This window comes from Mya arenaria, chromosome 17 (assembly GCF_026914265.1).
Source record: "Mya arenaria isolate MELC-2E11 chromosome 17, ASM2691426v1".
Taxonomy (NCBI): Eukaryota; Metazoa; Mollusca; class Bivalvia; order Myida; family Myidae; genus Mya; species Mya arenaria.
The window spans coordinates 30,720,891-30,792,979 of NC_069138.1; the positions used below are offsets into that span (position 1 = coordinate 30,720,891).

At 34.1% G+C, this 72,089-nt stretch overlaps 1 protein-coding gene and 1 long non-coding RNA gene across 5 annotated transcripts in view; both read right to left on the minus strand.

Annotated features, from left to right (window-relative positions):
• Window positions 1–24,467: 24,467 nt before the first annotated feature.
• LOC128223121 (uncharacterized) lies at window positions 24,468–31,625 on the minus strand. Of its 4 annotated transcripts, none has more exons than XR_008259295.1 (5): window positions 31,587–31,625; window positions 28,455–28,609; window positions 27,297–27,380; window positions 25,529–25,645; window positions 24,468–24,553 (listed from the first exon to the last, which is right to left on the minus strand). It is a non-coding gene; the product is annotated as an uncharacterized LOC128223121 (long non-coding RNA). The 4 variants fall into 4 exon arrangements; XR_008259294.1 differs by having other exon boundaries at window positions 31,532–31,617; XR_008259296.1 differs by lacking the exon at window positions 31,587–31,625 and having other exon boundaries at window positions 25,529–25,642; window positions 28,455–28,829.
• Window positions 31,626–71,681: 40,056 nt separating this feature from the next.
• LOC128224612 (uncharacterized) overlaps window positions 71,682–72,089 on the minus strand; it is a 1,909-nt gene continuing 1,501 nt past the window's right edge. The window contains exon 2 of the mRNA XM_052934537.1: window positions 71,682–72,089. This exon is cut by the window's right edge and continues 875 nt beyond it. The gene's annotated coding sequence lies outside the window, so the exon portion shown is untranslated.

The following is a 72,089-nucleotide window of genomic DNA, read 5'->3' on the forward strand; positions in this document are numbered from 1 at the left end:
TTTACAAGTTTGCATTTGTTTCGGTTGTTAATGTAGGAGCACACTATTGTTATGCTGTACGTCATGCCATACTTTGGATAAAACTGTTTTGTTAATTGAAACCATTTTTCATAATTTCAGCGTTGGGTTATTTACAAATTATTTGTTAGATGTTTTTACACCTGTTATTTGAAATATGCAACTGTGTTTGTAACAGGTTGGCAAACGCCAACGATTTAGGATGTTGCTTATTGCCAAACAAAGGAGGTGTCATTCGAAGCCATATTGACTTCAGCTAACTGTTTTATTGTTTCTTTGTATCTAATTTAGCACCTTGACATATGTTTTGATTAAGAACTATTTGAAATCAGAAGTAATTAGTTTGAGCTGAGCTGACAGTCTTTATGAAGTACTAGTATTTCCTGTTTTTATATTGGTTAAATTTATGGTAGGCATGACCGGGCTGCACAATATAAGGTAACAGATTTTTTAATTGTTAAAAAAAGATAGGAGAAAAAAAGGTAGTTCTTCATAGAAAACAGACTCTTGAAATTTGTCTGAGCTCGAAGATGGTTTTACCACAGTCCAGCAAACTATAGCGCTGTCGCTGTTGTACAATAAATTTTGTGTTAATTTTTGGACTACACACACTGTGTTATTACATCAAGTATTTGTTAATGAAAGAACAACATAATAAAATCTTGAATAGAACTTGGTGTCGTGAAAAGGATTTTGTTTTGGACTTCAATAGCTAATTCCCCATAAGTGTCAAATAACGGGTTTATAGTTAAAAACGCACGGCACAACACTATCATTGATTATGTCGAACTGTGATATTCATTCAACTCTTAAATTATAATGCACATGCGATATATATTGTTTTCTCCAATTTATATGTAAGTGTATATATGTATATTACAAATACGAATGCATCCAAAATAAAACAAAACATGGTTAGTTTAGAGATTGAGAAAGATTATCCAGCACGCAAAAAAAACAACAATCTGAGCGAGCTTAAGCGAGCCAAAATATCAAACGTGACAAGCAGGAGTATATTTCTCTATCTCGGTACAAACCTTGTATTCTATCTACCCTGCTATTTTACATGTATATTATTCTATTTTTATGGTTTAACAAGTTTATCGCATGTTTAGAGACATTCAGACGAATTTAAAAGCATGTAATATCAATGTGACAATCTTTCAAAGTAAGCACTTAAATAAGACATTAATTCTATACAATTTTAGCGTAACTCCGGTGTATCGACTCTTACAAAAAATATACCTCATCTGCTCCAATGTTCAAACTTTTTTGTAGCGAACGTTTTATAATAGATATAAACTTCAACAAATTAGAATATATAAATTCTTGGACATTCTAAACATGTCGGCTTTTGTTACGCGGCGTGTGATTGGTTTATAGTTATTCTGGCATCCAATCAATAATAGAGTTTCATTCTTGGCAGTCGAGAAACATGGCGTCGGATGCATTGAAAGATGCTCTTTAAAGGTTAAAATAAAAAATGTGGGCACATTTTGGGTTTCGGGAGGGATCCGCACAGAAAGCCACATGTAGGAGTTGTTTCACAGATGTAAGCTACCCAAGAACTGGCAGTACAACCATTCTTATACAACATTTAAAAAGAAAACATTACATCAATGTGTCCGAAGTTTAGACCGTCAAATCCTCAATTTCGACCTGCACACCATCGAGTCGTACTACATCAACCGGCCAGATGAAATCAAGTGATTTGAAAACCAAACTAACATCTGACAGATCAAACTTTTATATCGAAATCCATTGCTGTGTTTTAGCACAATATATGCACCCCTACAGCACTGTTCAAATTCGTGGCTTCATTAACATGCTGAAGGTATTGGAGCCAAGATATATACTTCCAAGTCGTACACTCTTTCGTGAAACTGCCATGCACGCACTCTGGAAAACAGTTGTAGATCGAATGTAAAAGCAACTTCAAAATGCTATCACATTGCTGTCACAACATATTCATGGACTTCGAGAGCAACAGAGAATTATGTTGCTGTTACAGCCCATTTTATCAATAAAGGCTGGCAAGTTGAAAACTACCCTTGAAACACAACATTTCGGTGAATGTCATACAGCTGTTAATTTGGCCAATGGTCTGATGAAGACAGTAGCAACTTGAACGTAATGGCAAGGCTCCTGCCATTACTACTAACAATGCTAGTAACATCGTTCGGGCAGTTAAAGAATCGGGTTTGGGTCCACATATTGGATGGTTTGCTCACACTATTAACCTGGCAACACAGAGTGGGCGGAATGTTCCACGAGTAGATATACTTTTGGGTAGGGTGCGGCGTGTGGTTACATATTTTTATAAGTACATCGGTCACATCCTGCCTCAAGCTAATGCAGACAAAACTTGATATTGCTCAGCACGAATTGCTGCTTGATGTTCCTACCAGATGGAATTCCAGTTTTAATATGTGTGAACGATATTTAGAGCAACAAATATCATATATCACCTGTAAATGCTGCGTTGATTGAACAAAAAAAGTCAGTGATGTAGTCACATTATCCGAAGGTGATGTACAGAAAATCATAGAATGAGTACAAATTCTTAAAACACTGAAGACTGTTACAACCATGATCTGCAGCCAGAAACACCCAACTGTGTTGCTTATACATTTGTGCTCCAGCTAGTCGGGAAAGGTGTCCTCAAGGAAACGATCACGTGGAGGTACGTAGGGAGAGAATACATTTTAATCAGGTGGAACTAGTATAAATATTTAAAGTAGAACGACAACCTTTTTACCATTCATACAGTTTTTACGACTTGTCATGACCTTATGCATTTTAGCTTCCATTATTGGCGATATGCTGTTGGTACAGCATCTGATTTGCAATCAGTTTGTCCCCGGACTGGCATAATACTTTCCTGCGCTCTTACACATGCATGACTGTTGAATGGGCATCCGTACACCGATAGTTTTGCTATTTCAGATCAAACGGCAAGTGTATTACGGTCACTGAGACACTGTACCCGACCAAGCTGCCAAGTGTATACAAAATCGTCGATAACCTCGGCAAGAAAAATTGTCTGTCGTGTATTGGTTCATTACAAATGTGTCCTTATTTCATATGATTTACATATATTTCACATGTAGATCATGTCCTACCTTAACATGCCTGTTCTCGATCATACATATAGTTGATCACCTACTTTTACCTGACTGTTCCTGATCAAACGGTATACTTTTTTACATTTTATCCTTAACATAAACAATCTTTTCAAGAAAGAATAAGCTCGTATACAATTTAGTACAAGATACATTGAGACACCTTTTTCACGGTCAAGACATATTTTTGCGGCGTGGATATGTCACCACCAACAGTCTCGAGTTGCTTGAGAAAGGTTTGACTACAGCTTGGTAATTTTTTCCTCAATATTTTAGGCAAATTATATACGAGACCTTTACTCTGCAAGAGGTAGCGATTTGTTTCGTCATCCTTATTGCAAAGTTGCATCGAATTCGATTCACAGATATTATACATGTAACAATGGTATTTTTCATTTAGCATCCTTATTATTATACGCGCGCGCTTTAACTTAGGCATAATTTTATATATATATATATATATATATATATGTGTGTGTTAGTGTGTATGTAAACATACTTTAATAAAAAAATAATCCTATAAGTTTTATTACTGCATGATATGATTGGATTTTTATAAAAAGAAATTAAATTCTTTAAGACATGCAAACTAAGTGAATATTCCTGTGAGTTTATTTTCTCTTCGGAATGAATAACGTGCGTAACGTCAGGTAACGATACGTGGTACGAAGAATTTATAGAAGATTGCGAATAGTGCGTTTGGAAACACATATAATTACATTGTACGATACGATATACTATTGGATATACTATTGTTTGTACTATCATTAATACTAATTAAGTATGGTATTAACGCGGCGTACACTATTTTAAGCACTATTATTATGGTACTAGTGCAGATTACACATTTTTTTTGCAATGTACGTATGGTAGAAGAGCGGCGTAGTATACGATATAATACGTTAACTTCGTCTTCCCTTCAAAATGAGGCGAGTTTGTTGTAGGTAACGTCGCGAGGTTTAACGAATATATATTTGATTTGATTGATGGCTCCCGGTAAATAGCCATACATGGATTGAATGCATAACCACGATGTGCATCCTCGTATGGTCACCGCTTGACGGCAGGAACCTTTGAATACTCGAAACACCATTTCACAGTACAAGTATTTAAAGTGTTACCTGCCTCGTGTCGTGTTTAAATGTGTCGCAAACCCCGTCAGTTTTGTTATGGCAACTACAGGCGATACTACCGAACACGTGGTTTTCTTGAAAATACATTGGAGAATATTAACCCGTTTGAAAGCATTGGAGGTCCGAGTTGAGGATATGAACACAGTTATGCTTATATCTCCGTCATACATTCGAAATATGGCCGTAATTCGTAGAAAATGTCGTAAGCCATACAATCAAGACTTCGTATTGATTTCTGCACTATTAAATACAAATCATTGAGTTTGTTTACCTATTACTGATGCCATTGTTCTATATAATTTCAGGAAGTGTCCTGAGCGTAGACAACCAGATAGTGGCCACTGATTACAAATGTTTCACCATTGATTGGGGCTGCACACGGCGCAGCGCATTAGGCGACCAATGTGAGGATCCTTGGCTCGAGGTTCAGACGCGCATGCCCAAGCCAGACCCTATGTGTCTCGCCAAAATCGATCAAGTTCTCGCCAACATATTCAGTCTTCGCCTTGGCGATCTGCTTAGGATCCCACAAGCACGTGGTTACTAGTATGGCTGATGCTAGCTACGATTTGGATTACATATTTACATAACGAGATTCACTTTTATTCAAAATTGGTAGTAAGACAAGTGTGAGTTATATATTCGAATAATCATTCCGATGATATAACCCTTACATAATGTATTCTTAGCTTTCAATCATGCATATGTAATATATGGTGTCGCCTTGTGACGTTGTCTGTCTCTCGTTTGGTCTGTAAGGCCTTTATCTTTGTGTGTAAGCCTGCATCGTTGTGTCTATATTGAAATCCATATTCAGTTTATGGCTGTTTGGCTTATCTCTGCAGTTTTAATTGTAGTATTGTAAATGATGGCATTTTACCAGCCGTCAATCTTTTTTGGTTTCTTACTCAAAACTCTTAACAATTCCTGGATACTAAGCAATTAACGTTCAAGCTGTCCTTATAGGTTCAATTTGCCCTAATACGTTTTCTATATATCATCGGAAATGAACCGTAGGCCAAATTTAACTGGCATTTTTTTGGTTTAAATTATTGTAAGTACATTTATGTTAATATTGTAAACCCATCATATAAATACATTTTTTCTATACACTTCTGATTATTTGTTTTGCAACAGATGGAATACGGCTTTATTCAATTTCGGTGACGTCACGTCATAATTCACATAGTTACGCGATGTTATAATAGTTGTACATGTATTTAAAAGAAAGTTTATATTTTTATCGTGAATGTTACATGTAGATATATCCTTTACACACGTACGTAATTTTAGTCATATCTGGAGAGACCATTTTATTGTTGCATCGTTTGAATTCGTTTAATCAATATAAATCTTACAAAATTTCAGCTTAGCCTCTCCGTTGTTTAATTGTACATTCACATTCAAATATGAAATAATATATCTTCTTGTTTAACTCTCTCGAAAGCTATTGTAGTCTGGTCATTAAATTAACATATTCATGATCAGCATAGAGGAATCCTTTCTGTACTTAACAGACATGGTCACCAAGAAATAGCACTATTGTAATTATTTAATTTTCTTGACTGATTTTTCAGGCTGTCTTGCACCTCCACCCAAGAAAGGCCTATTTTGAGGCTATCATGTGTTGCAGTTGGATTAAAGAAGAAAGCAAAATAAAAGTGTTCAATGCATTGTTACTGTTGTGTTGCGGCCTTAGTGTTTTCCTCGGTCTTTCGGAAGAAAATAATTTATAATGTACATTTTAGAACTTGTCCCATATTTGGTTCTGTGTGAAAGTCAAAAACATACAATAAGAGTATGGTACAATTCAACTTAATGCATTTATGAAATGTGTCTGCCTAAATGCGACGCAACTTAATGGACACCCTAATTAATAAATCAAAATGATGTTAATAGATCAACTATATTTTTCATGAATGTAAACTAGACTTAATCGTATTAAAAAATAGTATTACCGTGTATTTACACCTTAATCATTTTGAACGATTTTTATACACGTAATTTAATTCTAGTTTGTGCATTTTATGAACAGAACAGAACAGAACATTAGTTTAGTTCGACGTATGCAACAAAGCATCTCGTCAAACAAATATATAAAAGTATACAGAATATATTGATGCATGTGATCTGTTCTGTTCTGATTATAGTGCCAGTATAATTTTTCTGAAACGATAACTTTATTTGTTTCTGTATTTACTCTTATTCTCCAATTTCACAATATTGCTGCGATTGGTTTTATTATTAATCAGGAATTTTCCCTAGTTTTAACTATATCATCAGCAAAAAAAAAAAAAAGATGGGTATAATGTCCTCAATAAGTTTACCATTGATAGTGCCATCTAAAATAAGTCTAAATCCTCTACAATTAAGGAAACTAATATCGGATACATGATTTCTCCTTGCCTCAGTCCAATTAAGAATTCAAAATTTACTATAATTATTATAACTTCTAACAAATTTGATACATTTCCTTAAAGGTCAATAAATGAAGAAGTTTTTTTTTCGAACATGTAGTCCTGTGCTATATTAATAGTACAGTCAAGGCAAACAGTATTTTCAATAAAAGTTGACAATCCATGAAGAGCAATTATGTTCTTGGCATTGTAACTAGAGTAACTGGCCTTTACATCGGTACCTCTACAAAAGCAGGGACGCACGAGCCTTTCGTTTGTCATATCCTGATCCCCAAATTCCATGGTTGAGTTACGTTGCCCTAGGTTATATAGCCTTCATAAACTCATGAGCGACTAAAGGAAGTTTAACTTTGGGTCAGCTACCTCCGATCACCGAGGAGCATGATACAACTATATCAGAGAACAAGCAGACATTTTCGAACAGACAGAAAAATGATTTAAACAACAAATGGATTAAACAATAAATATATCAAACAACAAATATATAAACACATCCGACACATATATAAAACAATCTCATACAGTTATCGCATAACGAAAATGATCGTTACATTTCAATTTTTGCAAGCTCTGTATTTCATTTACTTTTCGTGACAAAAATCACATAACGTAATACGACCCTTCGTATGAATAGAAAATGTAACGTAGCATTGTTGTTTCATTTTATACTGATGCAGATATCGAATAACGAAAACGATCATGACAAAACCGCAAAGCGTTTTTGATCATTTTGCCTTTCGACTCCAAATATTGCCTTTAAAATTTTATTTTACGGCTAATGAATATACTAGGTGTTCGCCTTGGACGGATTAAGTTTATCTTGCAAGGCGGATAAATTTATCGAGTGAGCCAAATGCATCCTGTTACTTTGTCAATTAAAACACGACCAATAACCTTTAAATTATCAAGTACATTTTTTTAAAAAGTGGGACAAATGTTGTTATCCCTTTTGACATAGGTACACTGGGTACCCATGTTTAAATGTGCCCAAAAATAGTTATCGAAACTGTTCAATTTAATTCAATACGTTTATAGTCGAAGTAATTGCATTTGACAATATCAATTCAATACATAATGCTTATATATGAAAAGCTTTTCAACGTGCATGAACGTAGATCAGTCACCAGACAGTATCAAATCATGTTACAATTATTCCGGCTATCGCAGACCTCACAGTTGAAGGTCATGAGTGTTTATTAACAAACGCCATAAGTGCAATTGTTTACTTCATGTTGATGTTAAATAATAAAATGTTGGATTTTTAGAATTACAACGGCAAAGAGAGAACTCGTTTCTTTTGTTAGTGAGATTTTCCCATTCAACACAGAACTTGAATTTACTATCGTTGAATGCTGCACATTTTCAGAATTTGTGGGTGGGGAAAATGCAGATGGAGAATTTCTGGCCGATTTTATTTGCCGTGTCATTATCATGCAGAGTGATGAAACCTTCTGGGCAAGTGATTGTTGCGGTCGGTTGTTGGCGGACTATTGATTAGATTTTGTAGCATTTGTGAGCCTTTCCTATGACATTTCAAATTAGAAAATAAGTCCGTTTTCGCGGTCACATAATTATAAACATTTATCACATTATAAACTAACATTTACACGGCACCTTGTAACTGGACCGATTTGTATGCAAGAGAAAGGACAAAACACCCATAACAAATAAAAAATTATATCAGAGGTTTGATTCAGAAATCCATCTATCATAAAATTAATTTGTGAATATATATGTTGCGTTTTTCTTTTATAGGAAATATTTTAAGAAAACAATTATTTTATTCCTTTCATATTCATAGGCAAGTGTGAAGACCGGGAACCACAATAGTGGACTGTTATACAACAATTTTGACATAAAATATGCATACTTGCATGCATTGCTTAATAACAATTCAAAATATTGATGAACTACAATGGATGACGTCAGTGTTGCATGTTTCTCCTAAATACAGTATTTAACATCAAGAAAAAACTTTAAAGCTGCACTCTCACAGATTTACCATTTTTCCAACCTTTTTATTTTTTGTTTTGGAAAGAGCAAATTTTTGCGTAAATATCTGCAAACCAATGATATAAGATTGCTGACAAAAACTCAGATCGAAGGTTTTCATATTTCCGTTCGAAAATTAATGTTTTATGGCTTAAACCGTTAGTAACGGTTTAAGAAAAATGCATAAAACATCATTTTTTGAACTGAAATATAAAAATCTTCGATTTTTGTCAGCACTCTTATATAGCTGGTTTCATGGATGATCGCAAAAATTGACTCGTTTCAAGACAAAAAATAAAAAAGTTGTCAAAACGTTCAATCTGTGTGAGTGCAGCTTTAAACTTGGTCAGACAATGATGCAGCGAAAATGTCCGTTCGGTTCAATCATATGATATTGACATAAAGTTATATTGCTGTGAATTTAGTCTTTTCCATTATGAAGTGTGTAACCAAGCCAGACTTCACAATTAAGCTGCTTTATAAAGGAAGCACAAGCACAATACTATGCTGACATGCACATTATTATGTCGAGATTATCCTATTATGGTTCTTGGGGTATAAACATTTGTCAGAAATTCCATTCAATTAAATTCCTATGCATGATGTACATATAGTTATCTATCCTCGTATTAATTGTAAGCTACTATGAATTTACTTAACAACACTTACTGTGCCCGTGTGGGAATTTAAACAAGTCATCAGGGCGGATTTGGAAAATATTTTCCAGAATTCGGTGGATCTTCTGTAGACACGTTGGGTCAGGCATGGGCATTCGCGTTTTACCGAAAGCCAGGGATAATCACACGTGCTGTCTAATGCGTTGGCCCATGTACAGCCTAAATCAATAGCTAATTTTAGAAAATAGTGAAGAGCGTACCAAAGATATTGTATAATTATATATCGTTACACAAACGTATCTTATGTGATTTGTCAATCACACTAGTATATCATATTATATCGGTCTGATGCATTACCTATAGTAAGGCCTTTTACAAGTTTGCATTTGTTTCGGTTGTTAATGTAGGAGCACACTATTGTTAAGCTGTACGTCATGCCATACTTTGGATAAAATTGTTTTGTTAATTGAAACCATTTTTCATTATTTCAGCGTTGGGTTATTTACAAATTATTTGTTAGATGTTTTTACACCTGTTATTTGAAATATGCAACTGTGTTTATTGCCAAACAAAGGAGGTGTCATTCGAAGCCATATTGACTTCAGCTAACTGTTTTATTGTTCCTTTGTATCTTATTTAGCACCTTGACATATGTTTTGATTAAGAACTATTTGAAATCAGAAGTAATTAGTTTGAGCTGAGCTGACAGTCTTTATGAAGTACTAGTATTTCCTGTTTTTATATTGGTTAAATTTATGGTAGGCATGACCGGGCTGCACAATATAAGGTAACAGATTTTTTAATTGTTAAAAAAAGATAGGAGAAAAAAAGGTAGTTCTTCATAGAAAACAGACTCTTGAAATTTGTCTGAGCTCGAAGGTGGTTTTACCACAGTCCAGCAAACTATAGCGCTGTCGCTGTTGTACAATAAATTTGGTGTTAATTTTTGGACTACACACACTGTGTTATTACATCAAGTATTTGTTAATGAAAGAACAACATAATAAAATCTTGAAAAGAACTTGGTGTCGTGAAAAGGATTTTGTTTTGGACTTCAATAGCTAATTCCCCATGAGTGTCAAATAACGGGTTTATAGTTAAAAACGCACGGCACAACACTATCATTGATTATGTCGAACTGTGATATTCATTCAACTCTTAAATTATAATGCACATGCGATATATATTGTTTTCTCCAATTTATATGTAAGTGTATATATGTATATTACAAATACGAATGCATCCAAAATAAAACAAAACATGGTTAGTTTAGAGATTGAGAAAGATTATCCAGCACGCAAAAAAACTACAATCTGAGCGAGCTTAAGCGAGCCAAAATATCAAACGTGACAAGCAGGAGTATATTTCTCTATCTCGGTACAAACCTTGTATTCTATCTACCCTGCTATTTTACATGTATATTATTCTATTTTTATGGTTTAACAAGTTTATCGCATGTTTAGAGACATTCAGACGAATTTAAAAGCATGTAATATCAATGTGACAATCTTTCAAAGTAAGCACTTAAATAAGACATTAATTCTATACAATTTAAGCGTAACTCCGGTGTATCGACTCTTACAAAAAATATACCTCATCTGCTCCAATGTTCAAACTTTTTTGTAGCGAACGTTTTATAATAGATATAAACTTCAACAAATTAGAATATATAAATTCTTGGACATTCTAAACATGTCGGCTTTTGTTACGCGGCGTGTGATTGGTTTATAGTTATTCTGGCATCCAATCAATAATAGAGTTTCATTCTTGGCAGTCGAGAAACATGGCGTCGGATGCATTGAAAGATGCTCTTTAAAGGTTAAAATAAAAAATGTGGGCACATTTTGGGTTTCGGGAGGGATCCGCACAGAAAGCCACATGTAGGAGTTGTTTCACAGATGTAAGCTACCCAAGAACTGGCAGCACAACCATTCTTATACAACATTTAAAAAGAAAACATTACATCAATGTGTCCGAAGTTTAGACCGTCAATTTCGACCTGCACACCATCGAGTCGTACTACATCAACCGGCCAGATGAAATCAAGTGATTTGAAAACCAAACTAACATCTGACAGATCAAACTTTTATATCGAAATCCATTGCTGTGTTTTAGCACAATATATGCACCCCTACAGCACTGTTCAAATTTGTGGCTTCATTAACATGCTGAAGGTAGAGCCAAGATATATACTTCCAAGTCGTACACTCTTTCGTGAAACTGCCATGCACGCACTCTGGAAAACAGTTGTAGATCGAATGTAAAAGCAACTTCAAAATGCTATCACATTGCTGTCACAACATATTCATGGACTTCGAGAGCAACAGAGAATTATGTTGCTGTTACAGCCCATTTTATCAATAAAGGCTGGCAAGTTGAAAACTACCCTTGAAACACAACATTTCGGTGAATGTCATACAGCTGTTAATTTGGCCAATGGTCTGATGAAGACAGTAGCAACTTGAACGTAATGGCAAGGCTCCTGCCATTACTACTAACAATGCTAGTAACATCGTTCGGGCAGTTAAAGAATCGGGTTTGGGTCCACATATTGGATGGTTTGCTCACACTATTAACCTGGCAACACAGAGTGGGCGGAATGTTCCACGAGTAGATATACTTTTGGGTAGGGTGCGGCGTGTGGTAACATATTTTTATAAGTACATCGGTCACATCCTGCCTCAAGCTAATGCAGACAAAACTTGATATTGCTCAGCACGAATTGCTGCTTGATGTTCCTACCAGATGGAATTCCAGTTTTAATATGTGTGAACGATATTTAGAGCAACAAAGAAAATCATAGAATGAGTACAAATTCTTAAAACACTGAAGACTGTTACAATCATGATCTGCAGCCAGAAACACCCAACTGTGTTGCTTATACATTTGTGCTCCAGCTAGTCGGGAAAGGTGTCCTCAAGGAAACGATCACGTGGAGGTACGTAGGGAGAGAATACATTTTAATCAGGTGGAACTAGTATAAATATTTAAAGTAGAACGACAACCTTTTTACCATTCATACAGTTTTTACGACTTGTCATGACCTTATGCATTTTAGCTTCCATTATTGGCGATATGCTGTTGGTACAGCATCTGATTTGCAATCAGTTTGTCCCCGGACTGGCATAATACTTTCCTGCGCTCTTACACATGCATGACTGTTGAATGGGCATCCGTACACCGATAGTTTTGCTATTTCAGATCAAACGGCCAGTGTATTACGGTCACTGAGACACTGTACCCGACCAAGCTGCCAAGTGTATACAAACTCGTCGATAACCTCGGCAAGAAAAATTGTCTGTCGTGTATTGGTTCATTACAAATGTGTCCTTATTTCATATGATTTACATATATTTCACATGTAGATCATGTCCTACCTTAACATGCCTGTTCTCGATCATACATATAGTTGATCACCTACTTTTACCTGACTGTTCCTGATCAAACGGTATACTTTTTTACATTTTATCCTTAACATAAACAATCTTTTTTTAAGAAAGAATAAGCTCTAATACAATTTAGTACAAGATACATTGAGACACCTTTTTCACGGTCAAAACATATTTTTGCGGCGTGGATATGTCACCACCAACAGTCTCGAGTTGCTTGAGAAAGGTTTGACTACAGCTTGGTAATTTTTTCCTCAATATTTTAGGCAAATTATATACGAGACCTTTACTCTGCAAGAGGTAGCGATTTGTTTCGTCATCCTTATTGCAAAGTTGCATCGAATTCGATTCACAGATATTATACATGTAACAATGGTATTTTTCATTTAGCATCCTTATTATTATACGCGCGCGCTTTAACTTAGGCATAATTGTATATATATATATATATATATATATATAAATATATGTGTGTGAGTGTGTATGTAAACATACTTTAATAAAAAAATAATCCTATAAGCTTTATTACTGCATGATATGATTGGATTTTTATAAAAAGAAATTAAATTCTTTAAGACATGCAAACTAAGTGAATATTCCTGTGAGTTTATTTTCTCTTCGGAATGAATAACGTGCGTAACGTCAGGTAACGATACGTGGTACGAAGAATTTATAGAAGATTGCGAATAGTGCGTTTGGAAACACATATAATTACATTGTACGATACGATATACTATTGGATATACTATTGTTTGTACTATCATTAATACCAATTTAGTATGGTATTAATGCGGCGTACACTATTTTAAGCACTATTATTATGGTACTAGTGCAGATTACACTTTTTTTTGCAATGTACGTATGGTAGAAGAGCGGCGTAGTATACGATATAATACGTTAACTTCGTCTTCCCTTCAAAATGAGGCGAGTTTGTTGTAGGTAACGTCGCGAGGTTTAACGAATATATATTTGATTTGATTGATGGCTCCCGGTAAATAGCCATACATGGATTGAATGCATAACCACGATGTGCATCCTCGTTATATCTCCGTCATACATTCGAAATATGGCCGTAATTCGTAGAAAATGTCGTAAGCCATACAATCAAGACTTCGTATTGATTTCTGCACTATTAAATACAAATCATTGAGTTTGTTTACCTATTACTGATGCCATTGTTCTATATAATTTCAGGAAGTGTCCTGAGCGTAGACAACCAGATAGTGGCCACTGATTACAAATGTTTCACCATTGATTGGGGCTGCACACGGCGCAGCGCATTAGGCGACCAATGTGAGGATCCTTGGCTCGAGGTTCAGACGCGCATGCCCAAGCCAGACCCTATGTGTCTCGCCAAAATCGATCAAGTTCTCGCCAAAATATTCAGTCTTCGCCTTGGCGATCTGCTTAGGATCCCACAAGCACGTGGTTACTAGTATGGCTGATGCTAGCTACGATTTGGATTACATATTTACATAACGTGATTCACTTTTATTCAAAATTGGTAGTAAGACAAGTGTGAGTTATATATTCCAATAATCATTCCGATGATATAACCCTTACATAATGTATTCTTAGCATTCAATCATGCATATGTAATATATGGTGTCGCCTTGTGACGTTGTCTGTCTCTCGTTTGGTCTGTAAGGCCTTTATCTGTGTATGTAAGCCTGCATCGTTGTGTCTATATTGAAATCCATATTCAGTTTATGGCTGTTTGGCTTATCTCTGCAGTTTTAATTGTAATATTGTAAATGATGGCATTTTACCAGCCGTCAGTCTTTTTTGGTTTCTTACTCAAAACTCTTAACAATTCCTGGATACTAAGCAATTAACGTTCAAGCTGTCCTAATAGGTTCAATTTGCCCTAATACGTTTTCTATATATCATCGGAAATGAACCGTAGGCCAAATTTAACTGGCATTTTTTTGGTTTAAATTATATCAAACTAATTATTTATTCGTCTAGCCATGTCGACTTTAAATTGCAAGTACATTTATGTTAATATTGTAAACCCATCATATAAATATATTTTTTCTATACACTCCTGATTATTTGTTTTGCAACAGATGGAATACGGCTTTATTCAGTTTCGGTGACGTCACGTCATAATTCACATAGTTACGCGATGTTATAATAGTTGTACATGTATTTAAAAGAAAGTTTATATTTTTATCGTGAAAGTTACATGTAGATATATCCTTTACACACGTACGTAATTTTAGTCATATCTGGAGAGACCATTTTATTGTTGCATCGTTTGAATACTTTTAATCAATATAAATCATACAAAATTTCAGCTTGGCCTCTCCGTTGTTTAATTGTACATTCACATTCAAATATGAAATAATATATCTTCTTGATTAACTCTCTCGAAAGTTATTGTAGTCTGGTCATTAAGTTAACATATTCATGATCAGCATAGAGGAATCCTTTCTGTACTTAACAGACATGGTCACCAGGAAATATCACTATTGTAATTATTTAATTTTCTTGACTGATTTTTCAGGCTGTCTTGCACCTCCACCCAAGAAAGGCCTATTTTGAGGCTATCATGTGTTGCAGTTGGATTAGAGAAGAAAGCAAAATAAAAGTGTTCAATGCATTGTTACTGTTGTGTTGCGGCCTTAGTGTTTTCCCCGGTCTTTCGGAAGAAAAGAATATGTTTCTTGAATTTATAATGTACATTTTAGAACTTGTCCCATATTTGGTTCTGTGTGAAAGTCATAAACATACAATAAGAGTATGGTACAATTCAACTTAATGCATTTATAAAATGTGTCTGCCCAAATGCGACGCAACTTAATGGACACCCTAATTAATAAATCAAAATGATGTTAATAGATCAACTAATTTTTTCATGAATGTAAACTAGACTTAATCGTATTAAAAAATAGTATTACCGTGTATTTACACCTTAATCATTTTGAACGATTTTTATACACGTAATTTAATTCTAGTTTGTGCATTTTATGAACAGAACAGAACAGAACAGAACATTAGTTTAGTTCGACGTATGCAATAAAGCATCTCGTCAAACAAATATATAAAAGTATACAAAGTATTCATGCATGTGGTCTGTTCTGTTCTGATTATAGTGCCAGTATAATTTCTCTGAAACGATAATTTTATTTGTTTCTGTATTTACTCTTATTCTCCAATTTCACAATATTGCTACGATTGGTTTATTATTAATCAGGAATTTTCCCTAGTTTTAACTATATCATCAGCAAAAAAAAAACAAGATGGGTATAATGTCCTCAATAAGTTTACCATTGATAGTGCCATCTAAAATAAGTCTAAATCCTCTACAATTAAGGAAACTAACATCGGATACATGATTTCTCCTTGCCTCAGTCCAATTAAGTATTCAAAATTTACTATAATTATTATAACTTCTAAAAAATTTGATACATTTCCTTATTATACGTAAATTATTTCTTTGAAAACCTGATTTAAACATTTCAATCCACATTGTATTTCTATTTACAGTATTGAAACATTTACAAAGGTCAATAAATGAAGAAGTTTTTTTTTCGAACATGTAGTCCTGTGCTATACTAAATAGTACAGTCAAGGCAAATAGTATTTTCAATAAAAGTTGACAATCCATGAAGAGCAATTATGTTCTTGGCATTGTAACTAGAGTAACTTGCCTTTACATCGATACCTATACAAAAGCAGGGACGCACGAGCCTTTCGTTTGTCATATCCCGATCCCCGAATTCCATGGTTGAGTTACGTTGCCATAGGTTATATAACCTTCATAAACTCATGAGCGACTAAAGGAAGTTTAACTTTGGGTCAGCTACCTCCGATCACCGAGGAGCATGATACAACTATATCAAAGATCAAGCAGACATTTTCGAACAGACAGAAAAATACTAATATATAATGACATCCGACAAATATATAAAACAATCTCATACAGTTATCGCATAACAAAAATGATCGTTACATTTAAATTTTTGCAAGCTCTGTATTTCATTTACTTTTCGTGACAAAAATCACATAACGTAATACGACCCTTCGTATGAATAGAAAATGTAACGTAGCATTGTTGTTTCATTCTATACTGATGCAGATATCGAATAACGAAAACGATCATGACAAAACCGCAAAGCGTTTTTGATCATTTTGCCTTTCGACTCCAAATATTGCCATTCAAATTTTATTTTACGGCTAATGAATATACTAGGTGATTGCCTTGGACGGATTAAGTTTATCTTGCAAGGCGGATAAATTTATCGAGTGAGCCAAATGCATCCTGTTACTTTGTCAATTAAAACACGACCAATAACCTTTAAATTATCAAGAACAATTTTTAAAAAAGGGGGACAAATGTTGTTATCCCTTTTGACATCGGTACACTGGGTACCCATGTTTAAATGTGCCCAAAAATAGTTATCGAAACTGTTCAATTTAATTCAATACGTTTATAGTCAAAGTAATTGCATTTGACAATATCAATTCAATACATAATGCTTATATATGAAAAGCTTTTCAACGTGCATGAACGTAGATCAGTCACCAGACAGTATCAAATCATGTTACAATTATTCCGGCTATCGCAGACCTCACAGTTGAAGGTCATGAGTGTTTACTAACAAACGCCATAAGTGCAATTGTTTAATTCATGTTGATGTTAAATAATAAAATGTTGGATTTTTAGAATTACAACGGCAAAGAGGGAACTCGTTTCTTTTGTTAGTGAGATTTTGCCATTCAACACAGAACTTGAATTTACTATCGTTGAATGCTGCACATTTTCAGAATTTGTGGGTGGGGTAAGTGCAGATGGAGAATTTCTGGCCGATTTTCCCTGCCGTGTCATTATCATGCAGAGTGATGAAACCTTCTGGGCAAGTGATTGTTGCGGTCGGTTGTTGGCGGACTATTGATTAGATTTTGTAGCATTTGTGAGCCTTTCCTATGACATTTCAAATTAGAAAATAAGTCCGTTTTCGCGGTCACATAATTATAAACATTTATCACATTATAAACTAACATTTACACGGCACCTTGTAACTGGACCGATTTGTATGCAAGAGAAAGGACAAAACACCCATAACAAATAAAAAAATATATCAGAGGTTTGATTCAGAAATCCATCTATCATAAAATAATTTGTGAATATATATGTTGCGTTTTTCTTTTATAGGAAATATTTTAAGAAAACAATTATTTTATTCCTTTCATATTCATAGGCAAGTGTTAAGACCGGGAACCACAATAGTGGACTGTTATACAACAATTTTAACATAAAATATGCATACTTGCATGCATTGCTTAATAACAATACAAAACTAACGCTCATCGATATCAGATAGTTTGTGGTAATTATATTGATGAACTACAATGGATGACGTCAGTGTTGCATGTTTCTCCTAAATACAGTATTTAACATCAAGAAAAAGCTTTAAAGCTGCACTCTCACAGATTTACCATTTTTACAACCTTTTTATTTTTTGTTTTGGAAAAAGCAAATTTTTGCGTAAATATCTGCAAACCAATGATATAAGATTGCTGACAAAAACTCAGATCGAAGGTTTTCATATTTCCGTTCGAAAATTAATGTTTTATGGCTTAAACCGTTAGTAACGGTTTAAGAAAAATGCATAAAACATCATTTTTTGAACTGAAATATAAAAATCTTCGATCTATTTTTTTGTCAGCACTCTTATATAGCTGGTTTCCATGGATGATCGCAAAAATTGACTCATTTCAAGACAAAAAATAGAAAAGTTGTCAAAACGTTCAATCTGTGTGAGTGCAGCTTTAAACTTGGTCAGACAATGATGCAGTCGAACTTCTCAACTATGGCGTACAACATGTTTGAGGATTATTTAGGGCTACAAGAGGTTGTTCATTGCCACAAGAACTACCGCCAGTATCGGTATGGTACCCGTAACATTGACATTGAGTGCAGCTTTAAACTTGGTCAGACAATGATGCAGCGAAAATGTCCGTTCGGTTCAATCATATGATATTGACATAAAGTTATATTGCTGTGAATTTAGTCTTTTCCATTATTAAGTGTGTAACCAAGCCAGACTTCACAATTAAGCTGCTTTATAAAGGAAGTACAAGCACAATACTATGCTGACATGCACATTATTATGTCGAGATTATCCTATTATGGTTCTTGGGGTATTAACATTTGTCAGAAATTCCATTCAATTAAATTCCTATGCATGATGTACATATAGTTATCTATCCTCGTATTAATTGTAAGCTACTATGAATTTACTTAACAACACTTACTGTGCCCTGGGGAATTTAAACAAGTCATCAGGGCGGATTTGGAAAATATTTTCCAGAATTCGGTGGATCTTCTGTAGACACGTTGGGTCAGGCATGGGCATTCGCGTTTTACCGAAAGCCAGGGATAATCACACGTGCTGTCTAATGCGTTGGCCCATGTACAGCCTAAATCAATAGCTAATTTTAGAAAATAGTGAAGAGCGTACCAAAGATATTGTATAATTATATATCGTTACACAAACGTATCTTATGTGATTTGTCAATCACACTAGTATATCATATTATATCGGTCTGATGCATTACCTATAGTAAGGCCTTTTACAAGTTTGCATTTGTTTCGGTTGTTAATGTAGGAGCACACTATTGTTATGCTGTACGTCATGCCATACTTTGGATAAAATTGTTTTGTTAATTGAAACCATTTTTCATAATTTCAGCGTTGGGTTATTTACAAATTATTTGTTAGATGTTTTTACACCTGTTATTTGAAATATGCAACTGTGTTTGTAACAGGTTGGCAAACGCCAACGATTTAGGATGTTGCTTATTGCCAAACAAAGGAGGTGTCATTCGAAGCCATATTGACTTCAGCTAACTGTTTTATTGTTCCTTTGTATCTAATGTAGCACCTTGACATATGTTTTGATTAAGAACTATTTGAAATCAGAAGTAATTAGTTTGAGCTGAGCTGACAGTCTTTATGAAGTACTAGTATTTCCTGTTTTCATATTGGTTTAATTTATGGTAGGCATGACCGGGCTGCACAATATAAGGTAACAGATTTTTTAATTGTTAAAAAAAGATAGGAGAAAAAAAGGTAGTTCTTCATAGAAAACAGACTCTTGAAATTTGTCTGAGCTCGAAGGTGGTTTTACCACAGTCCAGCAAACTATAGCGTTGTCGCTGTTGTACAATAAATTTGGTGTTAATTTTTGGACTACACACACTGTGTTATTACATCAAGTATTTGTTAATGAAAGAACAACATAATAAAATCTTGAAAAGAACTTGGTGTCGTGAAAAGGATTTTGTTTTGGACTTCAATAGCTAATTCCCCATAGGTGTCAAATAACGGGTTTATAGTTAAAAACGCACGGCACAACACTATCATTGATTATGTCGAACTGTGATGTTCATTCAACTCTTAAATTATAATGCACATGCGATATATATTGTTTTCTCCAATTTATATGTAAGTGTATATATGTATATTACAAATACGAATGCATCCAAAATAAAACAAAACATGGTTAGTTTAGAGATTGAGAAAGATTATCCAGCACGCAAAAAAAACAATCTGAGCGAGCTTAAGCGAGCCAAAATATCTAACGTGACAAGCAGGAGTATATTTCTCTATCTCGGTACAAACCTTGTATTCTATCTACCCTGCTATTTTACATGTATATTATTCTATTTTTATGGTTTAACAAGTTTATCGCATGTTTAGAGACATTCAGACGAATTTAAAAGCATGTAAGTAGGGTAAAAAGGGGTATCATGCGGCCATCTTTGGCGGTTTCCCGCGTTAGCGGCCATCTTTGGCGATTTCCCGCGTTAACAGCCATGGGGACTCTCGCGACCATATTTGACGATTTCCCGCGTTAACGGCCATGGGGACTCTCGCGGCCATATTTGACGATTTCCCGCTCTTAGCGGTTATGTTTAACCATTGTTTGAAATCCAAGACAAAGGGTCATTGTTTAACTGGGTCTCCATTGATTATCAGTATTAATCTTTTTGCGATTGAAGTTGGCAGCCATTGTTTTACCTGCTAATATGAGTTATAATTTGACACCATATGACTCAAACAGGAGAATGTTTGATTCCTTTTGGGATGAGAATGGAACTATGCTACCTTGGATCACCGATTTTGAAGCAATTTCCATATACGAATGGTTGCGAGATAGTCATAGACATATGACAGATTTATTAAGAAGTACCAATTTTCAAACCATAGTTGATCAGTACAATAGCCATCAAGAGATTGAAGAATATCCGGATGGATGTAAATTCATTCCCTTTTTAACCGTATATACAGGACTTAAAGACGAGCTCATAGTACGAGAATAATCAACGTCCAAGACATTTTTTTTTTGGATTGTCAATAGTGGTATATAACAAACCGAACAAATTGGATATTGTAAGTCTGTGCTTTAACAGTTGTCTAAAGTGTTTAAAAAATACAGAAATGGCTCAAGCTCAGATACGTTTTTCTAACCAGTTGCAGACATATTTGAGAGGTTTTGGTTTTGAAAATGTCTCTTGGTCACCAATAAGAAGGGAAATTACATGCACACTTGGTGATAAATTTGTCATAGTTGTGAAAGAGAGACAGCAGCGCATTAAAATAATATTTAAAAAGGGTCACCAAAGTCTTCAATTACCATTTGATATTTTTGAAACTCTCTGTGATATGAAGGAAAGTGTTCAGTTGTTGGCTTCATTCTTACACGGACAGTCGAAATGACAACTTAAAAACTATTAGAGTTTGAATATAGTTCTCCAAGCATGCTATTCTATCAAGACAGTCTTAAAACGTTCGACATGTGGCCACCTCAAATAGAACCAAACAAGTTTCAATTATCTTCAGCAGGATTTTATTATACTGGCAGAAATGACACAGTAGAGCGTTTTTCTTGTGGTTTGCGATTACATCAGTGGCAGAAAGGAGACGAGTCGTTGTTAGAACATAGAACACATTCTCCAAGTTGTTTATTTTTGAACATAATTGGACATCATAAAAACGACATTTCATGGCAGCATAAGGACACCCGATCTTCGCCCTCCAATGACTCATCCCGAGCACCATGGACGTTGACCGAACCTCTGGCGGGTTTTCAATATGGCGATATCCCCGGATGATCTGAAAATTCAAATTTGAATTTTTCCGTTACCATATGTTACTATAAAAGACATACAACACAGCACAAACATTCAGTGTTTCATCGACATTTGATGTGATCATATCGCAGCAGAAAAACTTAACATGGATTGCAGTGAACTATCTCAAGATATTTATGAAAATGGACATTGTGACTCCAAAACGAATGTTATGGACACTACAGAGATTTATACTCCAGTTTCTACAAGTGTCACGTTAATGAAATCGTACTTTGACTTTGTATATGCGAAGGCATTGTGTGAGGTTATGGGTATGGTGACTAGACAACTTTGCTATGGTTGCCAGATGGATCTCCCATCTCAAAAAGATCACGATTGTATCATGGATACAGACCCTGATGATGATGAGCATAAAATAGAACGTTACTTTAGTGACATGCTAAACGCAGTTAATGAAAAAAATATACTACAAAGTTGAGAAGAAATTGTGCGCATTTCAAACAGTTCCCCTGAAATGATTGATTTACACAAACTTTTGCTAGAGAGCAATGACTATCTGCAGATAATGAAAACCGAGCGGTGGTGTGAAAAAAATGAAAAGAATGGTGTTGACAATCAATCGCATTGAAGATCGACTGTTTCGTCCATCACGTTGAGCAAAAGAATATTCACAACACAACAAAATGGACATATTATGCAATGTTGTATGTGTTTTACTGCATTTTTTTTCTTCAAAAGAAGAATTCATGAGAAATTAAAAACTCTGACATTGTGTGGCGTAAAATGATTTGTTATATTTATTACTTCACGAATTTCCTTTTTGCATGTTTCAAATAAATATTTAATTCACTTTATGTACATGTATGTCATTGTATGTATATGCTTGTATGATCATATGCTGACTTATTTTATACATGTTTAGTTTCAAATAAATGTATTTATATCTATCTATACATGTTTTCATTTCCTTGCTTTAGTTTAATTAACAACCCATGTGTTCCATAATATAAACTACTTACAACGATGATCATGTTTAATCATGGATAAAACGCAGAAGGAACATATCCTATCACAATATTATTTCGATTCTAAAAACGCAGGCAGCTTTTTGAGTGCAAAAAAGTTACACAGGATATTAAACCAAAACTATCCAAGAGTATTTACTTCTTATTTCATACAGAAATGGCTCAACAATCAAGATTCGTATGCCATTCAACGTCAGGCGAGACATACATATAAAAGACCACGTGTTGAAGTGGCGGGTATGAACGATCAGGGTGATATGGATTTAATGGCAGTTGATAACATTGCTAAATACAATGATGGAGTTAAATACCTACTCATTGTTATAGATATATTTTCACGTTTTCTATCCGTTCGACCCTTAGTTAATAAAAAATCTAACACGGTATTGTTAGCAATCAAGGATATTCTTAGTGTTCATAAGTTTAAAAAGTTAAGAACGGACCGAGGTTCTGAATTTATCAATCGTGAATTAAAAGCGTTTATGCAAAAGAAGAGAGTTTACTTGTTTAATACACAAAGCACCGCTAAAGCAAACTATGCAGAGCGAGTCATTCGTACCCTTCGTGGTATGATATTTAGAATGTTAAGATATCAGCGAAATTATAGATATATAGATCACCTTCAAGATATTGTAAATAGTTACAATAATTCCCCTCATCGGAGTTTGGATGGATTAGCACCAAGTGATGTTACAAAGAAAAACGAGACACAACTTTGGAGTAAAATGTATCTAAAACCTAAAAAATTCCCCAAAACGCCTCCTCGCTTTAAATATAAAATTGGTGATTTGGTTAGATTAAGTCACACGAAACATCCCTTTAGAAGAGCTTATCAACAACAATATACTACAGAAGTTTTTAAAATAAAGAGCAAGATTTTCAAACAAGGTTTTCCATTGTATAAGATCATAGACTTGAATAAAGAACCAATATCAGGTTATGTGAATCAAAATGAAATAATTCCTGTTGATAAAGATGCAGACAGTCTTTGGTATGTTGATAAAGTTTTAAAAAAGAGAAAAGTCAAAGGGAAATTAGAGTATTTTGTTCGATGGGAAGGATTTCCAAAATCATTTGATAGCTGGATTGATGCAGATCAAGTTCAAGAACAATAATAATGGAACGTTATGTGTTTGTGAGAGACAATGAGAGCAATGATATTTTTATTGATAATAAACCGTATAGCTTTAAAGTGCAGTTGAAGTTACCACTTCATTTTGATGGATATTGGAAAGAAGCTTTAAAAGAAATATGTTTACAAACAGACTATAAAGTTAAAAAGAAGGATTTAACTGACACCATATTTATTTATTCGAATATATCTAAAGAAAGCATTGTAAATGGCAGTGAACACGCATTACTGAGAAGAGTGGAAAAAAATTACGATAAAAAATGGAGTTATGTGTTTGATACTCCATTTTATTTACCATTAAATAAAACAGAGTTTCGTGAAATGGAATTTGATATAAAGACAGTAGATAACAATTTTGCAACATTTGTTGATTCACCGGTCTACCTCACACTTCACTTCAAACGTTACTCATTTTACCCTAATTATGAATCACTCTAAGTTGTATGTACCAAACCCAGAAAAATGGATTATTACTTTAAACAAAATAAATCACAGGTTGGGAAAGGATTTGCCATACCTCATAAGGCTTCCACAGAGAGCAGTGACTTGACATTGAACGTGACTCCCCCCACACAGCAAATTGTAAATCAAGCGAAAAGCGAACTGAAACGAGAAGGTATAAAAACACCTGAAGTATCATCTTTTTCGCATACATCATCCAATCAGTCAAACGTTAAGGGTTCAATCAAAAAGGTAAAACAACACGGAAAGACAGCGAAAATAGATCAAAATACCACCAAAATAAACGTTAAAAAAGGATTGAAAAAAGCATCAAAATCCGTGAAAAAGACATCAAAAACTACAGAAAAAAACTTTAAAAACGGTGCTACAAAAGTGAACAGAAAAACTTCAAGACCAGTCCAGGACATATTCACTTATTAAAAATGTCATACTTTTTACAAGATGGATTTTCTGAGGGTGTTCCAAATGAACTATTATTATTTGATTTACCACCTACACAAGTTGCTGTCAGTGATGTGCATTACCAAGAAATTCGACCTTTATCACAAGTGTCAGATGATACTCCTATCGAGTTCCAAATAAGTGGACAAAATTCAATGGACTATCTCGATCTTCGAGGAACACAATTATGTGTGAAATTAAAAGTTACTAATCCAGATGGTAGTGATATTACAAGTGTTAAAGTGGGACCTGTAAATTTATTCTTACAAGCATTATTTTCAGCCACTGAAGTCTCATTACAAAACAAAGCTGTAATTTCATCAAATTACAATCCATATGCAATGATTCAGACTTTGTTACACAGCGGTCATGATGCTAGCCATTCGCAATTATTATCTCAATTATATATTAAAGATGATAATGACAGTACTGGAGCAGTTATTACGGATGCCAGCGCTGGTAATAATGGTCTCTTTTTAAGATCAGAATTCATTAAAGGCTCCAAGATTCTGAAGCTTCAAGGACCAATATATCACAGTTTATTTACTATTGAACGCTATTTACTAAATCAAGTTGATGTCAAATTGAAATTATACCGAAGCTCTCCAGCATTTTGTTTATCAGCAGGGGATGCATCTCCCAACTATAAAATAAAGATTATAGACATTTACTTACTAGCAAAGAAGGTAAGAGTCAATCCAGCTCTTATTGTAGCTCATGCAGAGTTGTTGAAAAACAGCACAGCTAAATATCCATTTGACAGAGTAGAGTGTCGATCGCAAAGTCTTGCTGCTGGAAGTACAATGTTTACATGGGATAATTTGTTTCAAGGACAAAAACCAAACAAAGTAGTTGTGGCATTTGTAAAATCAAAGGCTTTATCTGGTGATTATAAATCCAATCCATTTCATTTCTTAAACTGTAACATTCAAAGCATATGTTTATATGTGGATGGTGTTCCAGTGTGGGGTAGCCCATTAAAATTAAATTTTGATGCATCTGAAGGGCAATCTTTTATGAGAGCCTACACAAACATGTTTCTAACAAATGGACAGTGGGGTAAAAACTCAGGACTGGATATAAATAGAGAGGACTTTGCCAAATCATCAACACTTTTTTCGTTTCAGTTAGAACCAAACTTTTTAGATGACAACACATTTCTTTCTCTTGTTAAAACAGGCAATGTGCGTTTAGAGGTTCAGTTTAAGACATCATTGACAGATACAACAAGTTATATTGTACATAGTAGCTCTCCTGCTTTTTTTCAAATCAATTCACAAAGAGACATAATTACAGAATGAATACATCCCAAATTCAGTGTTGTTTAGATTGTTTCCCTTTGCTAAGAAAGTCTGTACTTGGTGTTTATGCAGCAAATGAACTTCCTACAGAAATGAATATTCCATGTGGATTTATAGCAAATACAGATGATCATACAAAGACAGGAAGGCATTGGTGTGCCTTTTACTTTCCAAACTCTACCACCATAGAATATTTTGATAGTTATGGAATGCCTGTCAACTACTTTAATGACTATTTCCCTCAATACACATCAAATTTTTCATCACTTATAACAAATTCAAAGCAATTACAAAGTTTGTATAGTGATGTGTATGGAATGTACTGTTTATTTTTCTTGATTCATAGATTGAATGGTGTATTGTTTTATGATATTGTAAATATGTTTGCCAATGATGTTCATAGTAATGATTTATGTGTATACAATTATGTCAGTAGCATGTTTAATGACTGTGTACAAAATCAATGTGTTTTTAACCAATCATGTAGAGCATTAATAAAAAATGTATAACTACATTAAAAGTGTTGTTGTTTTTCAATCTTAAGATCATTTATATTGCTGAAGTCTTCGTATTAACATCATGACAAACACTGTTGTGAAATTTGAAAGTCCAGCTACTTGCATTATAGCTGGAGCGAGTGGAAGCGGAACATCTACCTTTCTTTTTGAACTTTTTAAGAGTGCAAATTCCATGTTAAATGATGCTCCAAGAAAAATTATATACTGTTATTCAACTTATCAACCATTATATGACAGCATGAAAACACATGTGCAAAACATAGAATTCTTTGAAGGTTTACCATCTAAAGAAGATATGGATCTTTGGGCATACGACTCTGGATTTAAGATTTTAGTCATTGATGATTTAGTGCAAAAGGCTTCAGAAAGTATTGACATTGTGAACTTATTTACGATTTATAGTCCCCACAAAAAAAATTCAGTGTTTTTTTGTGGTACAAAATCTGTTTTCTGGAGGAAAGTATTTCCGAACTATTAGTCTGAATAGTCATTACTTTGTATTGTTTAATAACCAGAGAGACCAACTTCAGATTCAAACATATGCTCGTCAAATGTTTCCAGGTGATTTAAAATATTTTATGGATGCCTATAAAAAAGCAACACAAAACAAATACTCTTACTTACTCGTTGATGTAAGCCCACATTCAAACAAGTTGTATATATTGCGCACCAACATATTTCCCTCTCAGACGTTGATTGTCTTTCGACCTGAAAAAGAAAAATATGAGTGAAAAAATGGAAAAGGAAAAGTATTTTTTAAAATTTCTCTTAAACACAAGTGAAAATCAACAAAAATGCTGATAAAAGCATTAACAAAATCACAAATGAGTGTGATTGTGAAAGTGGTTTACAATATTCTCATTGGAAATCTAAAAAATTCCGACAATATCAAAAAGTCATTGAAAAGATATAGGAATGTCATTCGTAAGTTTGTGGTAAAAGGGCTATCACAAAAAAAGAGAAGAGCTCTCCTCCTAAAAAATTTTAAGCAATTTATTTTATTAATACAACCTTGTGAGTCATGGCTCAAGAACTAGTATTGATTTCAAAATCAAAATATGAACATATGAGGAAGGAATTTACAAAAAGTGATAACAATAACCAGTTTCATCATAAAAAATTGGAACAATCATCAATACATAATAAATTGAACGATGATACAAGAGATATTAAGGATACTTCATATCAAAAAGGAGGACAACTTTTAAATCCAAAGAAAAAAAAGTTTGTAAAACGATCAAATATTGTTTTTGAAAAAGCATGGCCTACTACAAAAGATTTATTAGAAACAAAAGGTCGTAACAGAACAACTACAAAGACAGAACAATCACCAAAGAAAAAAATGAAAATTGAGCTTAAAACGACAAAAGCTATTGTTAGGAAAAATCCAACCCAAGAAAAGTGGATCGTTTACAATGTATAAGCGGGAAAAGGTAGAATATTTAAAGCATTTCTGACTTGAAGTGGGATCAGCTTAACATTAACCTTCAAACATGGATGATCAAAGTTTTAGTGATTACCTTACTTCAAAATATGCGCATGAATATGAGGAATATCAGAGACAAAAAAGGATAAAATTGGATTCAAAAATATTTGAGTGTGATACTTGTGGAAAACACTTTAAGAACAAGACTTCTTTGATATCTCATGCGCTCACACACAAAAGTTTTTACAATTGTGAAGTTTGTGGAGACAAATTTAAAAGAAAAGATTATCTTAAAAAACACTTGTCTAGAAAACATCAACAAACTGGTGGAAAAATAACTCCATATAATCAAATACCTCCAAGCAGCGACACCCAAAGCTCCTCTTCAACAAGCAATGTAGATCATACAACAGGACTTCTCACCACTTCACAACTTCAGAACGAGCACAGCTACAGTCAGCTATCTACACCATCTTCTACTGCAAGAACACCGCTCTCTCCAAGTCCGCACCTTCAAAATGAACACAACTACAGTCAATTATCTACACCATCTTCGACTGCAAGAACACCATCATCAACACCATCATCAACACCAACTTCCACTGCAAGAACACCATCATCTACAACAATGGACCACAGTTATGAACATGCTATTAATGAAAACATTCAAGATTTCACCATACAACCAAATCAACATGAACAATATGATCTGCTGGCATTTTTTGCCAATGCCAATAAAAACATTCAAACTATTTTAGAAAAAAGACTTCAATTGTATCCTATTAAATGGTATTTATCAGTGCAGGTTGAGCTAGTGTAACACACAAAAGATGGAGACAATACATCAACTCCACATTTTAGATCTAAGAGTTATAGAAGTTTAAATTTGATAACATTTGATGAAAACAACTTAAATGAAGCATTTCAAAAAAATGTTTGAAAGTTTTGAAAAGTACATAAGAGAAAGCTCTGGGTGGGTTCTCAAACAAGTATTAAGTATAACTGTGCACACTGTGAAATATTCTCCAGTGTCCGGATCTAGTTTTGTAGAGCTACCAAAGCCTCTTATTAACTATCAAAGTTTACTAAACATAAGAAATCTTGACCAAAAGTGCTTTCTATGGTGTTGTTTAGCATCCCTTCATCCCTTGGATTCCCCTCTGGTGAGTGATTATGAACAATTTGAAAATGAATTAAACACAAAAGGTCTGCTGTTTCCAATGTCATTGAATCAAATAAATCAATTTGAGAAGCAAAACCCATTTTTGTCTGTAAATGTGTTTACTTTTGAAGACAATGATGTTCTTCCACTACGCATTACAAATTGCCAAAACAGACTCCATCATATTGACTTATTGCTTTTGCAATCAGAAAACAGTTCACATTATGTGCTTATAAAAAACATAAACAGGTTTCTTAGTCATGGTACGAAAGGACATCGTGCATATTACTATTGTCGATATTGCCCCCATGGATTTAGTAAACAAAGTTTATTAGATGATCACCTTTCATACTGTCAAGTCCATGGTGCTCAAAAAATTGAACTTCCATCAGGAGCAGACTGCTTTCTTGAATTTAAAGATTATGAAAAAACACTGCGTGTCCCTTATGTTATTGTGGCTGATTTTGAAACATTAAATAAAGCAATAGAGACTAACAACCAAACAGCTTCAACATCAAAAAATCAAGTGTTAGAACCATGTTCCTTTGGATATAAAGTTATTTCAACTGATTCAAAATTAACCAAAGATACTGTTATCTACAGAGGTCCAGATGCACCCAAAAAATTGTTAGAATGTCTTTTACGAGAAAGTCATGAAATACAGCAACATATGCAAAATATCAAACCCCTAGTTTTAAAGGAAAGTGAAGAAAAACAGTTCGAACAAGCAAACACATGTTATTTATGTCAAAAAGTATTTGGTAACAAGGAAAAGAAAGCAAGACATCATGATCACACAAGTGGGAAATACATAGGAGCTGCACATATGAATTGTAATTTACAATGTACCGGTAAACAACCTAGTTTCATCCCAGTCATCTTCCACAATCTTAAAAATTTTGATGGTCACTTGCTTTGTCAAAGCATTGGTACATTTAAAAATTATAAAATCAATTGCATCCCACAGTCAGTTGAAAAGTATATCAGTTTTAGTATTGGAAATCTTAGGTTTATTGACTCTTTGGGTTTTCTCCCTTCATCTCTTGGGACCCTTGTAGATAACTTAGCTCAAAATGGCCCACAGTCTTTCCATCACTTTCATTCAGAAATCAAAGATCATAGAAACCTCCTGTTAAGAAAGGGTGTTTATCCTTACGAGTTCATGACTGACTGGGATAAATTTGAAGATCTTCCAGCAATAGAGAATTTTTACTCTTCATTGACTGAGGAAAATATATCAAAAGAAGACTATGAACATGCAAAGCGAGTATATCAAACATTTAAACTAAAGTCTTGGAGAATACCATGATCTCTATTTAAAAACAGACATATTGTTATTAGCTGATGTTTTTGAAAATTTTCGTGATATGTCACTGAAGTGTTATGGTTTAGACCCTTGTCACTTTTACACCAGTCCGGGATTGAGCTGGCAGGCAATGTTGAAAATGACTGAAGTCACTCTAGAGCTCATGACAGACATTGATCAAATTTTATTTATCGAAAAAGGTATTCGAGGTGGTATAAGTCAAATATCAAATAGATACAAAAAAGCAAACAATGAGTATTTGAATGATTATGATCCTACAAAAGAAACCTCATTTCTAGCTTATTATGATGTCAATAATCTTTATGGTTACAGTATGTCACAACAACTACCAACAGGCTTCTTTAAGATTTTAGAGAAGGAAGAAATTGATACTTTTGAACCTGAAAAAATACCAGAGGATGGATCTAAGGGGTATATTCTAGAAGTAGATCTAGAATATCCAAAACATTAACATGACAGTCATAACGACTACCCATTAGCTCCGGAACGTAAATTCACACCCAATGAAAAATTATCTCCTTATGCTCAACATGTGTTGAAACATTTACACAACAGTGAGGAACTTCCACCCAGAGCAAAGGTGGAAAAATTACTCACCACTTAAGAAAACAAACAGAATTATGTACTTCACTATCGCAACCTGCAACTGTATCTCCAACTCGGTCTAAAATTGAAAAAAATACATAAAGTATTAGAGTTCCAACAAGAGGCTTTCATGAAACCCTACGTTGAGTTCAACACCAAAATGCGACAACAAGCCAAGACTGCTTTCGAGAAGAACTTCTTCAAACTCATGAACAACTCGGTCTTCGGTAAGGTTGTTGTTTTTCGTTGTTGTTTTTTGTTTGTTTTTTGGGGGTTCGTGTTAATTATTGCATTGTTATCATTTTTGTATGATCTGCCCGTATGTAATTTATACAATAAATTTATTGTCACTTCCATACCACTAATACTTATCTACAAAAACAACTGTTCAATAATTGTCAGGCGTAGTTTCACTTTTTGGTATTTCATTCATCTTCAATCAGACGCTTACAAGTGCTCATGTACAATGAGGAACCTAAAGTAAAACTGACCAAAACTAACTACCGGCAAGTAAAAAGTGTATTTTTCGGTCCAATTTTCATATCCCTCATCCAAAACACAGGTATCTAAGATAACGACGGATACCATCATAAAAACATATATTGAGCAGTTCAATGTAAAGATTAACATGATGAAAAGTTACTTACCAAAAATTTTGTTTACTTTCAGGAAAAACCATGGAAAATCTTCGGAAGCATCGGTCCGTAGAACTTGTTCATACAGAAAAACGACTACAGAAGGTGTCATCCAAACCCACTTATAAGATGCACCGGATTTTTTCTGAAGACCTTGTTGGTGTTGAATTTAGTCGCAAAAAAATTAAATTAAATAAACCAATTTTTGCTGGAATGAGTATCCTTGATTTGTCAAAATATACCATGTACGATTTTTATTATAATCATTTGAAAAAAGTGTATGGTAGCAACGTTGAGCTAGAATTAACGGACACAGATTCATTTTTAGTATCATGTACAACACCGGACATTTTCCAAGATATGTTGGCCTATTCACATTTGTTTGACACTTCAGATTTCCCTAAAGATCATTTTTTATATAGTGACTTCAACAAAAAAGTAATGGGAAAAATGTAAAGTGAAACAAATGAGAAATGTATTAGTGAATATTGCGGTTTGCGATCGAAAATGTATGCATTTAAGTGTGATGATATAGACGAGAAAAGAGCAAAAGGGATATCAAAAGCGGTTGTTAAAAAATCATTGACTCTTAATGATTATAAACATGTATTATTTAATAATTCTCAAATGCACTCAACAATGCATTCATTAAGAAGTCATAACCATAAAATTTATCTGGAAACAATCAGCAATGTAGGATTATCTAGTTTTGATGACAAAAGATTTTTATTAGAAGATGGAATTAAATCATATGCTTATGGACATTATAAGATACAAGACATATAATTTCTATGTTTTATACCAAATTACATCTAGTTTCATGTAATTTCAAGTGATGTTATCTACTGCTCTACTGTTGAAATGTAACCTAAAATAAATAAAAAAATAAATAAAAATGTATGATCTTTGTTAAACAAATTGTTTGAATTCAATTATAATCAACTTTATTTGTATTTCCATTGTATTGTACTTATAAGAAAATAAATATTAAAATCTTGTCTGATATTTTATTTATTGATACAACATACCGGAATGGTATAAAATAGCTCGTCAGACATGTCCTCAACTTATAAATCTCAATTTGGTCTTGTTAAATTTTAAAATATTGTATTAATGGAATGAAATAGTTTACACAAAAATAAATAATAAAAAACATTCACGTTTTCATTACAATAAGATCGAACACATCTTAACATTTCTGTAGGGTTGATTTAATGAAATGTAAACGATACATCATACCTTTAAGGTATGAGGTTATTTGATAAAGAAATTGTGTGAATCCTTTACCGATTTAATAAAAATAGTGAAACTCAAAAGAAGCTAAGAGAGGACAAAACTGTTATATCTTCAAAACCTTCTTTTGGTGGTCAAAATAAAAGATTTTTAGTAAGTTGTTTGAAAAACTTTCATGTCATTGTAAGGTTCAACGGAGGTGTCCATAATGATAAACAGAGTCCAGTGAATCGAGCGCTGGCATTTGACAATGGTTTAATAAGTGATTTATTGTGATAGCTCACCACAGTGGAAGAGCTTTAGTCACCCTGAATGATAAACTAGAAATATGATAACGACAATCTCGTCTTTTGAGTCATCAGCAGCTCATTTAACTGTCTTCACTTTTAAGTTATTACAATGGGTACGTTGGAGAGTAATTGGGTGGCTATTAGATATGGTGTTGTTGTACGAATTGACACTAAACGGTCAGGTTTTAGTCATTCAATTTCTTGAAATCACTTTCGATCACGCGATGGCTGGGTTCTGATGAACTTTTGTTTGTCAATGACCTGTGATCTTACATATAAAAGAATCCGTTTGATCACATATAAAGATGGTGGAGGTTATGATAAGTCCATCGTCTGATGAGGGAAAACAATACCATTAAATAGATCCTAGGTCGATGACCCTATGTTGGATGAGTTGTCCTTTGACATACAATACACTGATGTGGTTAGTGTGACAATGCTATTGTTTATATCCCTTCTATTGAAATGAATACTGTTAATCAATGGAGACCCAGTTAAACAATGACCCTTTGTCTTGGATTTCAAACAATGGTTAAACATAACCGCTAAGAGCGGGAAATCGTCAAATATGGCCACGAGAGTCCCCATGGCCGTTAACGCGGGAAATCGTCAAATATGGCCGCGAGAGTCCCCATGGCTGTTAACGCGGGAAATCGCCAAAGATGGCCGCTAACGCGGGAAACCGCCAAAGATGGCCGCGAGAGTCCCCTTTTTACCCTACTCATGTAATATCAATGTGACAATCTCTCAAAGTAAGCACTTAAATAAGACATTAATTCTATACAATTTTAGCGTAACTCCGGTGTATCGACTCTTACACAAAATATACCTCATCTGCTCCAATGTTCAAACTTTTTTGTAGCGAACGTTTTTAATAGATATAAACTTCAACAAATAAGAATATATAAATTCTTGGACGTATAAAAGTAAACGCCTTTTTTCCGTCGTCACAAAATAACGTCATATTTATAGCCTTTCCACAGGTTCTGATTAATGTAAGAATATCATAGGGTCTTATCGATCTTTTTTTATACGGGATTGAAAATATTCATTTTAACATTTGTGAACTTATTTATAATTGAATAAGAAAAACGTTTATCCGATAAATTGGAAAAGGCATAGCACAAATTTATGTTCAACTTACATTTATACGCCGCCCGTGCACTACTGCGGGGCATAATCAAACGTTTTTCCGGGACATATTGTATTTGCCCGTTAAAAAGTGACCCTAAAGTGTTGTTTTTTTAACTTTGAATATGAAATCATTACAACATTATATTTTAATCAAAACAGTCATTGAAAACTGATCAGTGTTAATTTTCTATCATAAACTGGGTCATTCTTAACTGTTTTTAAAATTTAAATCAACGTCAGAGAATGACTGTTCGTAGAATACAAACACTTAGCTGTTTCAAGAAAGAACCAGCAACTTCTGCAATCTGAGAGGTTAGCTTCTTTACATGCATTGCCAGGCCCGAGATCTAACATTCAACTTTCTAGACTTTTCAATGCATCGAAATCCAACGACCTGGTATTTACAAACTGCATCCCGGATTCATTGACACAGACCTGGGATTTACAGACTGCATCCCGGTTTCATAGACACAGACCTTTGAATTAAAGATTGCATCACGATTACGTTGATACAACTTGTTATTTCGTATGTATAACACCAATGTGACCTTCGTATGAGCGGGAATGGAACCAGCGTAATCTAGCTCAATAATCCACTACTTTGTGAAAAGCAATGTTACTAGCTATTCACGGTGTTTGCCTTCTTGTTCAAATACTTTTCACTTCATTGGCGAAAATATTGAAGTTCATTCGTCCTGCACGCTCGACCGTGCCGTCTCTTTTTCATAAATATAAGTATATTTGGCTCGTTTTGTATACAGAACTTTAAACCCCCTTACTGCTTCGCTTCTTGTTTTGTTATATACCTTTCGTTATTTTATCTGAAAACATTAAGCCATCGAATGATTGCGCTCAATTAAAGTGATGCATAAGCAATAATGTTTACATTTTTGTGAGGCACTTATTCATGTGTGTACGAGCAATGTCCTTCTCGTTGTCAGTCAAAATTGCAGTGATTAATCCTGACAGATACGGACCGAAATAAATATAATGCATGAAGGCTGAGGCTTTCAATTTACAGTGATGGTAAGTACAATTCTGAAATGTCATTGGCAACTTTATTTAGCACTGAAATTTTGTTCCAGTGAACATTTGTAATTCACTGACCGTTTCAGTGCGGCAGTTTCGTCATTAATTGACGCATGTCAGGTCTGATAGTAGTGTTTGTACGTTTGGTGTATTTCGTTCGGTGCCGTCAAACACCGTCTATACTATATTATCATTATTGATATATTATTATCATTATTATTATTTATTATTATAATTATTATTATCATTATGATGATGATCATCATCATGATCATGATGATGATAATGATGATGATGATTATTATTATTATAATTTTTATTATCATTATTATTATTATTATTATTATTATTATTATTATTATTATTATTATTATTGCTATTATCATTATTATTATTATTATTATTATTATTATTATTATTATTATTGATATTATCATCATTATTATTATTATTATTATTATTATTATTATTATTATTATTATTTTTATTATTATTATTATTATTATTATTATTATTATTATTTTTAATATTATTATTTTATTATTATTATTATTATTATTATTATTATTATTATTATTATTATTATTGATATTATCATTATTATTATTATTATTATTATTATTATTATTATTATTATTATTATTATTTTTATTATTATTATTTTTATTATTATTATTATTATTATTATTATTATTATTATTATTATTATTATTATTATATATAATTAACTGTGTTATGATGAAGCGTCATGAATCGTATTTCTACGTATTCAAAGAAATAGTATTGCCAGTAGCAATCCTCTTAGTTTTCACAAGGGGAATAATGTCGTTCATTTACTGTGCCACACATGAAAGAGTTGTTCATAACTGATTGGGAATTGAAATATTTTGCTACATACCGATGTTGTCCAAGTGTCTATATACGCCATGAACCTTTGTCGGAAACAGGATCGCATCAACATATGTGCAACGGCCTGAAAGGTTTAACCTGAAAACCACCGGTTGTGCAATTTATTTAATATACAACATTATATACAACATTAAAGTCCAGTGAAATAATTTTATATTTATCAAAAAAGCTTTTTCGGAAATATTATAAGCAAGATGATTTTATACAAAACATTCAAGCATCTTCAGACTTGCTTCGAGAATAAATATACTAAATGTAGTTTTGTAACGAAAGTGGTGTATACTTCAATGGCAAGAATCGTTGCTTTTGTTGTATATTCCGTGGGAATGCGATGTACAAAACGTATACACCTAACATTAATAGACCGTTAACTAGAGGTGCAATGATTCTCTACGATGCATCGAAAAACCAGTTTGGTACTCCCCGATTCGGTTCGATACGGAAACTACAAATTTCTTCGATCCGCAAATTAAACGTGCATGATACAAAATGACCCTTTGTTTCCGCATTCTAAACATGTCGGCTTTTGTTACGCGGCGTGTGATTGGTTTATAGTTATTCTGGCATCCAATCAATAATAGAGTTTCATTCTTGGCAGTCGAGAAACATGGCGTCGGATGCATTGAAAGATGCTCTTTAAAGGTTAAAATAAAAAATGTGGGCACATTTTGGGTTTCGGGAGGGATCCGCACAGAAAGCCACATGTAGGAGTTGTTTCACAGATGTAAGCTACCCAAGAACTGGCAGCACAACCATTCTTATACAACATTTAAAAAGAAAACATTACATCAATGTGTCCGAAGTTTAGACCGTCAAATCCTCAATTTCGACCTGCACACCATCGAGTCGTACTACATCAACCGGCCAGATGAAATCAGGTGATTTGAAAACCAAACTAACATCTGACAGATCAAACTTTTATATCGAAATCCATTGCTGTGTTTTAGCACAATATATGCACCCCTACAGCACTGTTCAAATTCGTGGCTTCATTAACATGCTGAAGGTATTGGAGCCAAGATATATACTTCCAAGTCGTACACTCTTTCGTGAAACTGCCATGCACGCACTCTGGAAAACAGTTGTAGATCGAATGTAAAAGCAACTTCAAAATGCTATCACATTGCTGTCACAACATATTCATGGACTTATGTTGCTGTTACAGCCCATTTTATCAATAAAGGCTGGCAAGTTGAAAACTACCCTTGAAACACAACATTTCGGTGAATGTCATACAGCTGTTAATTTGGCCAATGGTCTGATGAAGACAGTAGCAAATTGAACGTAATGGCAAGGCTCCTGCCATTACTACTAACAATGCTAGTAACATCGTTCGGGCAGTTAAAGAATCGGGTTTGGGTCCACATATTGGATGGTTTGCTCACACTATTAACCTGGCAACACAGAGTGGGCTGAATGTTCCACGAGTAGATATACTTTTGGGTAGGGTGCGGCGTGTGGTAACATATTTTTATAAGTACATCGGTCACATCCTGCCTCAAGCTAATGCAGACAAAACTTGATATTGCTCAGCACGAATTGCTGCTTGATGTTCCTACCAGATGGAATTCCAGTTTAAATATGTGTGAACGATATTTAGAGCAACAAATATCATATATCACCTGTAAATGCTGCGTTGATTGAACAAAAAAAGTCAGTGATGTAGTCACATTATCCGAAGGTGATGTACAGAAAATCATAGAATGAGTACAAATTCTTAAAACACTGAAGACTGTTACAACCATGATCTGCAGCCAGAAACACCCAACTGTGTTGCTTATACATCGTTTGAAAAAACTGCTTCTTAGACATCTTGAGGTATCGCCCGCTTACAACACACTGATGTCATATATCAAAAGAAGGTAAATGCATGACTTAAGACGAGAAAAGCCACGGGACTTTTGGAAACGTTTTAAAAAGTCGAAAAAGCAAAGTGACCCTACCATTACCTTAAATGACTTTTACGAACATTTCAAAGATTTAGCGGATGATTCTGAAAATCTACCAGATGTTGAGATTGAGACATTCTTAACCGAATTTGACAACGTGCAAGATAGGAATGTTATGTTTGATGAACTTGTTATCAGAATAACAGAAAGTGAAATCACACGCGCAATTAAAAAGCTAAAACGAAATAAGTCTTGTGGAAAAGACAATATTATTAATGAATATTTTATCGAAGCGGCGGACTTATTATTAGAGCCATTGTGTATATTATTTAACAGCATTATGGACACGGGTGTGTTCCCAGTGTTTGTCGCAAGGTATTATTGTACCTGTACTTAAAAAGAAACCCAGAGACGAAGTAAACAACTACAGAGGAATTACTCTTATTAGCTGTTTCGGGAAGCTTTTTACTAACGTTATTAACGAAAGACTGAAAACGTGGTCGGCAAAATATGACAAAATCACAGATGCTCAATTCGGGTTTAAAGGAGGTCATAGCACAACGGACGCCATATTTATACTTCAAAATATCGTAGAGATGTACCTTAACGAACGGAAAAACGTGTATGCTGCGTACGTCGACTACTCCATGTGTTTCGACAGGATATATAGGGATGGACTCTGGTTTAAGTTGATTAAGGAGGGAATAGACGGAAAAATATTAAAGATTGTCCGGTCCATGTACAGCACGGTCAAATCGTGCATAAAACACACAAATAACCTCTCGGAATTCTTTCACAGTGGAGTAGGCCTTTTCCAGGGGGAGATAACCTCGCCGATAATGTTTTGCCTATTCGTAAATGACATCGAGATACAGATGCAACAGAATATTAACGCAGGACTTACGCTAGATGAACTGACAATTTTTCTCATTATGTTTGCAGACGATTGTGTCTTATTAAGTGAAACTGCAGAAGGATTACAATGCCATTTAGACTGCTTAAGGGATTACTGCGATAAATGGAGGCTTAAAGTAAATGTTGACAAAACAAAGATCATGATCTTTAAACGAGGTGGTCGAGGTCGAAATAATACTGACTTTGTGTATAACGGTGAACTGATTGAGATTGTTGACACTTTTTGCTACCTAGGATTTAATATTAGCTCAAACGGTAAATTTCGAAAAGGAATAGACGCTATAGCTAATAAAGCGATAAAATCGGTGATGTCACTTAAAAGCATTACTGCTGGAGGTTATATACCAGTCAATATACATTTTGATTTATTTGATGCATATGTATTGCCTGTACTTGAATACTGCTCTGAATTGTGGGGGTTTGCCACGGCTGACAATCTTGAACGTATTCACAGGAAATATTTAAAGCAGATACTTAATGTTAAAATTACAACCAATAATCTTTCATTGTATGGAGAAACTGGTCGTTTCCCTTTGATGATACATAGGAAATTGAGAATTGTTAAATATTGGTTTAAACTGATGAATAGTTACAACACTAATTGTATATTATATGCAACATATTGTAAATTAATGAATGATTGTGTTAAAGGGCGAACGAACTGGTTGAGTAATGTGAGACAGCTGTTACAATCAACGGGTTTCAATGAGATATGGCTATATAGAGATTCTGTTGTTAATATACCATGTTTTATAAACCAATTCAAATTGAGACTAAATGATATTTATGTTTCGCAGTGGTTAGAAGGTTTAAATAATTCATCAAATCTTGTGTTATTTAGTGCTATGAAAACAACATTTGCAATGTCTCCATATTTATGTTTAGTTGACAATGTAAAACAAAGACATGCTTTAAGCAAACTAAGACTTTCATCACACAGACTCAGGATCGAGGACGGACGTTACCGAAATATACCAAGAAATGAGAGGAAATGTGAACTCTGTACCTCTAATGACATTGAGGACGAATACCACTTTGTGTTAATATGTGACAAATATGTACAGTTACGGGAACAATATATACCGCGCTTTTATTTTAATAGACCAAGTGTGTATAAACTTGTGCAACTATTGAACACTACCAAGAAGACTTTGCTACACAGATTAGCGATATTTATTCTTAAAGCAAATAAACATAGAGATGCTTATTTAAACGTTCCGGGATAAGAAATTTACTCTCATGAAAATTATGTTAAAATATGTACTCTAACTTTGCTAATATTTGCTCAATTGCTTTTTTGTTTACTCCATTTATGTTATCATATGTATTGTATGTGCATGCATTACTAAATATTCCTAATGTTTATGATCATAAGCTGTATATGCTTGTATCTAAATAAATATTCTGTTCTGTTCCTAAATTCCATGGTTGAGTTACGTTGCCCTAGGTTATATAGCCTTCATAAACTCATGAGCGACTAAATGAAGTTTAACTTTGGGTCAGCTACCTCCGATCACCGAGGAGCATGATACAACTATATCAAAGAACAAGCAGACATTTTCGAACAGACAGAAAAATGATTTAAACAACAAATGGATTAAACAATAAATATATCAAACAACAAATATATAAACACATCCGACAAATATATAAAACAATCTCATACAGATATCGCATAACGAAAATGATCGTTACATTTCATTTTTTTCAAGCTCTGTATTTCATTTACTTTTCGTGACAAAAATAACATAACGTAATACGACACTTCGAATGAATAGAAAATGTAACGTAGCATTGTTGTTTCATTCTATACTGATGCAGATATCGAATAACGAAACCGATCATGACAAAACCACAAAGCGTTTTTGATCATTTTGCCTTTCGACTCCAAATATTGCCTTTTAAATTTTATTTTACGGCTAATGAACATACTAGGTGTTCGCCTTGGACGGAATAAGTTTATCTTGCAAGGCGGATAAATTTATCGAGTGAGCCAAATGCATCCTGTTACTTAGTCAATTAAAACACGACCAATAACCTTTAAATTATCAAGTACAATTTTTTAAAAAGGGGGACAAATGTTGCTATCCCTTTTGACATCGGTACACTGGGTACCCATGTTTAAATGTGCCCAAAAATAGTTATCGAAACTTTTCAATTTAATTCAATACATTTATAGTCGAAGTAATTGCATTTGACAATATCAATTCAATACATAATGCTTATATATGAAAAGCTTTTCAACGTGCATGAACGTAGATCAGTCACCAGACAGTATCACATCATGTTACAATTATTCAGGCTATCGCAGACCTCACAGTTGAAGGTCATGAGTGTTTACTAACAAACGCCATAAGTGCAATTGTTTAATTCATGTTGATATTAAATAATAAAATGTTGGATTTTTAGAATTACAACGGCAAAGAGAGAACTCGTTTCTTTTGTTAGTGAGATTTTGCCATTCAACACAGAACTTGAATTTACTATCGTTGAATGCTGCACATTTTCAGAATTTGTGGGTGGGGTAAGTGCAGATGGAGAATTTCTGGCCGATTTTCTTTGCCGTGTCATTATCATGCAGAGTGATGAAATCTTCTGGGCAAGTGATTGTTGCGGTCGGTTGTTGGCGGACTATTGATTAGATTTTGTAGCATTTGTGAGCCTTTCCTATGACATTTCAAATTAGAAAATAAGTCCGTTTTCGCGGTCACATAATTATGAACATTTATCACATTATAAACTAACATTTACACGGCACCTTGTAACTGGACCGATTTATATGCAAGAGAAAGGACAAAACACCCATAACAAATAAAAAATTATATCAGAGGTTTGATTCAGAAATCCATCTATCATAAAATTAATTTGTGAATATATATGTTGCTTTTTTCTTTTATAGGAAATATTTTAAGAAAGCAATTCTTTTATTCCTTTCATATTCATAGGCAAGTGTTAAGACCGGGAACCACAATAGTGGACTGTTATACAACAATTTTAACATAAAATATGCATACTTGCATGCATTGCTTAATAACAATTCAAAACTAACGCTGATCGATATCAAATAGTTTGTGGTAATTATATTGATGAACTACAATGGATGACGTCAGTGTTGCATGTTTCTCCTAAATACAGTATTTAACATCAAGAAAAAGCTTTAAAGCTGCACTCTCACAGATTTACCATTTTTACAACCTTTTTATTTTTTGTTTTGGAAAGAGCAAATTCTTGCGTAAATATCTGCAAACCAATGATATAAGATTGCTGACAAAAACTCAGATCGAAGGTTTTCATATATCCGTTCGAAAATTAATGTTTTATGGCTTAAACCGTTAGTAACGGTTTAAGAAAAATGCATAAAACATCATTTTTTGAACTGAAATATAAAAATCTTCGATCTATTTTTTTGTCAGCACTCTTATATAGCTGGTTTCCATGGATGATCGCAAAAATTGACTCGTTTCAAGACAAAAAATAAAAAAGTTGTCAAAACGTTCAATCTGTGTGAGTGCAGCTTTAAACTTGGTCAGACAATGATGCAGCGAAAATGTCCGTTCGGTTCAATCATATGATACTGACATAAAGTTATATTGCTGTGAATTTAGTCTTTTCCATTATTAAGTGTGTAACCAAGCCAGACTTCACAATTAAGCTGCTTTATAAAGGAAGCATAAGCACAATACTATGCTGACATGCACATTATTATGTCGAGATTATCCTATTATGGTTCTTGGGGTATAAACATTTGTCAGAAATTCCATTCAATTAAATTCCTATGCATGATGTACATATAGTTATCTATCCTCGTATTAATTGTAAGCTACTATGAATTTACTTAACAACACTTACTGTGCCCGTGTGGGAATTTAAACAAGTCATCAGGGCGGATTTGGAAAATATTTTCCAGATTTCGGTGGATCTTCTGTAGACACGATGGGTCAGGCATGGGAATTCGCGTTTTACCGAAAGCCAGGGATAATCACACGTGCTGTCTAATGCGTTGGCCCATGTACAGCCTAAATCAATAGCTAATTTTAGAAAATAGTGAAGAGCGTACCAAAGATATTGTATAATTATATATCGTTACACAAACGTATCTTATGTGATTTGTCAATCACACTAGTATATCATATTATATCGGTCTGATGCATTACCTATAGTAAGGCCTTTTACAAGTTTGCATTTGTTTCGGTTGTTAATGTAGGAGCACACTATTGTTATGCTGTACGTCATGCCATACTTTGGATAAAATTGTTTTGTTAATTGAAACCATTTTTCATAATTTCAGCGTTGGGTTATTTACAAATTATTTGTTAGATGTTTTTACACCTGTTATTTGAAATATGCAACTGTGTTTGTAACAGGTTGGCAAACGCCAACGATTTAGGATGTTGCTTATTGCCAAACAAAGGAGGTGTCATTCGAAGCCATATTGACTTCAGCTAACTGTTTTATTGTTCCTTTGTATCTAATTTAGCACCTTGACATATGTTTTGATTAAGAACTATTTGAAATCAGAAGTAATTAGTTTGGGCTGAGCTGACAGTCTTTATGAAGTACTAGTATTTCCTGTTTTTATATTGGTTTAATTTATGGTAGGCATGATCGGGCTGCACAATATAAGGTAACAGATTTTTTAATTGTTAAAAAAAGATAGGAGAAAAAAAGGTAGTTCTTCATAGAAAACAGACTCTTGAAATTTGTCTGAGCTCGAAGGTGGTTTTACCACAGTCCAGCAAACTATAGCGTTGTCGCTGTTGTACAATAAATTTGGTGTTAATTTTTGGACTACACACACTGTGTTATTACATCAAGTATTTGTTAATGAAAGAACAACATAATAAAATCTTGAAAAGAACTTCGTGTCGTGAAAAGGATTTTGTTTTGGACTTCAATAGCTAATTCCCCATAGGTGTCAAATAACGGGTTTATAGTTAAAAACGCACGGCACAACACTATCATTGATTATGTCGAACTGTGATATTCATTCAACTCTTAAATTATAATGCACATGCGATATATATTGTTTTCTCCAATTTATATGTAAGTGTATATATGTATATTACAAATACGAATGCATCCAAAATAAAACAAAACATGGTTAGTTTAGAGATTGAGAAAGATTATCCAGCACGCAAAAAAAAAAAACAATCTGAGCGAGCTTAATTAAGCGAGCCAAAATATCTAACGTGACAAGCAGGAGTATATTTCTCTATCTCGGTACAAACCTTGTATTCTATCTACCCTGCTATTTTACATGTATATTATTCTATTTTTATGGTTTAACAAGTTTATCGCATGTTTAGAGACATTCAGACGAATTTAAAAGCATGTAATATCAATGTGACAATCTTTCAAAGTAAGCACTTAAATAAGACATTAATTCTATACAATTTTAGCGTAACTCCGGTGTATCGACTCTTACACAAAATATACCTCATCTGCTCCAATGTTCAAACTTTTTTGTAGCGAACGTTTTATAATAGATATAAACTTCAACAAATTAGAATATATAAATTCTTGGACGTATAAAGTAAACGCTTTTTTTTCCGTCGTCACAAAATAACGTCATATTTATAGCCTTTCCACAGGTTCTGATTAATGTAAGAATATCATAGGGTCTTATCGATCTTTTTTTATACGGGATTGAAAATATTAATTTTAACATTTGTGAACTTATTTATAATTGAATAAGAAAAACGTTTATCCGATAAATTGTAAAAGGCATAGCACAAATTTATGTTCAACTTACATTTATACGCCGCCCGTGCACTACTGCGGGGCATAATCAAACGTTTTTCCGGGAAATATTGTATTTGCCCGTTAAAAAGTGACCCTAAAGTGTTGTTTTTTTAACTTTGAATATGAAATCATTACAACATTATATTTCAATCAAAACAGTCATTGAAAACTGATCAGTGTTAATTTTCTATCATAAACTGGGTCATTCTTAACTGTTTTTAAAATTTAAATCAACGTCAGAGAATGACTGTTCGTAGAATACAAACACTTAGCTGTTTCAAGAAAGAACCAGCAACTTCTGCAATCTGAGAGGTTAGCTTCTTTACATGCATTGCCAGGCCCGAGATCTAACATTCGACTTTCTAGACTTTTCAATGCATAGAAATCCAACGACCTGGTATTTACAAACTGCATCCCGGTTTCATAGACACAGACCTGGGATTTACAGACTGCATCCCGGTTTCATAGACACAGACCTTTGAATTAAAGATTGCATCACGGTTACGTTGATACAACTTGCTATTTCGTATGTATAACACCAATGTGACCTTCGTATGAGCGGGAATGGAACCAGCGTAATCTAGATCAATAATCCACTACTTTGTGAAAAGCAATGTTACTAGCTATTCACGGTGTGTGCCTTCTTGTTCAAATACTTTTCACTTCATTGGCGAAAATATTGAAGTTCATTCGTCCTGCACGCTCGACCGTGCCGTCTCTTTTTCATAAATATAAGTATATTTGGCTCGTTTTGTATACAGAACTTTAAACCCCCTTACTGCTTCGCTTCTTGTTTTGTTATATACCTTTCGTTATTTTATCTGAAAACATTAAGCCATCGAATGATTGCGCTCAATTAAAGTGATGCATAAGCAATGTACGAGCAATGTCCTTCTCGTTGTCAGTCAAAATTGCAGTGATTAATCCTGACAGATACGGACCGAAATAAATATAATGCATGAAGGCTGAGGCTTTCAATTTACAGTGATGGTATATTGTGCATATCTTTAAACACTTTATGATAATATTTAATCATGCAAAAGTATGCCTTTATCAACATATATCGAATTTATAAAACAAACAAGTTTCCTCCTTGTTTAAGGAGTGGAATGGGAAAGCTTATATTATCAACCTCCACGTTGTTTGTCTTGAGCCCGGTCATGAGCACTGGGCGAACCAGTGAAAGAGATTGGACATATTCTTCTATATGCATAAGGTATAATGTTATATTTCAAACGTTTGCATTAGGTAACCTGATTTTTTTGTCTGTACAATTGTAAACTACATGTAGTATAAAAGTGTTTCGTTGTTACCATATTGGATAGTGTACATTATTATAAATCGTATCGTTAATTGTAATGCGTAACGAATATGAGTAAATAACAGAGAATAGTCATGTAACAGGTAATGAAATGAAGTATATAGAAGAGTACGAGTGATGCGGAAAATAGAGAAAAACATTATCTATATGAAAATTACAGACACAAGCTCAGTAGCCGAGAGTTTAAACATAAACCCCGTTTAATGGCACAGGGTAAACACAAAAGCAAACAATCACAAACCAGAAACATGGAACAACAGCACAAATCTCAACAAACGCAGTACATATATAGTATATAAAACATAGGTGTGTTTTTCAAGGTTTGTTAGGTACCGCCTTGGAACGGTTAGTAAATTGTAAATTTACTGGGGGTTTAAACCAGTTTGTGTGCACAACCTCACTCTTATCCCAACCATCCCAAATAAAGTAAAACGCAAATGGTAAATCTTATTATTAAGTATGAATTAACTTAAGAAAACTTAATAAAACAAATAATAATAAACTAATAGGTGAACCCCAAGGACTTCAATGATAAGGGTTCCCGACTCTTTTTGCAGATGAAGGAATACAATTCAGAGTACCAAATGCAAAAACATTTGAAAGGCATGATGCAGTTATTGATTGAAAATATGAAAATCCCTCAGCCTTAGCAAATAAAAGGTTTAAAACTGTGTGATCAAAGGGTTTCATAATGAAAGGCATCATTGTACATAAACTGGGAATAAACAAAGAAAACATCATTAAAAACAAGACAGGGCCACAACTCTGTGATAAAGCATTAATACAAAATGTTGCACTTTAAACATATCTTTACTGATGACGATGCCTTGTTTTATATTTTTAAACCAAAACAGGATGTCGGCCATTTTGTTGTTGTTGTTGTTGTTGTTGTTGTTAATCAATCGTGACCCCTTGTTGTATTTTTGCAGAGGGTCACCCAAGAAAGCTTCCTGTAAAGTTTAATTGAATTTTGACTGGTAGTTTTAGAGGAGATGTTTTTTTAAAAAGCAAAATAGGACGTTTGTCATTTTGTTGATGTTGTTGATCAATCGTAACCCCTTGTTGTAGTTTTGTTGAGGGTCACTCAAGGAAGCTTCCTGTAAAGTTTTATTGAATTTGGAGTGGTAGTTTCATAGATGTTTTGTTTTAAAGCAAAACAGGAAGTCAGCTATTTTGTTGTTTTTGCTGTTCTTTGTTGTGAATATAGGGTTTAACGAGCAGGCAGGTTTTGTCAGTTGAAGGGAGTTAACACTCTACTGTACTTCAAGCTGTAATTGATACGTTTAATGTTAGGTTGTTTCCCTTTGATGGTGCGCATGCGTGGAGAGGGACATGTGGAGGAAAATAAATGAGATTGTGAACACAATGCCGAGTTATGAATTAGACTTTATTCCCCTAAGAAGTGCTGATAAAACCATAAATACAACATGGTGGAGAATCTAAATTACATCCCATCTGAAACGCTAAGTACATGTGCTTGACATTCAATGTATTCGACGGAAAAGAAGAATTTCTACCCCTACACGCGGTGAGGCACAGTGTTGATAGTCGCCGCCATATTGGTTTTCTTTCATGCCTTTGAGACATTTCCGGCAAATATGAATTCATCTTTAAACCCTTATTTAGTCACTGTTGATTACTGACAAAACTTTTCTGCTCGTGTTAAAATTGACATTTCAATTTTAGTTTTTTGGCGGGGATGTTGTGAATATAGGGTTTAACGAGCAGGCAGGTTTTGTCAGTTGAAGGGAGTTAACACTCTACTGTACTTCAAGCTGTAATTGATACGTTTAATGTTAGGTTGTTTCCCTTTGATGGTGCGCATGCGTGGAGAGGGACATGTGGAGGAAAATAAATGAGATTGTGAACACAATGCCGAGTTATGAATTAGACTTTATTCCCCTAAGAAGTGCTGATAAAACCATAAATACAACATCTTGTACATCAATCGTGACCCCTTGTTGTAATTTTGTAGATGGTCACCCAAGGAAGATTCCTGTAAAGTTTCATTGAATTTGGACTGGTAGTTTCAGAGAAGATGCTTTCTAAAGCAAAACAGGAAGTCGGCCATTTTATTGTTGTTGTGGTTAATCAATCGTGGCCCCTTGATGTATTTTTGTAGAGGGACTCCCAAGGTAGCTTTCTGTGAAGTTTCATTGATTTTGGCCAGGTAGTTTAAGAGATGTTTTTTAAGCAATTGTTGACGGACGGACGGTCTAACGTACTGACTGACTGACGGACGGACGACGGACAAAGACCGATCACAATAGCTCACCTTGAGCACAAAGTGCTCTGTTGAGCTAATAAAAACAACATATATATGCTAAATTCTTCCTTCAAATGACTACCCTTAGTAAAAATGTTAAAGAAAGAGGCGTCACACGCTGAGACATTCCTATCGAGCCAACAACGGTTTTAAAGATAACACGAGTATGTAAGGACACCATATTCATCTTTATATTCTTTATGAGGAATTCATCATCAAAACCCAGAAGGCAAAGACCTGCAAACTATTGCCGTTATATCCACGGTTTAAATAGGATCCAAGCAATTCACGGAGTCTATCTGCCCAACTAGCTGCTGAAAATATTTATTTTTACGAATATTCTTTAAAAAATCCCCATAAAAATTGGGATCAGCAATACTGTGAGCAATCATTGATTCAAGACTACTATTGTACTTTGATTTAATATTATAATGAACATTAAAATAATTTGAGAAAAATTTCCTTAATTTATGATATCTGAAACCCTGTTTCAAAATGTTTCCGTCGTAAGTATACTGCGAGAGTTGAAAATTTTGTTATGCATATTCTAGCGAATCTTATCAACTGTACAATAAAAACACCATATGATGGTGAACTAGGAACATCTAAAGAAGGGTAATTCATTATCTTGAAATTAAAATCATCACGTTTATCATAAAGTTGATACTCAATTCATCTTCCCTAACTTCGAGTTGCAGATCTGAAAAGGATGCTTTTAGAATGGATGTATAAGAACTATAAAGTTGCAAGTGTGAAGGGTATATCTGTAAATACCGGCTCATCCAAACTTATCCAAGAATATAATCAATATATCTAATAGTATTATTGCATTTATCAACAAGGCCATGATATTCAGACTCAGATATTTTCAACATATATTCACTTTCATAGCAGTATGAAATAAACGCATTTAGAAAAGAATTATTCAGTACAAAAGTTAATACTTCAGTGACATCTGTGCATGTCCAATAGATATATTTAACTGAGCGATCATTGGTAATGCACCAGTCAATTGTAACCACGGCCCCCAGGTCCGGGTATAGCCGGGGAAATGGGCCGTGTTTTTACCATCCAAGTGGCCCGGTAGTGCGAGGTGAATGTTGTGGTTTTCTTCGCACCAAAACATAGCGGGGAATGGGCCGTACCTAGGGTCCCTGGGGTGGGGGCATTTGGTGGGGATTTTACCAGCAGATCGTCTCCGCAGGGCGGGGATTTTACCCGGGCTTGGCTGGACCGAAAGTCAAAGTCCCCGCTATTCCCCGGACCTGGGGGCCCGTGGTTACAATTCACTGGTGCATAAAAAGTTTGTTTTTATCATTTACTGCCATATAAGTAGATTTCTCCCTGACAAATGTTTTTTCAATAAGAGTAGTCGATTTGTTTGTAACTAAATATTGTGGAATAGATTAATAAAGCGTTGAAAAGTCATAAGTATTAAGCACTAAAGCCTTATATCTTTCAATATCATTAACTACTTCTAAAGAATGGTTGATGGACCAAAAGAAATTAATTCCAGAGTTCTCATAAACTTTGTTACTATTTCTTTTTCACATGCATCCTAATCGCAGTTAAGCAGGATGTAAGTAAAATCGAACCTGTTTAGTAGAACATGAAATGGAATTAACGATGAATCATGATTCATACGGTTTTTATGCATTATAGGTAAGCAGTGTATTGTTGGAATGTTTTTATGATCATTATTGAATATTTTATAAACATGTTCTCGTAATCGGGCGTTCAACGGTCTCCCTGTCTGCCCTACATACTGTATTCCACAAGATTCCACATTTCAAGTTAGAGCATATTTAAGAGACGTTCTCCTTGAGTAAACAGTTAAAAGTTCTATTATTTATGGAAGAGGTGATATTTGGGCAACTTCGAAGTAAAAAACAGCAAATACATTAGAATGCAAGAATAGCACATATTGTTTTTGGAAACAAGCCCCGTTGTTATTGTTTGAATCTGTATTAGAACTTAGTTGACAAGTATTAGCTAGATGTAAATTCAATCTACAAATATTTGGCATATGGGGCTCCATATTTACCAATTGAATAAATAAATAAGCTTTAAATGATTATCAATATACAATACACTCATTATAAACTATGTTTGTTCAATCACGCATTTTGGTTTATTCACATAATTGTTTTCTGCAGAAGGACTAGCAGAATGTGTTTTAGGGCTCATTACAAAATGAAATGCTGACAGTGAATTCACCAAAACTTTACGTTGTTATTAGTTGTGTTGGTTTAGTTCAAACTACTGTACGCAGGTCGAAGTTCAAGGTCGTCACAAGTGTTTTCAAACAATCGCCACATGTTTAATGAAAATAAAGTTTGTCTTCATTTGCTTTTTCAGAGGCATCGGTAAAATCATATTTGTTGGACGAAAGTTATTTTCATGCAATTGCTGTGTTCTTCATCTCCCTTGTTTTAAAACTATTGTGAAATCATACATATTCGTGGGACATTAATTTTCGTATATTTCGTGGGTCGGCTTATCCACGAGTTTAAGATCCCAACGAAAATTTGACCTTATAAGTAATAAGTCATACTGTCTATGAATAAATGTGCTTGAAATGATATCGCTACAACAAATGTATAACATCAATTGGACCAGAAAATGACCGGCATGGCATATATATAATATAAAACATATGTCAGTCAGTGACGTGGTGAGACAAAATAAATAATGCTCGTAATGGCAGTGGGTCCAAAGCATGCTCTCCTGAAAACATTCGTATTTTTATTACAAATAAAGTGGGTTTGTTACAATTAATTTATGACTGGGCAACTCGTTTTAATGTTTTGTTTTCCTTTTTATAAACTTAACGAAATGTATAAACATTGGAATGAGATACATACATCGGCCTATTAAGACCAGGTGTATTTTAAGTATCGTTCATCAGCTTACGCAGCGTGCTTATGTCGTAAATTCAGCCCCCTTCAGCTCGAACAGGAATGTTAACAATGCGGAAAATACTGGCATATACACTTAAACATAATATAATTTTACTTCAACTACCCTTCAGAAATTGGACAGACTCTGTTATTGTATTTTATGATGTCTACACATTTGCTTAAAATAAACTTTGTTCAAACGTCAATAAACATATTCTTCCTTCGATGACATAAACGTACAAGTCGATGAACATGAATAGAAGACATACACGATTCAACAGCTTAGTTTGAATTTTATTGTGAACTATCACAGAATTATACTACCGAAGAAAAGTTCGACTTGAAGAATGAAATTCTTAAAATCAATAAAAACATATTACTGTATAGTTGTTTCAATGTGTTTCATTGTACTGTTGCACAAGATTGTAAATATCTACTGTATGTCTGTATATTGTAATGGGCCGGTGGCCTTATAGCAAATAAACTTTGTCATTGTCATATACGACATCTTTAAAACAGGCCTTTCTTCGGTGGGGACAGAGGTGCGAGGCAGCCTGAAATAATCAATCAAGTTTATGACAAATACACAAAAAACAATGTTTGATTCTATAAATTCGTTTATCATTATGAATTCACGTTTATATGTAAATACTTGACAAAGAGCTAACTGTAATAAAACCAAGCACAAAAAACCGTGTCGTGTACCATGATCAGAGCTATGCTGACTTCACCTTTATATGTCAATATTGCGAAGTGAATAGGAACGGTAAAGACACATTTAATAAATCAGATTCTCCAAACATATCTTTACAATAAGTTGTTTCTATGATGGTCTAGGGACAGTGCTATACCACGACATAAGCCTTAATAATATTGAACTATACGGCACAAATAACAATACTGTTCGGTTATACGCGATAAAAGACGATCGCAGACGAGTATGACCTAACTGATATTAAAGTAAGTATGATATTTGAATATGCATCACGATAAGAGAACGACAAAGAATATTCGCCAGCTTGGCTTCAAGTGCGTTGCCTAGCTCATGCTACGTCGCAAACTCTAGATATAAATTTATATGTGAGTTACCTCTCGTTGTTATAAACCATTAAGCAAGCCACTTCTGAGTTCTCCAGTAGCCGCTAAATAATTGTATTTAACTAAATGAGCATATCGGTTATAAACAGTTTGAATTCTTACCAATTTAACTGAATAGCAACACATGAACAACCACGTTTATTCACGATTGTCCATGAATGTGTATCTGGTCGGTGCAAGAATATTTCAATTTGTGATTGTGACAGAATAAGGATTTTTTCAGGATCGGAGGAGTCGTGTTCAAGATTCATGGTTCTACTCAACATATCAGAACCGCGCATTTATGCATAGGGCGTTACACGGGTAGCCACTGTTTATGACACATCACTAGCATTTGGTTGAACGAACGCTTTAGTCAAACTTTTATAGTGCATAGGCAGACAGTTAAGGGAAGGCCTTAATTTACTGTATGTCTGCCCCTTTTGTAATTAAGCGCTAAACATGATTAACAAATTGAATATAATGGATGTGCGTAATTCAGAAGGCGCGCTGAAAGAATTTGTGCCAACAATGTTTCTTTCAAGCCTGACATTAGACCGCTAATTTTATAAAGAAACAAAACATTACTTCGTCCGTGTGGAATCCTCAGCAGGTCACCAAGGCGGAGCTGCAAGATATTTGCGAGAACCTGGTCGACCTTCTGTAAACATTTAGGGTCAGGTTTTGGCATGCGTGTTTTTACAGAGAGCCAAGGATCCTCACACATGGTTCCCATTGCACTGGGCCTCGTGCAACCTTGACTTATGGAGAAACAGTTGTAGTCCGTAGCCACTATCTGTATGTCCCCGCTTAGCACGTTCCCTTGAAGTATGTTTTGACACAGTAAGTAATACAAAACCATCCACTGTTTAAGGTATACACGAAAATCAATATTGCATCTTATAGAAAACATGACAGATAATTTTATGTGAACGAACCATCCATATACAAAATATAAGACAATACATATTTTGTTTACCGTAGGTGAGCGAACTCACGCGTCATCTGATACTATGTAAGTGCAATATTGTTTCACGAATAAAAAAAATATGCTGAAGGGCACAGTTAAGAAACACAATATCATGTTGAAACTTGTAAACAGCGGGAACTATTTGGACGTTGATGTTTAATTACTGCGCGCCATGAGAATAGTCGACTTTGTGTAAGTGAATTTGTAAACTGAATAAAAAAACACAGGAGGCGGACCGAGAAATCCGACCAATGCGGAGAATGCTAGCAAACAAACGTAAGCGGCTTCAACGCGTACCCTCGGTCGGATTTTCCTATCCGCCCGGCATACATGGTAAAGACGGTGCTAAACATAGCATTACATTGTCATATAATAATGGATGCTCACCGATGTTGTCGACTAGTTTGTATACTCCAGGAGCCTTTGTAGGGAACATTGTCTCCTTAACGGATGTGCATTGGCCATTCGCCCTGAAAAAAAAACGCATTCTCGATATAATTACCGTTAAAATGGTTGCTGATTTTACCATTTCTTTGGTCGTCGGGTTGTAAGGTAATGGAACAAAAGGGCAAACACACGAAAGGACGACCAATAGCAAGGTCGATTAAACGGTGGAATCAATCCAGAGAACAAACATTTGGTTGTTTTGTATTTTAACAGTGAAGGCTATTTGTGAAATATTTGTTTTCTAAAAAGTAGTCGCATTTTCGTGTTCAGGTTTTCGCGGTTTTGTATAATCCTCTTTTTGCCAAGACAGTCAGTTTAAACGGCCAAAAATCAGGGATAACAATATCAGAATAACCATTTATATTTGACATTCAACGTTAACAATATATGATGGATTTTCAAAACGTCAAGTAAACAAGAATTTGCAGTAATGAACGCTGGTAAATAATATTAAGAGAGAAGAAATGGCTGTGCGGTGTCGTCAAGTAACATTATCCCATGGCTCTAGCCCGATGGTCATTGTATACAGTCAGTGATGTTAACTTAATTTAACCGCGTACCCATTCAAACTGTATTTTGAATTTGAATTGTTTACTTGACATTGATAGGCGAAGTTTCCACTGCGTAGAGTTTGAACACTATGTAGCAAACTTCTTTCAACATGTGAACAAAACGCAATGTTAACATACAATATTTGAAGACGGAGAGGACATAAACGCCTGTTTCTGTTATATATTGTTCTTTTGCAGCATTAGATTTGAACGTAAATCAGTCGTTTGACATGCGTCATGGCAACAATGAACTTTCATTAGGTGTTAATTGTTATATGTAGGTGTATTAACAGTTTTTTTTAAAATATGATGAACACGCTGGTCACACTCTTTCATGTGTGTATCATGTTATGCTCATGTAAGGCTTTACGTTTAATAAGGCTTTCCATATAAATATATGTACGGACCTCCACGTGACTTGTTCCTTAATGACGCCTTTTCCTGCGTGAATGTTCAACAATGTTTGGTCCGTCATCTGACTTGAGCCCTGCCATGAGCACGGGGCAAACCAGTACTGGATAAACCACTGGCACATCCACTAAAACATTAATATATTTGCCAATCTTCATTCCACTTTTTATAATATAAATAATGTAATCAAACTCGTCTTATGGTAACGATATTTACTGAACTTCGGACTCCATAGACTTAGACCAGCCCAATTGCGCTCATACCCCGATAATGACATCATCCCCGCAATTCATTCCTTCAATGAACAAATATCCTCTATATATGTGTGTGTGGTTTTCAAATTAATATGAACGTGTATTCATACAGTTTACTATGTAATAAACTTATGTATACTATTACCAAGGCTGGGTTAAAGTTTAACATCGATGGTGGCCTCGTTCTGAGCCGCATCTTCACACCGTTGTCCGTGACAACAGTGAACACGAGGGCTAGGACAGGTAATATAACACTGAAACATTCAGTTAAAAATAATTCCTTTTTTAATCGATTTTTATCACATATTTGGTTTTATCACCAGTTTCAAACGTGTGCGTATAAAATGACTATACTTCCCCAAGACATTTATATTTAAAGATGCATACTTGCATTAAAACTTAATTGTATATCTGAAAATATCCTAAACGGGTATTTTACAAATCTAGATACTATGATGTCAGATGCTGAAACACATATAAATTCAGTTATTCATGAATTTGAAAATGTGATTTGTAACAGTAATATAAGATTAGAAGGAATTTTAAACCAAAGAAATGCAATGTGTGGTTTGGTAAGGAATGTACACAGGCAAACCGCATTACTACACAGCTTTTGAATAAGTTTAAAAAACACAGGAGAGATAAGATTCCTCTGTAAACAACTCCCGAAAATTCTGGAGCGAAATTAAACGGATATTAAATAAAAGTAAATCAGAGAATGTTATATCATTTGACAAATGGTATGATCTCTTCAGTAATCTTTTTTCGAATACTGAGGGAAATAACCATGTATGTAATAATATATGTGTCACTGTTGATATAGACACACATAATGAAAAGTTGATTTTTAACTCTGAGATTACTGATGAAGAAATACAACAGAGTGTAAAAGCATGGAATATAAATAAAGCGTCTTAAGGTAGTCTTATACCGCAGCAGTTAGTATTTTGCGTATTGTTACCATTTATACGTAAATTTTTTAATCGATTGTTTTCTAGAGGTGAATTTCCAGATAACAGGGCAAAATCAGTCCTTATACCTCTACACAAAAATGGTAGTTATAGTGGTTCTGATAATTATAGGGTTATAGCATTACTGGATGTTTTTAGTAAAGTCTATATATCAATATAGTGACTTACCTTTTATGTTTAGGCTTACAACAGGCTCTCAGAATCCCAAGCAGGATTTAGGGCGGGATAAAAAACAATTGATAATACTTTTGTTTAATACTCCATTGAAAATTTTTAATTATGTTTGGATGTTTTTTTTTCAAATAGATTATCAATGTATAAAATCGCAGAGGTTATGTTGATGAAAGCCAAAAGGTACTTATGTTCATTTTTAGTTATCTACAACATTTATTTGATTCGAAAATTGCATCTAATATGTTGTATGGTTCTGAATTTGGGTCTTAAAACACGCACAGTGCATTGGAACAGTGCAGGTGTATGCTTGCAAAAGAATTTTGAATGTCTATAACACTGCATGTAATGATGCCCTACTTGGAGATACAGGGAGAATTCCTATGCACATTTATGCTTCAAAGCGATGTATAAAATATTGCTTAAGATTACTCAACTTGCCCAAATATATATATATATATATAAGGTAAACATTGATATCAGAATAAAAGGACGATCAGCCAAAGTAAACGTAGCTTCTCTGTGCTAGATAGCTTTCTGAGCCGAAATCAATCACTTGGTAACTACAAAGTCGGTGGCCTCGAACCTATACATACCTCCAAATACACCTCAGAGCTCACATGGTGGTTCCATGTTCCATTTTATCCCCTGTGTAGAACCCCGAACCCCCAACCGGCTACAAGGATATTCCCCATCCCACACCCTCCTACTTTCGTGCGTAACATTCGGTTAAGCCTGGCTACACTTATACAATAATGGGCTTAGATATGTGTTGGAATCGCAAAATGTTGCAAACACAAGGTTATTTTTAATTCAATATGTTCAAACTTTAAAAGACCAGTTCATACAAAACTGGCAGTCAAGGTGTAGAGACAATAGTAAATTGCAATATTATTGCAACTATAAATATTGCTTGGAAACTGAATAATTAATTGCTGCTATGGATGTGGAAAAATTTAGAAATTATATGGCAAGATTCCGGAGATCTTCACATTGCTTAATGATAGAGAAAGGTTGACATTATAACATCTCAGGAGAATATCGTGTGTGTATGTATTGTGAAACTGTACTGGATGAATACCACTTCATGCTATCATGTCCTTTATATTCATATTCGAATGAGATATAAACCTTTGTATTATTATCAATATCGAACTCTAGAAAAGTGTTATGCTTTGATGTAAAACGACAATGTGAATCGTATTCGAACAGTTGCCATGTATCTTTAATACTTCCTTAAAGAGAGGGACAAATACCTAGAAATGTTCAGATAAATATTCCTTAGTTATGTACTGTTAACCATTAAACGTCAACATTGTTTAAATTGACTGTGTAATTTGTCTGTTTATGTCATAACTTCATGCATTATGTTTAATTCATGCTGTATATTGTGTATTTGGGCCGGAGGCAATATAATGCAAATAGATTGAATTTAATTTAATTGAATAGCGGAAACGTAATTATTCAAAGGTAGGATAATCCCTGATCAAATGTGAATATAAAACAATATGCGACGTGAAATGCATGTCTTTGGAAATAAGCTCCGTCCGTACGATCGATTCACTTCATGTTGCAATATCACGCTAATGATTAAATTCAACACCATCATATGTATATGCAATCTTTCAGAACATTTTACTGAGAATAAGTGAGAACGAAGCAAAAGGCAATTTTGAAATAAAAATAAACAAATATCAAATACATGATTGTATATATATATTTCGCATGAACATCTTTCTTCTTAAAGAATTTCCATAGTGCAAAAGTGGGTTCTAAGGTCAAATTCATTCATTCGTTTTTATCATTTTATGTACCTTTCTTATTTGAAAATATAATAATGACATCAAGAAGCCACAAGGCACTGTTGACTGGGCAAAATCAAAAAAAGAATTGACACAAACATATCTTGATAGTGCTCGAAGACCTTTCCGTACAAACCCTAAAGATTTTTAAATCAATTCGTGGTTAAACATTCCGTCGTAAAGTTTGCTCAACTCCTTTTCAAACCAAGACATAATGCTAAGGAATAATTGTTTACTTTTGCAAAATATTATTCATCAAAATTCCCCCCCCCCCCAAAAAAAATAAGATTTTAATAAGTGTTTAATTGTTGGCCTTTCTGACACATTTGGTACTGTGAAACGCCAATCATCTGCATCAACTGAATAAACCTTACCTTTATGATCATAAAAACTGAAAAATGCAAGTCTTTGACACACATAGTGATTTTTACATACCGCATGATTGAAATATAAGTTTCAGCAAACATGCGTCCCCATTAACACCAGATAGTAAAGTGAAGTTTGACGAACTTGAGCAGTGTATTTAAAGATATAATTCGCATTAATTAAAATGATAATTAACTTGCACTGTAAACTAGTGGTCCATTCCGTCATTATTATTAACATGATTAATGCTGATTTAATAATTTTCTATTGAATGAGAATACATTTGACAATGAAAATATCAATGCAAATTTTAACACAATATTTAATTAATATGTACAAGAGCATAAGAGCAAACACGTTTTGATAATAGTTAATAGCATTGAGTAATTTGTTTTCCGGTTAGTCAAAGGTAGACTATAATCATTGGTTAGAATTTTATTCTAATTTGGAACAACGTTCATCGACCTGACTGTTAAAATGAAATATCGCCTCGTTATAAAGTCATAAATCATTTCTGTATGCACACATCTATCAATCATTCTTGCATCAAGCTAATTATGAATCGCATTAAGTTGTAAAAATATTGTTCATTAAAATAGACATTAGTTATATGCAACGTAAGATTTGTAAGTCAAAATGGATGAAAGATAAGCGACAAGAGTCAAGCTAAAACTTACATTATATAACTGTCAGTTTACTTTTTGTTTCTCAAGTCATACCAAATGGATTTAATGTGTATCGTAATATTCCAATTTCACAACCTATTTTAATTTCAAAACCTGTTAAAAATTCTAAACCTACGTAACCAGCAGAGAAAATAAATATCAAATATACTAGAATTTTTATTCTTACTCCAACAAATGATCCTTTGTGTTCACAAAGCGAAATCCTATAGACAGAATGATATCAATCTTGATTGCCATTAATAATATAATTACATCTTAAACAATGAACTTTTCTATGTAAAAGAGTTGTTCCATTACCAAGAGCATTTTCATGTCAATAATACAACAAGTTTGCGCCTATGTAAAAAAAAAAACTACAGAAACAAGCTCAGTAGCCAAAAGTTAACCATAAACCCCGTTTTATTGCACATGGTAAACGCCAAAGACATGGAACACAAAAACAATCACAAACAAGAGACATGGAACTACAGCACAAAACTCTGCAAAAAACACAGTGCATATATACTACATAAAATAGGTATGTTATCAAGGACTGTTAGGCATCGCCTTAGAACGGTCATTAAAATGTAAATGTACTGGGGGTTTAAACCAGTTTTTGTGCACAATCTCACTCTTATTTACAGATGCTGATCGATACTCATACACTCTTCAGTTAGGCATTGGTTAAATTTCCCGGCTGCCTTGTTTCCAAGAAAAGAACATTTTAATGAGACATAATGGTATTGCAGTTAATAAGAAATAAATAACCTATGTTGTATAACTCCTGCACCCTTATCAAATGATTAACTGTTGCAGTCGATGAGAGGTATCCTAACGAATACGGGCATATTTTCAAGTTAGTGGTCAATCTACATTAATTCATGTCTTAGTTTTTTCAAATGTTAAGTATGTCGTTTGTTTTGAATCGAACCATTTTAAGCTAATTTTGACTGACAACACAAAAATACAGCATATCTTAAGAAGGTGTAGAAATACAAATATGGATTGATTTTGGATGCCTGGTGATTAATTTGTTTTTGGCAATAATTGTTAGTGTTATATGTAGAACAATATTATGTTAGAATTAAACAGAAAATAAATGAACAAGCAATCATTTTTGGCCTAGTGTGAGCAACATATGAAAAACGCCAAGTTCACGAATATCTATATCAGCAAAGATAGAGTTAAAGCCAAGCCATGTCTGTTTACGAGCGTATAGTACAATTTTGACATGTTTTGCTGATAATCGTAAAAAGTGTTCTACATTTAGTTTATATCACGTTTATATCAGCGACGGGTACAATCAATAGCGTCCGTTTTATTGCACTTTGTATGTACCGAAGACCAAACAAACTACCGAATAGAAATGGACGCTATCGGTCACCATATACGAACAGTATAACTCGAAATATATCAACTTGTTTACCTTTAACGTTGGAGCTTAAAAACACACAGCCTCCAATTATACCTGTAGTTGTTGTGTATAGCTGTATTGCACCTTATTTCAAAACACAAATAGCTAGCTTTGAAAATTAAACAATAGTACAACTTGAAAGTTTGAATTGTGTTTTATTTTATTGTTGCTCAGAATGATTTTAAACGCATTTCGTTGTCTATTTAAAATACAACTGATGTCACACACAATGTTGTGCACACTGATTGTAAAGTAATACTAAATGACCGCATTTTTTGGTTCTAAATTCCAATAAAAAATTGTGTTTACTAGCTGATTTTGGATGGCAATAAACCCGTTTGTCTTTAAAAAGTAAACTCGTTTTTTGAACTGACGCCCAAATACAGCTACCAACAGACAAAAACAAAACGTAAGGACGACACAGTCAGGTGATGGGCTATGCCTACATGTGCATTTCTGACAATCATGCCATTTTGCAACATAGATGATTGTTACAGGACCTCCTTACAGTGCATTTTCCTGGTTAAAGTCTTACAACAAACCAAAATATACTGAGTATTAGTAGTAACACCGAACGTTGACGTCACAAGTTGACGTCAAGAATGTTTTTCTATAGCTATAATGCTATGGTTGTGTACGTGCAGTGAACGTAACCATATGTGTATTGTGTCAGTGAAAATTTGTTTGGCGTGTACTTTGAATTTTGATTTGATTGACATTAATAGACAGGGACCAATGTGAGACTTATATCTCCTATCACTATGTGTCTAAGATCAATTGACGATATCATTTTCCAAATACCATTTTGATTTTTTGCTGAATAACTTATTCAGATCCTTGTTTTATACTCTAGATTACAAGATCATGTTTAAACAATAATTTAGTTGAATAATATACCGCAAGTCTTCTTTTGCCGGGCAAATACATGTATCTAAAATAGAATGAATGTTATTAAAAATGTGTGAACTACTGTCATGCTCTGGTTTAATGTTATATGTTTGAATTGTTGTGTACAAAAGGAAAAAAGGATATTCGAATCAGGGGACACTTCCGACAAAAAAAATATGAATTTCTAACGATTCACAGAAAGAGCGTTTATTCAAACGATGATTTTCTACTATAAATTCAAGTAAACATGCAACCGACAATAATATATCGAAGAAAGTGAACGTGAATTCAAAATATGAATAAGCTAAAAGAGTTAACATCCAAACAGTAAGTATTGTTATTTGGTCGTCAATCATAAATATGAGCATGAATATTACGTTGTTTAAAAACGCGTATGAGTCACAGCCTTAGAGAAAAACAACGATTAAATAATAATACAAAGTCGAACAGAAAAACAATGGTATACATATCAAATGAAACATAATACGTAAGTAGGCAGGCGTGCATCAAATCCTGACAGATAAATACTGATAGACACAGTTATGCAAACCCAATACGTTAATAGGCACATATGACCCAAACCTGATATACAAACGATGATAAACGCAATAACGTTGACCTTTTTTAAAGGCGCGCATAGGCCAAAGCCTTACAGACATACAGTGATGGACATAATAACGCAACTGTGTACAAGACAACAAGCATATCCACGACAATTTACATACACACTTTAATATTAATACATGTAGAAGATTTGAAACGTTCCATGCAAAAAGGAATTTTCTTTGAGATTAAACTGTGCACTCAACAACAAAAAACAAACATAAATATCTGCAAAGTACTGTCTTAACACCCCGTCGTTGAGTCAGTATCAACATGCAGAATTGAAAAAAATAGATATCAAATTTTAAATTAAACTTATTACCTAACCAAATTTATTCGTATATGGCAATACATTATATGCGCGTTTGTTTTAATCACACCACTCTTTCAAATTATTTATTCCGCAATAATTAAGAAGGGTCATTCACACATCCAAGAATGTCAAACCGCAGTGAGCAATGACCGACCCAGGTGACAGGGTTGATGCGCACGCACATTGCAGTCACGTGACGCGGAAGCATGTTGATAACCACGCTGTCTATGTCGGAATTACCGGAAAATACCTGCAAAAGACATTATTGCATCACAATAAGCAATAAAATTTAAAATTCAATATGCAGTTCAAATTATTTCTTTTAATAACTTAAATGATCAACTGGATGGCAAACAGAGGAAAGTCTAAGGAATTCTGACATTGTATGTAGCTTTGATTAAAAAATCTCCGAAATAAAGCTGCAACATGTTCATCGTGTATTGTTATTATATCTGACACGCCACGAAAATAATTTCCGAACTACAAGTGGTGGCTATCCTACGTATCATTACCAACAGCTCCACGTTTTATTGCAGAAAAGTGTTCATTGGTTTGTCATCACAGCCAAATGTACACATGTGGTGCTTAGCAAACAAGTCATTGTAACTTTTAAGCAATAAATAAGGTACCATTTTTCGAAAAAGTTATTTCGATCAGGGAAATAAAACAAAGCTACTATTTTGTATATGGTTGTTTGACTCTACTTTTTATATTATGATCCCTGTAAGCCATGTGTTCTCAAATATGCACACGTGTTAAATATAGGATCCAATTCATTACAGATGTGGAGAATGTTCAATAATTTTACACACATCACATTTTATTTGAAATATGTAATCGATGCAAGTGTTGATCTGACAAAATCGCATTCTTCCAATTTCAATACTTATGTGCAATTATACCAAAAATGTTTCTCAATATTATGGTCAGGGATATAGGTCAAATATTCGAGCTTTTCTATCCTATTAAAGAGACTTCGTCTTGGTATCTCATTCAGTGTCGGTTGGGCCCTCACCTGTTGCCTATAAACAAGAATTTACAAGGTCCCATGACTCTGAGAAAAAAAAACGAGAGCAAAGGCGATATTCACTACTGGAAATGTTACAAATCAATCGTGTAAATCTGGCCATAGGTTATGACTGACGGACTTACAGACAAACGTCGAAGACAAAACGATAATTAGTATATATATTCAACTCAAGTTCTTAATATTGATGGTAGTTGACTTCAACTGCTATTGCTGCTGCTTATGATGACGAGCATGATCATATCACAAACTTTGACTTGGTTCGGTAATACAATAATATCAAGTTTTCGGATTACTGAAACTGTATTTATAAAAATGATATTGTTTTATTAAAAGTCAACTTCAATGGGAATATAGCCTTCCTATTGGTATTTGACTTATCAGTGAAACATTGACACCCTATGAATTGTTGAAGAAACTAGAACTGTGTATTTTAAATTGTGTTTTATTCAAATAGCTTAAAAATAAATAAATTAATTGAAAATGGAAAACCGATATATTACTTTAGGGCATCTGTATGTGAACACTTCCAAATATAGACTATATAAGTTTGTGAAAATTATGATCTGGAAAATATTGTTTTACAGAGCCTGAATGAATGTCTGCCAGTGCCGTTTTGCTGACTTTCTCATCTGTTCACCAATTTACCTACTTCTTAAACAATAAAATGAATGTGATGTAAACATTAATGTCTATGGTAATATGCTCAAGTTTACCAAACAATATCATAAAAGGTTGTGTTGAACTATTTATGTTGCCTTTGTAGTTGCTATTAAAATGCTGATATTACAGTTTTATTCAAGCCGCTGCTGTTAGTAATATATTAGAGCACAAACTTGCACAATCTTCAAAATCAAGTTATATTTATAACGAAATTGAAATATAGTACTCTAAACGACTTTTGTCGGTAGCTCTTAAATGCGTACGATTGTACATATGTATAAAATTAGAATTTGTCGTCATGAAATAACAGTTTCATATCATATCGCCTTACCGTTGGGTTTCCATTGTCGTCTGTGTATGCAAGAAACGTCACACAATCATCACTGTACCAGAACCGATATGACGTCACAAACTGTTCCAGCGTTTCAAGTAAGTACCAAAATTGAGTTGGATCGTGCTTGTATGGTCGGCCTTGAAGCACAATACCGGTGATAGTGCTTTGGCTGACAAAGCGTACCTTAAATAAAACATTAAAAGCGCGTGTTTTAATATCATTCATTACGTCTCTTCAACTAGGAGATAGAATTTGATATCTACGAGTATAATACTAGGGTTAGCTTGTCGGTTATAATATCAACTTTAAACAAGAAAGTATACTATTTAACAAGACCAGCACCTTATAGAAAGAATTGACAAGTTTTAAATATTGTCGACATATTTCAGCTTGACTGTTTAATCATATGAACATTCTGTAAGATAGCTCAGTCCTTATTATGCTAAAATAGGTGTACCTGTACCTGAATATATGGGTCGGGGTCCCCATCAGCTGCGCACCAGCTTCCAACGTTGATCAAGTTTGCCTCTGTGTGTAGGCGTGCTACTGTTGTACAAACAGCGAAGAAAAATGCGTATGTACTAGAAGCGGTTATTTGATCATCTGGCAGTGGTTTCCGTCCGCTGACAAGATAGTCCCCTCTGGAGCATCTATAGGCTGTAGTAGTGACAAATATATGTATGTAAGATATATATTTGATGAACATACTCTCATTAAGAGCTGTCATCCGCAAACATTTACTACAATTATCGAAACAACGATATAATCGATGTCGTTAAATGTCCATATTCAATATTTTGCGTCCAGATAAAAAAATATAATAAAGTAACTGCACTCTCAATCCGAATTATTGTAATTACAGGAGCGTCAATTTTATATCTTATATTTTTCAATCAGGGTGGTTGTTGAGTAGTAAAGGTTTTATCATGTTGCCAAGGACAACGTTATATTATAAGCCTTTGTATTATTGTATGTCGTTGCTGTGTATCCACACCCTGCTTTGTGTACGAATAAGTTATACCTTCTTCGTTTCTTGTTGATATGGGAGTTTATGTATAATTGAACACAAAATATATCCCAATATGGTGGCATTATAACCGACGTTAGTGAGTTATAAAAGAGTTTTCTGTATGCTGTTTGTATAAGAATTCCGATATATTATGATGAAATCATTGCGACGGAAAGTCAATACCAAAACACGTTATCTGGTCTTAGGTTTCATTTAAAAAAGAATGTTCTCAAATATCATATAACTACAAAAGAAGCTTATACTAAAAATTAAACTAGTTTTAAAGTAAATTTTTAACATTATACAAACTTTTCAGTGTATACTTAAATTGTGCTTCTAAATGTTGGTCAATTTGGTTTAATTCAGGAAATGAGTTTCTTCGTTTTATCTGATGTTGTTTTTTTCTTCTTCTTCCTGCCTATGAGGTTGGTAGGACGGTTTTGAAAGTAAAATATGATCCTCAACATATAGTCATATTTTTGCTTAATCATTGATATACATGAATAGAAGAGCATATTCTGCGTTCGAACGTTATGTGTCATAGGGTTTTGAATATATCATTTTTAATAAAACAGTCGCCGCGCCACCCCTGGCCTTAAGCTGGCGGTATATTCGGGGGACAGGATATAGTTCGTCTCGTAAAATCCCCATTCAAGATAACTTTTGTAAAGTATTGTCTACGTGTTGATAGAAGTAATAACAGTTTTAAGGCACACATCAATATAACCTAACCAATTCCCATTTCCGCCGACAGTGTCTACCTGTCAGCATAAACCAGATGTAACAAGTGCTTTTAAAAAATCAATTGTGTAGCTATACTTCATATATCTACAGATACTGGTTGACGGTACATTTCCGAACAGGGCACCAATCCCGAACACCAGCAAAAACACGCGTTTGTTTACAGTGATCGATTTTTCGATGATCTAGATCAATACAAAGGCTTGCCTTGGCCACATTTGCGAAGTTTCATCTTGTTTTGTTGAGTATTTTTCTGAATAAAATGCCATTCAATGTTTATACCTTAAAGATCAAAATGTATCACACGGGGGAATGACGTCAGAGGGCGCATGCGCATCTTTAGGTTTTGCAGTTATGCTGACCTACATTTATGATATTTATAAATAGAAATCACGCTTTACATTTGAATTGCATGTTTTGAAAAACATCGGAAACAATAAATAACTTTGTGTTTATTTAAAATAGCATACTTATTAATATGATAATTGTGAAAAACCTCAAAGTGTTCGGAGTTGTGACCTTAGCCAGTATAAAGTTATAGACGATCGGAACGAACACACGAGTGAATTTTATCCTGTCCCGAATCTACTACCCGTTGAGATCAGAGGTGCCGCGGTGACAACATTTAAATAATTAATGAACCCATTCACCAGGCTTCTGAAATTGTACATGATCGCGGAAAGCAAGCAGAGTGATTTCGATCGAGAAAGATGTTGGTGAAATGACCGTTTAATACAATGCGGTCAAAAATATGCTGTTCGGATATGTGTGAATATCATAGTAATTTTTCCACACGCTACTTCTTTCATGAGATACGCCTAAATGGCTACCGTTCGGATATACGATGAGTGTGTGTAGGTATAGAAGAAAATAACGTTTCCTAAAAGATACAAAAAGTATGGTTTTAAGCTAAAGAACGAAGAAAGATGCTGCATCTAGTTCTTTTTGTATAGCATGTATCTGCCCTCATTGAGATCAACGATGGCACCCTTCTGACTTGATACATAGAATTAAATGCTTAAGACTGTCGAATTAACGTTTTTGGCGGTGAAAGCATAATACCTTTTCAATTAAACACAATTCCTGACATTTTCTGTCAAATCCATAGTTAAAATTATTCTCAACGATATACAGTCGGTTCGAACTCGCTTGGCTCGATTTTCTTTTTTGGCTCTAACTGGATGTAAAGAACCGATGTTTTTTGGGGGGTTTTCTACTAAACGTAAGCATTCCCGCATTGCTCGGAATACTGAAACTCGATGTATTCTCCGGCGCTGGGGAATTCGAGCCAAACGGATTCCACTGTACAATGTGCCTTATTCATCATCTGAGGCACCCTACGCTGTCTGTTTTAAACTTGATTAAACTTCTAAAATAAGAGAATCTGAATACTGAACAACATTTTGATAAAAACATTTTCACCGGTTTGTAATTATCTAAGCAAGTTTTGCGAGACGTTGAATGGGAACATGTTTGATTTTCAATAAATCGTATAATGCTTTATGTCGAGTTAATTCATACACAAGATTTGCAACGCCTCACAATACAATATTATTAATGCCCCCCCCCCCCTTTATAATGTATCTATACTTAGAAAGTTGTTATTATGCAAAAGAACTACATTATAATTTGCCTAATTTGTCCACAACTGAAAACAGTGTTAAGACTCATAAATAGACGGTTTATGCAGAATAAATTGCACTTACTTTAATGATCAACACGTTTAATTAACAATACCATGAATATTCTAAGGATTTCAATGGAAAAATTAACTTCAACGTTCAGATACAACTAAGTATGCAATTCACGTAAGAAAGAAATTAGAACACATGTGTATAAACGCACCCTATTACTCCACTGTTCTCATAATTAGACAATTAACAATGCTATGGAAGTTATACGCTCTAGGGGAGCACTTAAATGTAAATGTTTTATTTAACTAAGCCGTAATGAGCAAACCAATGAAAATCTAAGGTAAAACAACATCTTTCGGGCAAAATAAAACTAAAAAGCTTTGCTGCATTGCTTACCATCCCCTGGTATGAGTACAAGTTTGCTGTCATCTGCAACACTGACGACTTCATCGACGTTGTTTAAACTGAGGTAACAAGTGCCCGTATCTTTGTCAAATCCAGATAATTTGCATAAATCGGCGGCTTTCGCTTCGATGCACTTCTGTACGCATTGAATCTGTGACACACCAGATATTGTTGATCTAACTGACGTCACTTCCTTTCTTTGCAAAATACTGACGTCATTGTAACTTTGCCCAGCGCAAATTAGATGATTATAGGATAGTAGTGGCGACATGACTAACACACATGATGCAAATAACAAATTCATATCAAAACTTTTCTGTCGGAACGTTCAGCTAACACTGCTTCAGACTTCAGACATCTACTTTGAAATGTTAGAGACAGTCGTAAGTTGCACTTTACTGTATCCAAGTTAAGCGAATGTTAAATATCTAAAATCGTTTATTTCCGTCATTGCTTAGCGTCAGCATTTGAAATAATACAAAGTTATGTGTTTAAACAGCAGATTTGTTTAATTTTCTGTAATATTTCGTTTCAATTGAAGACCCGTTGGTGTGAACTTTTAGCCACTTATGTTATTTCTTTTTGCAAATATTGAAAAATGATTTCTTTGTTCACTTGAACCTTTTAAGCATAACTTCCGTTTCAAAATATCCGTTTTACATCGATTCAAACATGCTTGATTTGAAACTTTTGTTAAAAACTGTCAATAAGTTATTGAACTTAAATGTTTTTAATGTCAGTACCAGATACCATATTCTTTTGTTTTCACTTCAGTTATGGATAACGATTGGTTTCATAAAATGTTTGAATTGTATACGAATTCTTCAATTTTTTTACCTCCCTTTGATATATCATACCACAATATTAGAGTCGATATGGTTATATTTAAAAATGTTATCCATGCCGTTTGACTCCTTGTTTTTATGGATTGAGGTATTTGAGTTGGCGGTGGTAGCTGTTCGCGGATCCCTCGATCTTAGATGTACATGTGTATAAGCATTGCCGACATCGCAACTGACATTCACTGTTTGGAGGTTTTCAAATTAAATTAAGGGGGAAATTGATCATGCACATTGAAGAGCTCAGGTTGTTTCGCTCAACTATAAGGGTATTATTTCTCTCATCAATATTATCAGAACTTCATGGCCAGTTTTATTAAATTCGTACGAAGTCTTTTTTGAGTACGCACTTCGTACCAAGTATTTCAGGCCGTTTGGCCGTTTTATTAAGATTTTTTCGTACGGACCAGCTCCTTTTTTCGTAGATAAACCTTATCGGAGTCAGTGTTAACACCAACATCAAATACCTAACCAGTGGTATTCATGAATATAAAGGACATTACTTCATACAAGATTATTTCAATCACATCAGTCTTTTTAAAATATAATGTTTCACAATGATCACTGAGTGCGTTTGCCACACCCAATAATGTCAAACCGCAGTAAGCACCAACCAATACAGGTTATGGGGTTGATGCGCACGCATATTGCAGTCACGTGACGCGGAAGCATGTTGGGAAACATTCTGCATACGTAAAGACAAAAAAACTATTTTTTGCTAGTGTGTGCATTACATCCACGTCGATTTAAAGTTTAAATAATATGTTGCCTTTTTAAGCTATTTTTCATGACTATTCGTTCCATGTTATTTTAAGGTAATTTCTATTTGTGAACTCTAGAGAAAATAACTTGTTGTTGTGAAATAAGTTATCTTAGATAGCATTCAGTGTGTGTATACGACGTGATGAGTTACATCATAAATGCTACCTCGGAAGGCAACACTTTGCTTCGAATGTTGACCTTTACAAAAATAGAATAACTTGACTATTCCTTTACCATTTCAAATGAAACATAGAGTAGTCTACACCGTTTAGGGAGCCCCGCCTTCGGTGTTTTGCCAGAGTTTGATTGAGAATTTAGTTTTTTTAAAACACCTTTTCCCAAAACGGCAGCCTGACGGAGCACTGTCAAATATATATTTTGGAAACAGGTTTGTCGAAATGTTTGATGAAACTAATCATCTAATTAAACTGCGGTTATGGAACAAAGGCGGTGCTCTTTGAGGGGCATAGACTGCCCTTTGTTTTACTTAAAATGCTGAAGAAAAACAGTTTTTAGTCTGCTTTCGAAGTAAAATGTTGCCTGCCGACGTTGCAGTTATGATGTAATTTATCACGTTGCGGTCCTTAACTCTGAAGGTCTGCGGCTAACATCTATGAACTAAAACGTTTGTATATACAAGGTCTTTACAAGTCCACGATTATGTGAACTTAAGACAACGTCCCCAGTATCTGTAAAACTGGAAATTATGACAACATTCAAGGAGCTATACACCAGTAGGTACAATTGCAAGATTATTTTTTTTTCAAAATTTTAAATCGACATCGTTGTTTACAACTTACTACGGTTGCATACCAGGTTAAATCCAGTAAGTTTAAAAATAGCGTCGGTATATTTATCTGTTCTCTTAAACAGATGATTTAAACTGGGAAACTGCTATGCACAGATGAGACAGCAACATAATTGATGCGTTTATTATATTAACCATGAAAAGTGACGTATCATCGGCCTCGAACTAGCTCGAAATGACACTTCTAGGCCTAATTTTATGAAATACTGAATTTGCCAATTGTTGTCAATCTGGTTTCTTGCCCCTTTAAATAAAAAATGTGGGGCGAATTTTTACAGCCTCCACAAGACACTCGCAAAACTACAGTAGATATCAATAACACCTTTATATACTCATATTTGTTTCGAATACCTCCTATATTTCTTGGGCAGAAAAGGTAAACGCGATGCATTGCTAACAAAAGGTCCTGGACCAAGTTCAAAATCGACAGCTCCGTATAGCAGTAAAATGTTAAGAAAAGGTGCCAACAATCTACAGCGGATTTTTTTCCATACTTTTCGTTTGTGCACCTGTACTAATCATTTAAATGATATCAATAATCTAGGCTAATTGTTCATTTACAGTAAATCTCGGTATGACGAAGTCTTTGAGAAACACTTCCGAAAAAGAAACATTCGGTATTACCGACATACAAAAAGTGTATTATTAAACCTAATTCATTCGGAAAAAGTTCGAAATAATAGGAAAATCGAGATAACAGAGTTCGATAAAGTGTATTTCGACAGTAATAAGTAATTAGATATCTACAACGATTCGCTCAATGTGCACAAGATATAATATCTCTTAAAAGCAAAACGACTTACTTTGCTGTGTGGTTTTCACGATGAATTGGTATAAACCTAGTAATACAGATTTGTTATTAAATTACTTAAGCTCAGAAAACTAAAAAAAAAAAAAATCATTTTCCATTTCTTAAAAGCTACACCAATGTCATTATGAATCATTTAAATTGATATCAAATCTCTGTAATCACAAAAGCCGTGAAAGTGGCTTTGCTACATAAAGGCCTTGAAGGCCTGCGCCTACATCTTATTTTGAGAAATTACAAAATTTAAATAACCCAAAGATGCAATAAAAACTAATTTTAGTTTTAACTTAAGGTTGGTGTTTATTGAAAATACGTACAGGATGTATTGCTTGATTTTATTATTATCATTTTAAAGATAATTAAGTGTGAGTAATGCACATATAAAAGTCACCAAACTCAAATAGAACCATCGGGCCTACAAGTTTTATTGATCTAGCTACGCCCCTGCATGATATCTAACAGGTCTAACACGAGTGGTAGTAAAGATAAGATTATAATACCGTGAAAGAAAAAAAACCGATGCAAATATGGCGTTCTTGTTGTTACCATTTTAATTTGATATATCAAACTGGTTACCATATGCAATGAGAACTAAACAGATTAAACACAGCATTGAAGTTAAATTGGCCCTCACATATGATACAAATATTGGTATATTTTAAAGACTCTTTGGATAGTTTTAAATGCAATAAATATGATATTTAAAAAAAGATATTTTAAT